Consider the following 69,196-nt stretch of genomic DNA (forward strand, 5'->3'; position numbering starts at 1 on the left):
TTTTAAAAAAACGATTTTACCTTTTTTTTGTTGTTGAACAACAGAATTCAAAGTAACGTAGCTAATTTCAGTTTTTGAATGTGTATCCTCTCTACCTCTCTCTCTCCATTGCCTGGGTAAAAATAGTTTTTTTTTTAACTCTCTCTCCCTTTCATCAAGCATCTTTCTTTTTTTAGGGGCTCAAACTAGTTGTCCCTGATTTTATCAGATAACCATAACTTCAAAGAAATAGAGCTCACAAGATTTATCCTAATTTTATAATCTCATAGTCCTTACGATTTCTCCCAAATTTAGGGGCTCAAGCTAATTGTTCCTCTTTGATTTTATCAGATAACTATGACTTTAGAGAGGTAGACAAAATATGTCACACCCCAAGAATTTAAAATACTGTTATTCCTGAGATATGACAGACAAAACATATATACATCTATTGATAGGACAATTTACAGTGGCGAGGTCTTACAAAGTAAATAAAGAAAGCTAGCACAACAACAGTATCTTCCAAGGTTGATCTTGACTAGCACTCAAAATGAATCCGCTGTTATCCTGAAAAAAAATGTTTACCATAGTTTGATGAGTTTGGCTACTCAGTAAGTGATCATCATAATCCTAAAAATAATCATGATTTAAAGATATCAATATTTTCCAAAATGAGATCTATTAACAGAAATGCATCAACAGTTTCACTTTCAATTAATGCATAATTAAGTATAATCCGAGTAATTGAAATGCTTATAACACTTTTAACGGCAGTTCATAATTCAAATGATTTCACAAAATACCCTACTGGCGTCCCAAGTAGGTCACCTATATACTCCATCAGCGTCCTGATGGGTCCACTTAATCCCTATCGGCGTCCCAGATAGGTCCACTTAATCCCTGCAGGTCCACTTATACCTCACCGGCGTACCGAATGAGTCCACTTAATCCCTACCGGCGTCCCAGATAGGTCCACTTATACCTCACCGGCGAATCGGATGAGTCCACTTACATACTTAAATTATTTCTAAATCTCTTTAAACATTCGAAAGCAGCAATATCATGTACTCAACATATCACTGAAATCATTAATATGAATTTCACTTAAACCATTAATAACAGTCACTGTCTATAACATTTCAAAAATAACCAATCAAATATTTTGGGCTCAAATTTAAAAAGGTAGCAGTTTGTAAAGGCATTCTAGCATAATTGCCAATTTAATATGTATAGAAAAACTCTTATAAAAATTCCAAAATACGGAATTATCACAATTTATGGGATATCAATCCACAAATAAACATTTCACAACAATACTATAATCAATTGCAAAAATGTCAATTTTTTTAAATAATAAGGCAGTCATTTGCACATGAATTTTACAATGTCTAAATATTCAAAACAGTAAAAAGAAATATCACAATTTTACTAAAAGCAGAAATATCACATTTATTTCTAACAATAAACAAGAAAAATAAATAAATTTATTTTTTCTAATTTACAGCATTCAAAATTTCTAACATAGATAAAATATCACAATTTTTATTAAAAAGATTATTTTCCAAGATAATGAGGTCACGTGCGCATAAAATTTATCGCGCCTAAAATTCATGATAATAAGCAGAAATAATTATTTCATTTCATTTCATTTTTTAAAAAGAATGGATTATTTTTCGAGACAATGGGGTCACTTACACACAAAACTTATAAAATAAAGATCCTGGACGGAAATATCACTATTTATTAAAAACAGACTATTTTTCAAGAAGACGATGTCACTTACACACAAAACTTATAAAATAAAGATCCTAGACGGAAATATCACTATTTATTAGAAATAGACTATTTTTCAGGAAGACGATGTCACTTACACACAAAACTTATAAAATAAAGATCCTAGACGGAAATATCACTATTTATTAGAAATAGACTATTTTTCAGGAAGACGATGTCACTTACTCACAAATATTTGAGAGGGAGTTTCCGATAAAAATTAGGTTCGAGAGAGGAGTTCACTGTGTTTCGACCAGAGAGAGAGAGATCTCAAAATTTTCTAGGGTGGGAGTGCTCACCTCCCCTATTTAAATTCTTATAACGTATTATTATATTATTTTATTACGCTCTACCTCATACCTGAGGTGTCGCGTTAAGAGTCTGCTTTTAACATACGAAAACCACGTCCACTAAAGGACATGGCAAGCAGCAAGCAGCAGCAGGCAAAAGCAGCAGCAAGCAAAAGTTTAAACCAAGTAAAAACTTTTGAAAATAGTGATGGTCCCCAAGAACCATCATACTCAAACAGACCATTACCTATTTAAAAGCATCTTTTGTCCTTTTTTTTTTTTTTTTTGAAATTTTAGGATTGTTACATTCTTCCCCCCTTAAAGAAATTTAGTCCTCTAAATTTGTGTACCTGATTACTGAAAAAGATAGGGGTATTTTTCTCTGATTTCGTCTTCTTGTTCCCAAGTCGACTCTTCTCTTGAATGGTACTGCCATAATACACGGACCAAAGGAATCTCTTTGTTACGCAACACTTGCACCCTTCTATCCAGTATCAAAATTGGCTGCTCAATGAAGGATAGGTCCTTCCTGATTGGTAAAGGTTCATATTTTAAGATATGGGATGGGTCGGGCTGATATTTTCGTAGTGAAGATACATGAAAGACATTATGGACATTTGCCAATTCAGGTGGTAAGGCAAGTCTATAAGCGACACCTCCGATTCTTTCCAGGATTTCAAATGGTCCGATATAACGTGGGCTCAACTTTCCTTTCTTGCCGAATCTCATAATGCCCTTTATTGGTGAGATTTTTAGGAAAACTTGATCACTTTCCTCAAATTCAAGATCTCTCCTTCGGTTATCGGCATAACTCTTTTGCCGACACTGAGCTGTCCTGAGCCTTTCACGAATTAATGCTATTTTATCTGTGGTTATCTGGACAATTTCTGGCCCCAAAAGCTTTCTTTCACGAACCTCGTCCCAACATATGGGTGACCTGCATTTCCTTCCATACAGGGCTTCATATGGTGCCATCTGAATACTAGCTTGGAAGCTATTATTATAAGCAAACTCAATCAGGGGTAAATGGTCATCCCAGCTTCCTGTAAGGTCAATAATACAGGCCCTCAGCATATCTTCCAAGGTTTGGATGGTCCTCTCTGATTGTCCATCAGTTTGGGGATGAAAGGCAGTACTAAAGGTGAGTCTCGTCCCCATGGCTGACTGTAGTCTAGCCCAAAATTTAGAAGTGAACCGAGTATCCCTGTCCGATACAATACTGACAGGAACTCCATGCAACCGCATTATTTCCTTAATGTACAACTGAGCCAGTCGATCCAAAGTGTACGTCGTGCGAATCTGTAGAAAGTGGGCAGTTTTGGTTAACCGGTCCACAATGACTTAAATGCTATCATATCCTGAATTTGTTCTAGACAAGCCAGAGACAAAATCCATAGAGATGTGCTCCCACTTCCATTCTGGCACCGGTAAGGCTGCAACAACCCAGCGGGCATGTTAGGCATTTAGACACAAATAGTGTTACCTCTTTTTTCATATTATTCCACCAAAAGGTTTTCTTCAGGTCCTGATACATTTTAATACTTCCGGGATGTATTGTATAACGAGAATGATGTGCTTCTTCTAAGATAGCTTTCTTTACACTCTCATCATTCGGGACACAAACCCGACCTTTGAATCTTAGTAAATCCTCACTACATATAGAGAATTCATCTCTCTTTCCTTGCTTCACCTCTTCTATAATTGTTATAAGCTGATGGTCTTTCTTTTGTGCCAATCGAATCTGTTGGATTAATTGAGGTTCTGCCTTAATATTAGCAATCATACTTACCACACCATTAATGGACGGAGTTGGATGCCAATCTACTATTTCCTCTAACAATCGCATTTCTTGGATCATTAGATGAGCTAAGACTCCCGTAGATTTCTACTTAGAGCGTCGGCCACAACGTTCGCTTTTCCTGAATGATAATGGATTGTACAATCATAATCTTTTAAAAAATCCATCCATCTTATCTGCCGCATATTTAAATCTTTCTGAGAGAAAAGGTATTTCAAACTCTTATGATCCGTGTATATTACGAATTGCTCACCATATAGATAATGTCTCCATATTTTCAAAGCGAATATTATTGCAGCTAGCTCCAAATCATGAATTGGATATTTTTTCTCATATTCTTTCAACTGTCTGGATGCATATGCCACTACTTTCCCATATTGCATTAATACACAGCCCAAACCTTTATGTGAAGCATCACTATAAATCACAAATCCCCCACTCCCCTCAGGAATAGCTAAAATAGGTGCTGAAGTTAATCGAACTTTTAGTTCTTGAAAACTCTCCTCACATTCACTTGTCCACTAATTTGACATTTTTCTGTGTCAATCGAGTCAATGGGGTTACGATTCGAGAAAATCCTTCTACAAATTTTCTGTAATATCCTGCCAATTCCAAAAAGCTTCGAACTTTAGTCACATTACTTGGTTGTTTTCAATTAACAACGGCTTCAACCTTTGAAGGATCAACTGATAGACCTTCTTTTGATATGTAAAAATGTCACTTGTTCAAGCCAAAATTCACATTTACTAAGTTTGGCATACAATTTCTTCTCTCTTAATATTTGCAATACCATTCTTACATGCTGCTCATGTTCCTTCTGATTCTTGGAATAAATTAAAATATCATCGATGAATACCACAATAACTTTATCCAAAAATGGCTTAAAGATCCGATTCATCAAATCCATAAATGCAGCTGGTGCATTGGTTAATCCAAAAGGCATGACTAAAAATTCATAATGGCCATACCTTGTTCTGAAAGCTGTCTTGAGTACATATTCACTTTTAATCTTAAGCTGATGGTATCCAGATCTAAGATCAATTTTTGAAAACACTTGTGATCCTTGTAATTGATCAAATAAATCATCAATTCTAGGTAATGGATACTTATTTTTCACTGTCACGTGGTTCAACTGTCTATAATCAATACACAATCTCATAGTCCCATCTCTCTTTTTGACAAACAGTACTGGAGCACCCCAAGGTGACACATTGGGCCTAATAAAACCTTTATCTAATAATTCTTGCAATTGTTGTTTCAGATCTTTAAGTTATGCAGGAGCCATTCTGTAAGGTGCCTTAGAAATTGGTGCTACCCCTGGCAATAATTCAATGGAGAATTCAATTTCCCTATCAGGCGGTAATCCTGGCAATTCTTCAGGAAAAACGTCGAGAAATTCTCGGATAACCGAAGTGGTATCCAAATTTATTTCTTCCTTCCTATCTTCTTTGATATAGGCAAGAAAGCCTTGACACCCTTTTTGAAGGAGGCAATTAGCTCGAATACAAGAGATTAAATATGATGGGGAGTCTTCTTTGACACCATTGAAGTAAAATACTGGTTGATTCGGAATACTAAAGGTAACAATTTTCTTATAACAATCAATACTTGCATGGTATGCAGAAAGCCAATCCATACCTAAGATTACATCAAAATCTTGAATTTCCAGGAGTATTAAATCAACCAACAGTTCCTTTTCTTCTATCTTTATTACACATGATTTGTACATTATATTGGTGTTAATTGAATCTCCCATCGGTGTGGGTACCTCTAGAATGTATTCTAATTGTTCTGGTTCTACCTTTAAGTGGCATGCAAAGTGTTGTGACACAAATGAATGAGTAGATCCAGGATCAATCAAAACATGAGCTACTTTTTGGAAGATAGTAAGAGTACCTTGGATCACTGATTTTGAGGCCTGAGCGTCTTGCTCGGTAATCGCAAATACTCTTCCCTTCATCTGAGGCTTTGGAGCTATCTCTCCCTGCTTTGGAAGTTGTTGTGTCTGTAAGCTAGGACATTGTTTAATCTGGTGTCCCAATTTTCCACATTTAAAACAGGCTCCGGTATTCCAATAACAAGGGCTTGATCCATGATTTTTCCCACATTTTCTACATGGTTCTATTGGGTTTTGAAATGACGAGGGCCTTGGCTTCTTGTTTGGCCTTTCAAACTGTTGTCGATTAGATGATGTAGGTCTAACATGACTGTTTTGATTTTTCGTCTTTTGGTAATCTTCAAAATCTTTTTCGACAATTTGGGCACGATCCACTATTTCAGCGTAAGTTCTTAATTTCAAGACTGATATTCTGCTTCTAATAGCTGGCCTGAGACCCCTTTCAAATTTCTTCACCTTTCTTGCCTCATTGTTAATCATATGTGGTGCAAACCTGGCCAATTCAGTAAACTTGGCCTCGTACTGTGCTACTATCCTATTTCCTTGGATTAATTCTAGAAATTCCATTTCTTTTTGGTCTCGAATAAAATCTGGGAAATATGTTTCATTAAATGCCTCTAGAAATATTTCCCAAGTCAAGGTTTTATTTTCTTTAACCAATACTCTTTTTGCCATTCGCCACCAGTGTTGTGCCTCACCTTCTAACATAAAAACTGTCAAGGCCACCTTCCTATCATCAGGACATTCCATAACCTCGAATATTTTTTCCAATTGCATAATCCATCCCTCGGCTTCCAGTGGGTTTACAGCACCCTTAAAAGAAGGTGGGTTTAATTTCTTAAATTGTTCGATATTACTCCCACCATTTCCTGTAACTGACTGCCTGAGTGGATTGTTGTTTTCCATCTGATGTTGCTTTAGAGCAACCATATTTTTCAAGGCTTTGTGAATTCCTTCCATATTAGCTTCAGCTATTCTGGATCTTGACTTTATCCCGGTCTGTACACACAATAAATATGATTTTAAGTACATTCTTTTTAAATTTCCTAAGGATCCTAAACCTATTGCTCTGATACCATAATTGTCACACCCCAAGAATTTACAATACTGTTATTCCTGAGATGTGAAAGACAAAACATATATACATCTATTGATAGGATAATTTACAGTGGCGAGGTCTTACAAAGTAAATAAAGACAGCTAGCACAACAACAGTATCTTCCAAGGTTGATCTTGACTAGCACTCAAAATGAATCCACAGTTATCCTGAAAAAAAATGTTTACCATAGTTTGATGAGTTTGGCTACTCAGTAAGTGATCATCATAATCCTAAAAATAATCATGATTTAAAGATATCAATATTTTCCAAAATGAGATCTATTAACAGAAATGCATCAACAGTTTCACTTTCAATAAATGCATAATTAAGTATAATTCGAGTAATTGAAATGCTTATAACACTTTTAACGGCAGTTCATAATTCAAATGATTTCACAAAATACCCTACTGACGTCCCAAGTAGGTCACCTATATACCCCATCAGCGTCCTGATGGGTCCACTTAATCCCTATCGGCGTCCCAGATAGGTCAACTTAATCCCTGCAGGTCCACTTATACCTCACCGGCGTACCGAATGAGTCCACTTAATCCCTACCGGCGTCCCAGATAGGTCCACTTATACCTCACGGGCGAACCGGATGAGTCCACTTGCATACTTAAATTATTTCTAAATCTCTTTAAACATTCGAAAGCAGCAATATCATGTACTCAACATATCACTGAAATCATTAATATGAATTTCACTTAAACCATTAATAACAGTCACTCTCTATAACATTTCAAAAATAACCAATCAAATATTTTGGGCTCAAATTTAGAAAGGTAGCAGTTTGTAAAGGCATTCTAGCATAATTGCCAATTTAATTTGTATAGAAAAACTCTTATAAAAATTCAAAAATACGGAATTATCACAATTTATAGGATATCAATCCACAAATAAACATTTCACAACAATACTATAATCAATTGCAAAAATGTCAATTTTTTTAAATAATAAGGCAGTCATTTGCACATGAATTTTACAATGTCTAAATATTCAAAACAGTAGAAAGAAATATCACAATTTTACTAAAAGCAGAAATATCACATTTATTTCTAACAATAAACAAGAAAAATAAATAAATTTATTTTTTCTAATTTACAGCATTCAAAATTTCTAACATAGATAAAATATCACAATTTTTATTAAAAAGATTATTTTTCAAGATAATGAGGTCACGTGCGCATAAAATTTATCGCGCCTAAAATTCATGATAATAAGCAGAAATAATTATTTCATTTCATTTCATTTTTTAAAAAGAGTGGATTATTTTTCGAGACAATGGGGTCACTTACACACAAAACTTATAAAATAAAGATCCTGGACGGAAATATCACTATTTATTAAAAACAGACTATTTTTCAGGACGACGATGTCACTTACACACAAAACTTATAAAATAAAGATCCTAGACGGAAATATCACTAGTTATTAGAAATAGACTATTTTTCAGGAAGACGATGTCACTTTCACACAAAACTTATAAAATAAAGATCCTAGACGGAAATATCACTATTTATTAGAAATAGACTATTTTTCAGGAAGACGATGTCACTTACTCACAAATATTTGAGAGGGAGTTTCCGATAAAAATTCGGTTCAAGAGAGGAGTTCACTGTGTTTCGACCAGAGAGAGAGAGATCTCAAAATTTTCTAGGGTGGGAGTGCTCACCTCCCCTATTTAAATTCTTATAACGTATTATTATATTATTTTATTACGCTCTACCTCATACCTGAGGTGTCGCGTTAAGAGTCTGCTTTTAACATACGAAAACCACGTCCACTAAGGATGTGGCAAGCAGCAAGCAGCAGCAGGCAAAAGCAGCAGCAAGCAAGCAAAAGTTTAAACCAAGTAAAAACTTTTGAAAATAGTGATGATCCCCAAAGACCATCATACTCAAACAGACCATCACCTATTTAAAAGCATCTTTTCTCTTTTTTTTTTTTTGAAATTTTAGGATTGTTACAAAATATACCACAAGGGAGAGAAAACATTGTTCGGTTAAAATTTAAAATTTTCAATTATTCAACAACCCCAAAAAATTTAATTTTTTGGTTCTTCAAGGTCCGAAATTGGTGTATTTTCGTCTATTGAAGAACCACAAATACTTTGGATTCGGTTGTTCAATAACCGAAAAATGATAAATTCATTGTTTTTCTAAATTTCTCATTTGACATGAAAAAGCAAACAGGGTGGTAATAATGGAAACTGTTTGGTAGAACCCTAATAACAGAAACTATAACAAACATCTATGAATGTTCCCTAAATTTATCTATAATTTTATTTTATTTCATTTTTCTTAACATTTATCTGAATCATTGATTCTGATCGGATCACCGCTCTAACAATCCAATACAGATATCTAGGTAAACAATCCGTCACACTGATTTCCAGTTTTGAAATACTGCCTCCGCCGATTTAAGGAGCGTGAGGTGTCCACCTTGGTGACCACCCTTAAATTCAAGGGTAACGGACTAATGGGCTTTTAAACTCCAATCATCCATGAATCTCCTCCTATACTGGGCTATACGCCCATGCCTTCGGTACAAAACCTATGTAACTAATACACTCGTTGTACCGTCCAAGCTTGGTGTTAACATTTAAGTAAGGGTTTGGTTTGTATAAGGCTGAGGCCCTAAACAATCAAAGTAAGGCATGCTTTTAAATAGTGTTAAAAGATGTTGTTTCAATACTAGAAATTTTATTGATGGCTTGAAAATTTATTTTCATCTTTAATTATAAAATTTGAAATTTCAAAAATAGTGTAGGTCGAACATATCTATGAATATTTAAAAACTTGAAAATTGATGGTCTAAAAAATGCATTACAATATGCGCTATTTTCAGGACTTGAAGTCGATTTTTTCTAGTGTCTATATATCTTGAGGTCGAAATGATCAATTTGAGGATATTTGAGCATCGAAATAACTTATTTTAGTGAATTTTTTAGGTAAGCCCTAATTTGATTGTTTAGGGCCTTGGCCTTATATAAGCATTTTCCTTTGTAATTCGTGTATTTACTGCAGTATTTGGCTCTCCAAGGACCCTAAAACACCACTTTCCTTATTTGCAATTGAAAAAGTTGCACTCAGGTGACAGCTACTATTATATTTTCCCTATTACCAAGTGGAGAAAATATAATGCAAAACATGTAGTGTTTCTCAAGTTTGATTCCTACCTCTGAACTACATAAGAAGAAAAGCGTACCCTAAATGAAAGTGTCTAATTAACAAGGGTGGATTATAGTATCAATAGATGATAAGATGAGAGAGAATAGGCTTAAGTGGTCTGACCATATGTGGTGCAGACCTAGTACAACGCACCTATAAGGAGGTGGGGGTTAATTCAAGTGGAAGGTTAAAAAATGATAAAACGTAGGCCTAAAAGGACATTGATGGAAATAGTGAGAAAAAATATAGGAATTTATGATCTTATTGAAGATATGACCCTTAATATAACAGAATGACAGGCTAGGATTCGTGTAGCCAACCCCAATTTGAAAAAAAACTTTGTCGATGATAACGATGATAACAAATGATGTATTATTTACACGCATTAAAAATATTTTAAAAATTGACCTTTTAACAGCCCCATACGCGGGTAACGGGGTTTAATAAGATATTATATTGCTTACAAAATGTATTATACTGCATCATGGCCCTTTTCAATCCTCGATTCCCATACCTATTGCAAATAATTGTATCATTATTGAGTGAAGTATGTCCTTTGTGCATGACAATTATTCACATTCTATACGGAAAAGGGTTGACATTCTTGTGACAACATCAAGCTTGGTAATTAGCCATATTTTATGATTCTTGTATCATTGTACCATCATAAGAAATAAAAAATTGTTTCTTAAAAAAAGAAAAAAAAAGAAAAAAGAAAAAGAAAAAAAAAAAGAGGGTGCGGTTTGTATAGTACCTAGGCTCTAAACAATCAATTAGAGCCTACTTTTAAATAGTATCGATAAATGTAGTTTTAATATTGAAAAACTTCGTGATGGCTTTAAAATATATTTCTATATTTATTTATAAAGTTTTAAAGCTTCAAAAATAGTGTAGATCGACAGATCTATAAAAAGTTAAAAATCTTTAAAATCGACGGTCTAAAAATGTGTTACAAAATACACTATTTCCAAAACTTGAAATCCATTTTTTTCTCATGTCCATGCATCTAGATGTCAAGATGGTCGATTCAAAGATATTTGCGCATCAAAACAAACCTCTTGTAGTGAAATTTTTGGGGCATACTCAAATTTGATAGTTTAGAGCCTCGGCTCTATATAAACTTTTCCCATAAATGATTACTCGTCGTGGAAAGTAGTGTTGGGATAATATATAATTCAAATTAAAAAAAGTAGATCAACCAGGCTAACCAGCCTTTCAAAAATAGGGTATGAATTGGTGAACTAGCAATTTGGATTGGCAAACTGGATTGATTCTCCAACGTGAGAATCGGTCCAAAAAAGATCAAACATAATTTTTACTTCTGAAAAAGTAAAAGGCTAAAAAATAATAATTTTTTTAAAAAGATTGGAACCAGGCGATTATGGGCAATACGGATCGCCCAGTCAAGGACTAACTCTCTCACTTCTCTAAGGGAACTGGGGCAGTTTGAAGGAATCGGATCGATTCCACGTTCTAACTACGAACCGCGTTGTTCCCCATTGATTCCTGATCCTAACTATTGATTCCCTTACTTGTATAGCCGAATTTGTAACATGATAATTTACATTATCAAAATTTTAATTTTAAATATTCATAATTCTATTTTATTGAAGATATCCGATTAATTTGCATGTACTTTAGACAAGAAAATGGAAAACCTTGAAGGGCTCCAACTCTTAGCAAATACCCGGTCTACTGGTAAACTAACACAAGGGAAAGTACATTGTGTAATCAATTTTTATAATAGTGCATCCTAATCTCCCCATAAAATGTAGTTTTGGCGTGGATCTAAGAAGTAATAGCAATTTCAATGCTTGAAAATGGTCTATCTTGTTTGAGATTATATACTATGATATTATTTACCTTTGATACAAGGAGGTCACAAATATCCCTAACCATCCGATTTCAAAATGGACAACTTAGAATGTGTCACAGAGTTCAAATTTTTCTTTGAATTTTGAACCTATTCAAAGACACATTCACAATCATCCGATAAAAAAAATAATTGTGACCTCTTTGTATTAAAGGTAGATAGTCTATTTCTATACTTTTCCATACTTATGTCAAAAGATATTCTACTCTTTCGGGGATATATAATGTCCATTTACTCCCTAAGATAAAATCCCACCTAGAATTAGTTTTAGGTCTGCCAATTTTGGGGATATTATTGCTTTAACAATAAATTAAAAAATATACAATAAGACCATTTATCTTTGGTATAAGGTGGTCACAATTAATATTGTCTATTGGATGTAAAATTAGATGGCTGAATTTATTTTATTAATCAAGCTCGAACTTCAAAAGAAATTTTTTCAAACTTTGTGACACACCCAAGCTATCCGATTTTCACATTAGATGGTTGTAAGTAATTGTGACCAAGATAAATGGTCTCATTGTATACAATCCCTAAAAAAAATTCCTAATGGCACCCTCTAAGCACTAGAAAAAATAATGTCTCAAGATAGAATAGAAACCATCCAATTTTTAGATGGTGAGAGTTGAGTGTTAGAAAGCTGAAATTTCTTTTTTTATAAGAATAATCATCTAATGATTCTAAGGTGGTTACCAAAATTTAAGATTTAAAAAATCCTCACAAGTAGGACATTTGACCGAGGTATTAGAAATGAACTATACTCCAAAGAGAGCGTAGTATACTACTCTTATCTTGCCATACCTTTTTTTAACCGTCTATTTCAAGAGTTCTTTAAAAAAGGTAAGGGATAGGCCCAAAACTACATGGTTTGAAGTAGAGAGAAAAAATATTGAGATTTATGACTTCATTAAGAATATGGTCCTTGATAAAGTAGAATGATGAATCAATATTCATGTATCTGGCCCCCAATAGTTGGAAAAAAGTTATGATGATGATGATTTCAAAAGCTCACAAACTTGCCACACGTGCGCAATCTTTAGATCTTTAAATTCTATAGTTAGGCGGAAAAACTGATTTTTAACAACTACAAGGATTTTTAGCGCTAGAACTACATTTAATTGCGAAATTTTACAACAATTATTAGAGTAATTGCACATCATTTACAAGGACCCAATTTGACCACCAAAAATATTGGGGCAAATGTTAATAGCAATCTGTCTTTGATGGCATAATAATAATTATTGGGTTGGATTAATGGTGGCAACACAACCCTATTTAGTCATACATTGTGTTGCATGTTCAACAAATAGTTGTCCCCAAAAAGAATGATTCCTTTATTTTGTTGCAAATAAAATAAAATAAAAGTAATATATTATGTCAACTTTATATTATTGAAGTAAGACCCATAAAAGATCCATAAAAAAGGGTTGCTCTTATGCTAGAAAAACTATTAAATTGGTCATCTCAAATTATACGCACAATTTTTTTCAATATTTTTAATTGTTTATAGTCTGCTCAATCTGCACTGTGTTTAGAGCTTAAATTTCATAATTTGAGGTGACAATCAATGTTCACAAACTTGGCCAGTCCAACTCGAAACTGGCTAGTCAAATCGGAACCAAGTATTGGCGATCCGGTTTTGGTCGGTTTTAGTAGTCTGATAGGGCATTTAACTTTTAAAATATATATATAAAATATCCAGAAAATAAGGGATTTGTTTGTAATGTATTTTTTAAATATTTTTATCATTTTGGCAGAGATTAGAAAGTGTTTTGGCCATGAATACTTATTTTTATATTTCTCATCTTTTCTAGAAATTTTTGAAAATACCTTGGGGCACAAATCAATCTTTTAAATTCCATTTTTTAACTACTTTTTAACTTCATTTGGATGTACTTTGTTTAATCATGTTTTAAATATATTTTTCATACTTTTCATACTTTTTTTAATTTGTTTTGTACTTTTCTTTTTTTTTTTAACTCTTTTTGGACTGGCCAGGACCTACTTTGTTAGTCCAGTTGAACTGGCTGGTTTATCAATTACTTGAACTTGGCCCATGGTTAGTTTTCGAAACCGGTTCGATTTTTCAAACATTAGCGACAACTAGACTTTTATGCAATTGCAAGGCTTTTTGGGCCCTAAAACTACATCTTTCAACAAAGTTTTGAGATGCGCCTTACTTTTATCGTTTGAAATTGATGCCTTATACAAACCTCACCCATAATGCAATGGGAAAGCTTTCTATATGCCACTAAATATAGGGAATTTATATATACCACCCCTCTTCCAGCCATTTCATTTGAATGGACATCTGAGATGGCCCCAATCAATATCATGTCTAAGAACTATTTTATTGTTTATAAACAAATCATGTTAACACCAATAGTTTCACACCTATGAACTATAAAAACCATATTTTAAAGGAAATAAAATGACCAAATTACCGCTAAAATTTTAGGGGCAATTTGGTCATTTTATTTTTCATGAAAATATTTTAAATATTTTATAAGTGTGACCCATTGAGATAATCATACGTGACTAGAATTCATGTTCATCTGATTTGTAAATAAAAAATATAAACTTAAATACTTTCAGAGATGTCAGATCTAGATTAAAGGACTAAGGCTCAATTCTGATGTTATAGATGAGAGCAATGGTCTAATGCAACAGTTGTATCATACTATAATGCAACGACACTTCTAGAAAATCATGTTTGTAGTATTTGTATGATCCCAAATATAGTACACACACTCTTTTCATCTCAATAATCAATCCAAAAAAAAAATGATTCAATTTGAACCCTAGATATGGTCAAAATGAGTTCCCTCCAAAAACGAATCTAGACCATTCATTTTGTGAATTTCAAAATCTTAGCTTTTATAAACTCGAAATCATTTTTTTTTTCTTTTTTTTAACATTGTTCATCTAATGATAATAAAGCTGTCCAAAAAAATTGGAAGTGAAAAAATCCTTCTAGGGCCTAGATCTAAACATCTTACTAAAATAAACGGCCTATGTTAATTGGGCTAAAAAAATACTTTCTAGGTTGTGTTTTCAAATTTTCTGTTTTTTGTGATTGTTCATTAGAATGAAAAGAGTGTATATTTCAAATTTTAGATCAAACAAATTGCCATAAGATAGGTTTTTAAGGTTGTTGCATCATATTACTATACAACGATTGCATGAAATCATTGCCATACGTGACCAAACTTCATGTTCATCTGATTTGTAAATAAAAAACAAAAATTTAAATACTTCCAGAGATGTCAGATCTAGATTAAAGGACCAAGGCTCAATTGTGATATTATAGATGAAGGTATCATGACCATTAATTCAGATCCGACAATTGGATTATAGTGGCATATATAAATTCCCTATACCTAGGGGCATACAGAAAGCCTTCTCTAAAGTAAGGGATACATGTTATCTTTATCCAGAATGATTCATTGCAGTGCAAGGTGGAGGAAAAAATGATTTTGAATAAAAAAAACGTAATAAAAGTATAAATGTTTTGTTTTCTCTAAAAGATGAAGGAATTTCAATTTTTTGAAAAACACATCAATGGGCTTACCGCTTGGTTAGAGATTACATATGATAAGACTTCATAAACAATAACCACAAGCACCTCCAACAATTAGATGTAAAATTGGATTGTTGAGGTGCAAAATTTGATGATTGAGGTACTTCATTGTAATAAACAGAGTTTTCAAGAAAAATTTATCATATTCAGGTACACCTAATTTAACTTGTTTGACTATAGATAATTGTGATATTTTTACCAAAAATAAAGATAAAATAACTTTATTATATACTTTCTTGTAAAATTGAATAAAGAAAACCCAAAAAAAGTACAAAATGTTATAGTTACTAAGTTGCTGCGTACTCCTGAATTGCTTTGCAAGTAAGGAAAAAGTTAGAATAAGGCTCAGATTTTATGGACAAGAAGTAAATCGTTGCTTCAAAATTCATTGAAATTATAGTTTCAATGTTAGGAAACATTCAAATTAATCATTTCGATCTTGATCATTACGATTATAAAAGAATTAAGACTCCAAATCATAAAAATAATATATATTATAACACATTATCTGCATTACTTTTTAAATTATAAATTTTATAATCGATGGTGGAAATAGATTTTAAAGTTATCTTAACGATTTTCCACAATAAAAATGTTTTTCGGACAAGATTTTAAGGTAAGGCTCCACCTTTTTTTTATTTCTTTTCCATAACGCCAAGGCCTTGCGAAACCGCATCATAAATCCCAAAACCACCCCCCTAACCATTCAAAACGGCTAGTAATTAAGTAATAATTATCCAACTTAACAAAGATTAAGAACAAGATCATTTGTAATTGCCCGTTGTCCGACGTGTACACCACGCTCCAATCCTAAGCGATCAAAACCCGCCACGTCTACTTCAAGTGTGTACACGTGTCATACATTATGTGGCCCACTTTTTGTTAGTTGCCATTAGAGACTTAGTTAAAAATGTCCAGCCTGTGTGGCATTTCATTTCTCTTTCTGCAAAAAACGCGGAAAAAATCTCAGAATCGGTTTCGGGCTCCTGCGCTTCTCTCTGATCGATGGCGAGTTCTTGATCGATTCCTTTCCTTCAAGAATTCGCCATCGTTTTTAAAGCTTTTCTCTTTGTTTTTTACCTCTTTTTTACAGGGAGAGCAGGGCCCTTGTAGCCATGGATTTTGCCGACATTTAGGTACTTTTTCTTTTACGTTTTGTATTGATTTTTCGTCCATTGCTGAAGCTCGAATCTAGGTCTTACTTTTTGTTGGGGTTTTCTGGTTTTCTTTAATGGTTTGTTGCTTTCTCCATGGTGTCGGAGCTCCATTATTAGGTTTATTTGGTTTTAGGGTTTAGAGGGTAGGGCTTCCATCGTTAAAGCTTTATCTTCGTGCTTGTCTATGAGGATTTTCTGCAATTAAAAGTTCCATTCTAAGGATGGGCACAAGGATTTGCTGATTTTGTCTCAGGGTTAGTAGATGAGGCTTTCCTTTCAATGTCATTAAGGGGTTGCCTTTATTCTAGGGTTTGCATTTGGGTCGTTTGACCATTAAAAGATTCATCCTTGGATTCTCAGAGCCGCTGTCAAAGCCTTATCACGGGACTTACCTCGTTTTTTGGGTTTATCACCCTGAATTTCAGGTGCTAGAGCTTCATTCTAGGGTTCCATTCTGTCTAGGTTTCAATGTAGGTGCCCAGTAGTTTTAGTGTTTACAGAGGAGGCATTTTGAGCTCTGTTCCAGATTCGTGTCCCAATATATCGGCTATCTATAGAGAATTGGTTCAGTTTCTAATAATTATATATTGGCGGTTAGCATCATTACTGTTCCTAATTTGTTAGGTACGGTGAATTTCAGGCGAAGGCCGTTTTCAAATTTGTTTTGTGTGTTTTGTTGAATCATATTTGGTTTCCATTTTGCCTTTTTGATTTCTCAAAGCTTTTGTATTCTTTTGGTTGCAGAACTGGAAGGAGAAAAATGGTCTTCTAAGGTATTTTGAGGTGTTTACTGGGAATTTTAAGCTTTCAAGGTTAAATAAATTGTGCGAGTTGAAGTTTAATGTGCGGACAAATGGGAGGTTTTCTCGTTTGTCATCTCATTATGATCTTTTGAGATCAGTTTTCTCACCACACTTGGGAGTTAGTTTCTTTTGTATGGTGAATATTCTTTAGTGGGATTCTAAATAGAAAAAAATAGAAAAGATTATATTTTTATGAGGGAAAACCCCTCATAATTGGCTCATATTTGTACCAATGATTCATGCAATTGACAAGAATTTGACTGGCTAAGAAGGTGCTTGGCCATGACTTCCCTTCTTGTGACAGACATTAAAGTTTTAGAAGCAAAAGAACAAATGGAGGACAACAATGGTAGCTACGTAAGGTTGGATTTTTTGAATGATCCAGAATCTGAGGAATTTGGGAGGTTGCAAAATCAAACCCTATCAAGATCTTGTTCTTTATGTTGGTGGGTGAAGACGATTTTAGTATGCCTTTGCCTACTTGTAGCTGCAGCTGCTTTCATCATCTGGGGAGTACCATTTCTCTTAGATAAGGTAGCGTGCTCAACTGTTTTTATCTTGTTCTAGATAATGAATGAGCTCAGTCCTCTTTATGATATATTATCATGGATCATTTTTCAGCTTTTAATTTAGCATATCTCTAGAGAACAGTATAGAATGAATAACGTGGAATTTTTTATGTTTGATTTTGAGTTCCCTTGATGCAACCTGTGTGTATCTTTTTTCCAAATCTGCTATGCCATTTTGTAGTGTAGTGTAGTGGCGAACACATCAATTAAATTGTTTGCAGTTATTACAAGATCGGTGACTTGGGCTAGCACTTGCCCCAGTCACTTGGACCCTGCTGCCAGTTCAGGATGAAAATCCCTGAAACTTGGACGTGTTTAACCGAGACCTGCCCCTTTTGTGTATTTTATCTTAGGGAGTTGGTTGAGTTGGACCATTGAACATGGGTGCTCAGAAAGCTGTTCAGTAATACTTAGAGTGACCTCTTGCTTAGTTATTCCAATTAAGGGATCGACAAGCTAAGCGATCTTAAATTATTGATTTGTTGATGAGGTCAACAAAACTAATGTCCCAAAATTCCAATCTGACTATTGCCTGACTGATGATGTAATATTCCACCAATTCTTTGAGGGCAGGGCTGTTAATGATAGTTTCTCTGAAGATCCTGTTATTATGCCCTCTGATAATGAGTTTCCAAAGAGCGAAATGAATTTTCAAAGCTTGTAACCTTATAGGGAATGAGAAAGATGACTGACTTATGAGTGCATCTGCCATCTTAAGCATATCTCAGTCAGTCCAAAGGAATCTGATAGTTGCATCCATTCTTTTTGAAGTTTTAGCTTCTTCTCTAGTCCTTTAATTGGGGATTGTCATTTGTGACTTTTATTCCCTTATCTTCTAATTACCAAATGTGTCATTTGGTGTGTGATCATAGATAGTTCTTAATTGCGTTGGTTTATGTATATGAAAATAGAAACCACACTTTATTGATGAACAATTAACAATCCCTTTTTTGCTTATCAGTACAATTCATGGTGCATTTTTAATATATGCGTATATTTATCTGAATATGTATCTGAATAATTAGATTTTTGGAAAATAACGTTTTGGAAGTCCCTGCAATGCAATCTTATGTTGTATTAGCCGTTACCTGATCTCAAAACTAAGTGGCTCCTCTGCTTGTTGGCCCATGCGATGACTTTTAGTGAATCATCCACCTCAATATAAAACCATGAGCCTAATTAGGTCTCTCATCCATTTTGAATTGTTTCACACAGTTGGGTTAACCATTCACCACGTTTAAGTCTTCCGAAGGTAGTGTGTGTTCTCTCTTTAAAGGCTTTCTAGCCTTTCTTGATGAAAAGGTCAATGGATTTGGTAGTAGGGCTCATTTCCCGAAAGACTAAGTGGGTATTCTTTGCCTGAATCTCCCTAGGAATCTACATTAATGGAACTTGGCAATCTCCTTACCATGGAAATGTGTTTATCATTTTGGGTTCTACAGATGTCTTTAGCAATGGTTGACAGGACTCTATATGGTTCTATAGGTTTCTGCAGTACATAAAATACAGTGGCCAAATGTTGCTTGCGTACAAAACATAGCATGTGATTTCAAGTTTCCTTGCTTTATTTAGGTACTCTTTTTGCAGTTTTTCAATGGTTTAAGCACGGGGTTTCTTTTCTACCTTCTCTTAAGTAATAAACCCAACGACAAGGCAAAGTTTGGGTCATTTGGAAGCATGGCACATGATGAATATTTCCCCTCTACTCGTTGGACATGTCTTCTGACTAAGATGTTCTTAGCAACTACATGAGTTTCCTAGGGTTTGGGGTGGTTTACATTGTATCGTACTAATATCTTCTGTATAGCTTGAATGTGTTATTTCATATGTTAATGAAACTGGAAGCTCCTGTCTTTAATTTTGTTCACATTATTCTACATGATTCTGGTGTCATCTAGATAGAGCAAACAATAAACACTGCTTCTCTCAGTAATTTTCATATGAAAGTCTGGCGTTCATCACAGGCAGCAGTATGTGAATGATTGCATGATGAAGTTTTAGGTGGCATTGCTTAGCAGCTGGCTTTTGTTTTTTGAGGGAATTATTGTGCAGATTAGTTACACAAAGGAACCCAAGGAAGTTAAAGGGGCTTGTCTTGTTGATAAATTGCCAAGTATTAGGTATGTGCCATACTTTTTTGACGACGTGTCTTGAGGTATGAAAGAGACTTTTAGTTGCTAATACCAGATAGGAACTCTTTGAAAGCTTGTGTTGAGGTACATCTATCTTCACATTTTTCTCGGCTGAATTTGTCACCCGTCAAAGAAGGAATTTGTTGAATCAAGCCTTTGTAATTGGAGGAATTTAGTAAATTATATTGGGGTGTCTCCAATATTTCTATATGTTTCTATTATGGAAAATTGTTTCATGCGGGCTGGACCGCATTTCTACATATGCAGTCCAGAAAGTGTAGGGCATCCATCTTAAAGATGGATGCAAATAGGTGTTCCATCTAAAAGCAATGGAAACTAACGGTTCAAATGTTTTCTTGCTAGAATTATTATTTTTAGTTTTAAAATTTTATTTACTTTTCATATTTATGATCTCCATTTTAGAAATTACATATCCTTAAAAGTTAAGTCTTAAATTCCATCTCAAAAATAGATTTATTAAGGGGCCCACATTTGTACATATGCGGGCTTGGCCGCATAGAAACTGGCTCCTTCTATTATTCCATGGTATTAAAGCAGAGAGTAATTAATATACATAGTTTTATGGGGAGTTCTTTTGTATGATTATTATTTTATGGAGAGTTAGTAGGGGACTCCCAGATCAATACGTATGGTATTAAAGCAAGGTGTAATTAATAAGCCTAGTTTTATCTAGAGTTCGTTTGTATGATTATTATTTTATGGAGAATTAGAAAGATATTTCCAAATCAGTATGCATAGTCAGAATCAAAGAGCTAAGTACATAGGAAATCAATAGTGGCTGAAGCTGTTGTTGAACTATTAAGGGTCTAAAATAAATAGGTGTATTTCATTAGTTCATTAAATTTAGTAATTTTAGTAATTTTTGGAAAGTAGAGAGCTGAGCTCTAATTACAAATGGCATCTGGAAGTTACTTTCACGCAAAAGAATGGCATTACGCAAAAAAATGGCATTGTATTTCTTGGTTGAATTGGTTGCCCATCAAAGAAGGAATTTATTACCCATAAAGGAAGGAATTTATTGAAGGAAAAAGTTTGTATAAGTTGTCAAACCTATACTGTAGAATTAAGGTGCACCCCAAAAATTTACCCGAAAGGTTTCTGAAGTTAAAAAATGCTCTAACTGATCATCTTGACCTTGAGATATATGGATGTAAAAAAAAAAAAAAAAAATTTAAGTCCTAAGAATAATACATTTTGTAATGCATTATCTGGACTGTTCATTTTCAAGATTTTTAGGTGTCCATAGATCTGCTCGATCTATACTATTTTTAAAGCTTTAAATTTCATAGTTAGAGGCAAAAATAGATTTTTTGGCAATCACGAGGATTTTTAGGATTGAACATTATCTTTTGACACCATTTGAGGGTGCACCTTACTTTGATTGTTTAAGACGTTAACCTTATGCAAACCACACCCTTTATCGAATTGAGCCTTTCGCTCACCCTTTATCGAATCGAGCCTTTCTCTTATGAGGAATTTAGTATATTACTATCTTGGGGTGTCGCCATTATTTCTACATGTTTCTATTATTCCATGGTATTGAAGCAGTGTGTAATTGATAAACACAATTTTATGGATATTTCTTTTATAGAGAGTTAGTAAGGGAATCCGAAATCAATGGGCTTAGTCAGAGTCATATAACCAAGTACGTTGGAAATCAATAATTGCTGAAGCTGTTGTTAAACTGTTAAGCATCTAAAATAAATCGGTGTATGGCATATGTTCAGTAAATTTAATAGTATTTGAAATTTTTCGAAAATAGAGAGCTGATCTCTGATTACAAATGGTACCTCGAAGTTTCTTTTCACACAAAGGTATGGCGTTGTATTTCTCTTGGTTGAGTTGTATTTAAACATTGTGCCTTCTCTTGTGATCTTTTTTATTTGAAACTGCTTGCGATCTTCCATTAGACATGGCATTGTGTTTGTTGCCGCCCTGCAGCTATATTTGAAGGGTTCCGGGACTATTTTTGTAGTTTTTCTTTCCACTTGGAGCTTTTTTATTTTACGTCTTGTTGTCTAATGAAATTCACTGTAGCATGGAGTTTCTTTCCCCCTTATTTTTTTGGTTGTTGGTTTATGATTTTGCTGTTTACATTGTCAGGTTGTCGTGCCTGTCTTGGATTGGGAGACAGCAACATTTACCACTTCTGTTCTTGGGGTTATTCTTTTTGCTTCTATGGCTGTATTTCCTGCACTTTTGCTACCATCAGCTCCTTGTATGTGGTTGGCAGGGATAACATTTGGTTATGGATTTGGGTTTTTATTGATAATGGCAGGCACAAGTGTGGGAATGTCTTTGCCATACTTCATTGGTTCTCATTTTAAGCACAGAATACACGTGAGTATTTCGTGTAAATTTAAATGTTTGGCAAGTATACCATACAGTGCCTGTGATTGGTATACAGTACACTGCTGAGGCATCCGCTATACATTCTATATGTTGAATAGTGGAACCAATGGTAGTTTCATTTTGATGAATGAGGGAGGTGGTGGATACCCCAGCTGCGTGTACCATATAACATACTCAGGATGTGGATGGTGCACTTGCCCTAAATGTTTATAAATGTAGTCACACAGCACTGAATGTCGACGGCCAGTTTTTTTTAGAGAATGATGCTTCTGCAATGCTAGTGATTTATTAATGGGGAACGAAGGTTTAATAAAAAATCTGCAGCATAACTGTGGTTCATCTGATGCAGAGGTGGCTGGAAAGATGGCCAAAGAAAGCTGCTGCTGTGAGGTTAGCTGGAGAAGGGAATTGGTTCCATCAATTTCGGGCTGTCACTTTACTGAGGATTTCTCCATTTCCGTATATTATTTTTAATTATGCTGCTGTAGCAACAAATGTTGGTTATTGTCCTTATATATTTGGATCTTTGGTAGGCATGGTGCCAGAAGCCTTTGTCACAATCTACAGGTTCGATGTCTTACTTTACATGATTAAGTTGCTTGCTTACAAAACTCAGTAATGGTGTTTGATGATTCTTAAATCGTAACTAATGTGACGACTTGTTTCATGTTTATGCCAATGATATGAGTTGCTGCATATGCCGCATTTACCCATAACATGTGTACATTATATGTAATTTATTTTGCATTTTAACATCTCTATGTTTGATATCTTGTGACTCCAAGATTTCTGGCACATATCATGTAAGATTAACTCATTTACTACAAACAAATGTAAGTAATAGTTGTTTTTTCCATTTTAATGTCGCCATACTTTTATTTCTGACCTTTGATGTTGTCTCTTAAGAATGTGTTATTGTGAACAAGGCTTTCTCATTGGCTTCAAACATGTTAGTTTTGCTCAATCTAGATGGTGACATAGCTTTGATGATATTTATGGGCAACTTAAGATTAGTATGCTAGACGCTGGATGGCGCCTTGTTTTTTATGTTCCTTACTGTGCTAGGTTTCTTGTGATTACTTCTATATTTATTACTGGGATTGCATATGTTCGGAGAATTGTTATTGACTTATTGTCTATTATTTGTTATCAGCAGCTATACCATTGTTTGGGTCTTCTCCAATTTATGTTGTTCCTCTTGGAGATGCTATGTTTGTAATTAGTTGCATTTTTTGGCATTATCTCTTTTTCACCTAATCACTTCTTGCTTTAAGCAAGAAATGTCTTCACTTAATTTTCCTTTTGGATTCTTCTAAGGCTTACCATGGTTTTGAATTAACTCCTTAGATATATTTGACAAATGATAGGTTGTCTAGACTGTACGTGTTTTTTATTAATGGGAAATTATCAAATAACACCTAAATGATGAACTGTTTAACATTTGTCCATATCTTTTGATTTTATTTCAAAGAGCCCATCAAAATACACATGATCATGAGTTGGAATAGTTGAAAATGGGTAAAATATTAAATAGTTGTTGAGTTAGGTGTATTTTGATACATTTCCCCTGGTTCATTATGTGATTTTTAATTGTGCAAGGGCAGCGAAAGCACACTAGGAAGGCATGAATCCCAGTCAGCCTACCTGAAAATAATGGAGGAAGTATTTGGTTCCTTTAATAATGTATTCATTAGCCTCAACCTTTTTGTAGTTTTTCTACTAAAACCCAACAGGGTCATAAGACTATCTTGCAATCCTTGCCTTTTGTTTTGTGCATCATTATTGCATTGTAATGGTCTTGTTTATCCTCCCTCAAAAAAAAAAAAAAAGTAGGGGCATGCTTTGTCCCTATATAGCAAGAACGATTATCAGGCTCAGAAAAAAGTTATTCCAATTGTTTCACTAGGGCCACAAGCTCCACCTTTGTCATCCTGGCTTTTGGTTTGTGAGTCGTTATTGTGTTCCAATGGTCTTGAATCTCTTGATTTGGCCTAATCTAGTAAGAATGTTTGAGACTCAAAAAGTTCTTATTATTTGTTTCTCTCCCATTTGTTTTCATGAATGATCCTTATCCTTGATATTTTCTTCATTTACGGTATCCAGTTTATGGACAGGGGTCCTGCATTTTTAGGGGGTTTAAGTTGTATTGATTGAGACCTTCATCTTTCCCCATAATATCTCTTAGGAATGGAGATGTACAATATTGTGCGTGTTAGGGAAGAAAAGATGAAAAAACAGCCCTACTTTTAATGAATTATGTAGCAATCAAGTCTTGCTAGATGATTAAAAAAGAAAAAATCTTGATTAGTGGTGCCCATGGGTTTAGGACGTCATGGGACCCACATAACTGATATTGAATTATTGGAGGCCCACTTATTTAGACTCAACTGGTCCACCCAGCTAGGCATGTATTGTGCACTCTGAGCTAGCCACTTAGCCCAAGTATCTTATGTACATATATATTCCAATCTCATGGTTTCTTTTTGTATTGCCTTTCTTGCTTTATTTATTCTCTTCACATGGGGTGTTGTGCCTCATAAATAGTATGGAAGAAATTCATCCAAAAAATATGGAAGAAAGAGCAATTGAATTATATTATACAAAACAAACCAATAAAAACTACAAAAATGGATTCTACAGATTCAGGTTCTACCCCCCATAATTTTCAGGTCAAGATGGCTGGAACTATAGTTTTTTTTTTTAAATAACTTATGAAGGTTTTCCTCAGAAATATCAGACAGGAAAGGGAAATTTGGTAGACATCATTATTTTCCTTTTGTAGAGCATTACCTGTACTATTGTACAGTCCATTACATCAATACTATTCACTACTTCAAGGTCATATCCACTGTCCTTTCCCACTAACAAATGGGCCCACAGGGACATTCATCTGAGGCTACATTGTTTGTTCATATTCCATTTTTTCTTCTTGGTGTATATTTGGACTTTTTATGAGTTTTATTACTTAGTTTTTGGTATTTGTGGGAATGGTACAGTGGCATTTTGATAAGGAGCATGGCCGATGCTCAGCATGGTCATGTCTTCTTGTCACCGCAGCAGATATTGTTCAATTCCCTTGGTTTCTTTGGGGCAGTTGCTGCAACAGTTGCCGTTACAGTGTACTCAAAAAAGGCGCTCCAAAAGCTCCACCCTGAAGATGATGAAGTGTATGTATGCTGACATTGGTTTTGCTTAATTGTTATTGGATCCCAACCCATGCCTTATGGTTCCAATCACTTGCTATACCTCGGTGACCATTGTAAATTGTTTGTCAAGGTGCCTTGTTTTGATACGATATTATGGAAATGGCCTCCTTCCTTGTCTAGGTCTTGGAAAAGTATAGTATGGTGTTTGGTACTCCAAAGGGGGCATCACCATCGGTTCCTAATGATGGATGGTGAAGATTGACTTTGCCCCACAACTGTTCATGCCTTATGGTGTATCATACAACATACTCCATTGGATTCATTGGAATGTGGTATTTTTTCTCGTGTGTATATATTTGGAGATTCATTTTCCTTTTGAATGGTTTATAAGATATTATTCTTTGTGAGGCTTCAATTGTGTTAGTGGGTAAAAAAAATAGCTGCTAGCTTCTGCATCCAATTGCAGAAAGAGAAGCTTGACCCCTTTCATTATTGCAAGCTTGATTCGTCTCCGTGATTCTTCGACATGCCTTTCCGTTGCGTTTGTGGATTCCCTTCCCTTTTCATTATATCCTTTGTCACTCTAGGGGGAGAAGCCTCAGCACATGGCCTCTTCATTTTTGGAGTCTTCTACATTTTCATTGTCTATATGCAGGTGGAGAACTCTGCAACATGTTCTTGTTTCTTTCGCGGGTACCAGTTTTGGGTCCACAGGAACATTCTCCCTTTATGATTCTGTCCTAATGACATGGGTGCATCCTATCTCCATGTCTGATATAAAAGGGCAGGATCTTGGGTTAGGTTGGCAGCGGCCTGGATCTCACCCATTATTTCAGCCGACCCTTTAGTGGACCCTGACCCAAACCCTGCAGCAGGACCCGACTTGGGATGGGTTTAGTGGACCCTGCCCCAATCCAGGCTGGTTCTGGTATTGTTTTCCATTTTCCTTAAAGATGAATAGAAAAAGTTTCTAGGGTTTGCTCGAACCCCTGGGCTTTCATGGAATTAATCTGCATAACCCACAAAGAAATCTACAAAAACAAAGAGCAATGATCAAACAAAAGAAAACCCAAATTATAAAGGGAAAAGTTCGTATGGAGCCGAGGCTCTAAACAATCAAATTTGAGCCTACCACAAAAATTTTACTAGAAGAGGTTGTTTTGATGTCCAAATATCTTCAAATTGATCATCTCGACGTTAAGATGTATTCACATGGAAAAAAATGGATTTCATGTTTTGGAAATAATGTATTTTGTAATGCATTTTTGGACCATTAATTTTCAAGATTTTTAAGTTTTTATAGATCGATCGATATACATTATTTTTTAAGCTTTAAACTTTATAAATAAATATAAAAAATATTTTAAGTCTATCACAAAGATTTTCAATATTAAAACCACATTTCTTGACACTAGTTGAAGGTAGGTTTTAATTTGATTCTTTGGAGAGGCTCTATAAAAACCGCACCCAATTATAAAAAGGTGTGATTTGTGTAAGGTTTGCAAAATTTTATTCGAAGTTGTGATTTTGGTATTAAAAATTTATAGGATAGCGTGAGAATCTATATTCACCTTTATTATAAAATTCAAAACTCAAAAAATGATTCGAATTAAGTAGATATATAAACACATGAAAATTTTGAAAATGGATGGTCTAGATAAATTTTCACAAGATGTATTATTTTTAGGGAAAAGTTTATGTAGAGCTTAAGTTCTAAACAATCAAATTAGAGCCTATCTCAAAAATTTTACTATATCATTAAATTGGTATCCAAATATCATTAAATTGATATTTTGACATCAAGACGGATGGACATGAGAAAAAAAATGGATTTTAAGTTTTGGAAATAGCGCATTTTGTAACGTATTTTTTAACCGTCAATTTTCAAGATTTTTAAGTTTTCATAGATCTGTTCAATCTACACTATTTTTGAAGTTCTAAATTTTATAATTAACAATGGAAATATATTTCATGGCTAGTACAAAAATTTCAATATTAAAACCTTATTTCTTGACACTATTTAAAGATGGGCTCAAATTTGATTGATTAGAGCGTCGGTTCTATACAAACCGCACCTTTATTTTTAAGACTCGAAATTTTCCTTTTTTTCAGTTCCATACATCTCGATTTCGAAATGATTAATGTTTTCCAACATCAAGACAACCTTTTCCCATGTATTTTTTAGGTGCACCTTAATTTTACAATTTAAGGTAGGGCCTTTTATAAACTTTTCCCATTATAAAAACCTTGAAAGAATCAAACCAGCAAATTATAAAAGAATCCATATACACCCATAAGAAAACCCCAAAAATTACAATAACTAAATATAAGAGACAGGTTATAGTTTTTCGGTGAAGAGCCTTGCTATTGTTCTATCTATTATGTGCTTGTCGTGAAGATTTCTTTATCTATTATGTGCTTGTCGTGAAGATTTCTTTCAAGAATCAAAGTATCTGGAGACATAATGAACCATAACACTCTGAAACTAATCCTAGGCTTTCCCAGGGTTTTATCCCTCGCAATAAAAGTCTAAGCATCCCAGATTTGCAAAAAGATGTTTGTTGAAATAATCCTTCAATTTTACAATTTCAAGCTTCTTATGAGATTCTTGAGGAGCTTTCCTTTACTTAATCCAATGCTTCTTCGCAGGAGCCGCCTGTTATTTATTTGGGGAATGGAATGAGAGAGAGAGAGCGGCGAACGTTACAGGTCTGAGTGAGATAACATTGGGATCGTCGTGGTAGCAACCCCACACCCTAGTGGCCATGTCGTGGTTTTTGTTTTTGCTGATACCAATCCACTAAAATTTTTAGAAAAACTAACTTCTAAACTATTTGAAAAAATGGATAAAGGCCTGTCTTCCCCTACCGAATTAACCCCCCAAAAAAAAAAAAAAGGGAGAAAAAAAAGAGTTGAGGGAAAACCGTGCTAAGTTGTTAGAAGGGCGGGGCCTAGGGAAAATATTATTTAAGGGTCGCAACCTTTTATGTCATCAAGGGGGTCAAATGACTCCAATTAATAATAGTTGGTTTTTTTTTATTTTTTTTATTTCACTAAGATACTTCCTCAAATGATATTTTTAAAATACCGATTTTGCCTCATTAGTCATTACAAAAGGATAATTTGATAATTTTTATTTATTTGGGGTTTGGAAACCTCAAAAGTGGGTTAAATTAATAAAATGCCTACACTAATTGGGTTTCCAACGCCGGATAATTTTGATAATTTTGTAAGAGATCAAGACCCTTGTTTTCATAGTGTTTTAAAACCTGGATTGGTAAGGCATATCGTTCATTCACAAATCTGTGTTGGATCATTGGATCGACAATCTGGATCAGTCTAAATCAATGATCTAATAAATAAATAAAAATAAAATAAAGATTGAAGTATATATTTATATCTCAACCATCTATATAACCAGTCCTAACAAAAAATCAATGAGTTTTAAAACAATGATTTTCCCCCTTTTAATTCTAGAAAATAAACTGTTGCATGCAAAATCATGAATGAGATTCTGAAAAGGTGAACAGCTATTACGTCGTCCTCCACCTCTGTTTAGTAACCTTGCAACATTTGAGACACCCCCTTCTAATTTCTCATCCCATTCGTTGCAGGCCTAGGCCCACAAAAGATGCTGGGTATTGAGGAACTAGATGGTTCAACCCATCAGATTTTTTCTCATTTTAAAGTAATATAAATAAATATATGGATGCTAATCTAGCTCCCATATTTTGAATAATCCACTTAACAATCTTGATTCTCCCCCCATGATATAGTATTAAATGTTGCATTTGGGTCCATTTTCTCGATTGGTGTTGCTTTTGAGCCCAATATTAGCTAACCTTTTTTAAAAAGCTTTTGGTGTCCTAGGATGCATGTGCTCCTTTGTTTTATCCTAATTTAGGGCTCAAATTTCATCCCAAGCTCATCAAATCCATTTCTACCTCAAATCTAGAAATTTGGTGTTTAAAAAATAATGCACATCAAATGCAAAGATTTGTGAAGAATTGAAACAAACACTCAGGAAATACAAAATAGACTCTTTTTAAAGCCCAAAATTGAGTTTTTTTTCAGATAAGGTTCGGATAACATAGAACTTTGTGTAATCAAGCCACATCCAATATGATTTTGGAGAAATGGATTTCCAAGGGGGTGGACACATGCCTTATATCTTAATCTCATCATTATCACCAGAGTCTTGTCCCAATTATCTGGGGTCGGCTACATAAATTTTGGTATGTCATTCTACTCTATCAAGAGTCATACTCTCAATAAGACCATATAAATCTTGTACTTTTTCTCAGTACTGCCAACTATGTCTTTTTGGGTCTGTCTCTTACTCTTTTTTAGCCCTCCACTTGAACTAACTCACACCTTCTAAAAGGTGTTGTATTGGGTCTGTGATGTAAATGACCAGCTCACCTAAGTCTCTCATATAAATTTAAATTGGGAAATTTGTTATAATACACTTAAAATATTAACTATTTAATATTTTACCTTGTATAGTTTAAATTAATTTCAAAATACCAAATAAAAATTCCACTGATTTGGAGATAGATTAGTAGAGAAAAGGATAGAATATTAAATGGTTGGAAAATAAGGTATATTTTTTATGGGTGTGGTTTCTATAAGGTTGCAACTTTAAACAATCCAAGTAAGGCGCACTTCCAAATTTTATCACAACATATAATTTTAGTGTAAAAAAATTTTAGGATTATCGTAAAATCTATTTTCATATCTAATTATAAAATTTTAAATTTTAAAAATGGTTAAAATCAAGTAGATCTATAAAAATCTTGAAAATGAACGGTCCAAATAATGTGTTGCAAGATGCACTATTTTTAAGATTTAAAATCTTTTTTTTTTTTTTCATATTCATACATCTCATTGTCGAGATGGTCAATTAGAGAGTTGTTCATCACTATGGATTTTTGAGGTGCATTTATAATTCTACATTTTTAAGGTTGCAACCTTAATTATGAGAAGTTTTTCCATTTTTTCTTATGAGAAGTTTATTGACTAAGCCTGCTAAATAAATTATAGTTCCAAAAAACCATCAAAATTTTCTGGACTTGCCAACCATTTAACATTATTTTTCTAAAAAAAAACAATTTTACATTTTTTTTAAAAAAACTGTCAATCAGTTATTCTATTAAGTGAATTTTAATAAATTTATCATATTTGAATTCCTGAAGAACATGAGCACCCAAACTAGTTTACTAAACGAATGGGAAAACTTGAAGAAGAAGTTGGGAATCCAAAGCCTGTTACAAAAAGAACACAACCAGATTCCTTCGCCCACTCCTGCACCTGCCTTTGGCCTAAGTGCAGGCTTTTTGCGAGTACGCATCGCAGTCCAGGAAAAATTGTAGAGAGAGAAAGGTCACAGAAATATTAAAAGTGTAGAGAGAGAAAGGTCCTAGATAAATAAAAAATGTAGAGAGAGAGGAAGGTTATAGAAAAATAAAAATGGTAGAGAGAGAAAGGTCTTAGAAAAATAAAAGATGTAGAGAGAGAAAGGCCTCAGATAAATAAAATGGTAGAGAGAGACATTCCACTCCCCCCACCTGCCTTTGGCCTAAGTGCAGGAGGAGGCTTTCGTGAGTACGTACGCAGTCCATGAAAAATTGTAGAGAGAGAAAGGTCAGAAAAATTGAAATAAATTGTAGAGAGCGAAAGGTCATAGAAAAATAAAAAAAGTAGAGAGAGAAAAGTCATAGAAAAATAAAAATCGTAGAGAGAGACATCGGATCTCAAATATTTTAACTCTGGGGAAGAAGCAGGCACGTGTTAGAGGGGGGTTTCAGAACGAAGGGCAGTGCCGGCACGTGCAAACCATGACAATTAAAGCTGTAATTAAATTCCTCACCTGTGCACGCCTGCCAACCGCTGAAGCTACACTGGCCCCGCACCATCTCTATTTCTCTCTCTTCACTCTCTCTCTCTCTCTCCTCTTTCTCTCTCTGCACACGCAATAGAAGATTCAACGGGACTCAACTCTCTTCACTCTTTCTCTCTCTTCCATCTCTCACCTCTTCCTCTCTCTCTCTCTCTCTGCACACGCTTTGTGCCTTTGGCCTCTTCGCAAAGAAGATTCAAAGGGACTCAACTCCCTCTCTCTCTCTCTCCTCTTTCTCCCTCTTCACACGCTTTGGGCTCTTCGCAAAAGAAGATTCAAAGTGATCCATCTCTCTCTCTCTACCTCTCTCTCCAAATCAACGAGTACCACAAGAAAAGGGATTTTGCTTCATTCTTGAAGCAAGAAACATGAGTGAGTGGGAAGTTGTGGTTTTTTTTTTTCTTGGGACTGTGGTTGTGCTATAATTAGCCGTTGAGGTTATGGATTTCTAGGGTTTAATTGTTGCCCTAGTATTTGTTGACTAGTTTCAGTGAACTGAGCCAGATTGGCAGTGGGGAGATAGCCGGATTCCGGCGAAAATGGCGGTTTTGGAGTCATATTCTGGTGAAAATACGGCTGATCATGGGATTCCGGTGGGTTAGCTCCTCGTTTATGTGTTTTCCGTCCTTTTTGAGAATGCTTTTCTGCTATTTTTGAAGTTGAACCTTTGAAGCTGAGAGTCAATGGAAATGTCTATATTCCTGTAGAAATTGCAGCATTATCTATCTATCTTTCAGATGAACTCGCAACTGCAATATTCTGGCCACTGCATTATCTCCCCATTTATTTCTTTTTACGGTTTTCTTTGCTGATTATATGAACAAATTTGGGCAAAAAAAATGGGATTATTGCTCCATTTTCCATGCTTTTCCACTGCGGATTCCCCAAACGATGGTATCTTAGTTTCCAGTTTATTGTATTATACTATTTTCCATCAAAATTGACAAAGGTATGGGCCTTAATTTTCAGGCAAATGCAGTAACAGGAATATGAAAAGATTTCGGCAAATAATTGCCATCCTTTTGGCGAATTTAATCTTTGGTTTTCCAATCTTCTCATTTTTTACGGTGGAGTCTGCCTCTGAAAAAGAAATTCTTTTACAGTTCAAAGCAAACATTTCTAATGATCCATTAAAAAGCTTAGAGTCATGGAACCCAATGGATGAGACCCCATGCCTGAATTGGACAGGAATCACCTGCAACTTTGCGGGGAAAGTGGAAAAGATCATTCTTTTGAATACCCAACTCGCGGGAGTCTTGCCAGAAAATTTTTCCGGCCTGGAATCACTGAGAACCCTGATACTTTCAGGCAACCAATTTACAGGAACAGTGCCATCTCAATACGGGGATATAAGCTCTCTTTGGAAGCTCAATTTGAGCCGAAATGCTCTGTCAGGGCAGATCCCTTCAAGCATTGGGAACCTTGCAAGCTTGCGAATGCTTGACCTTTCGAGAAACTCTATTAATGGAGTGATCCCTTCTGAAATTTTCCAAAATTGCTTTAAAACCAGGTACATTTCTCTCTCTAACAACGGACTTCAAGGCCAAATTCCTTTGGCGATTGGGAACTGTACTAGACTCAAAGGATTTGATTTTGCATTCAACAAATTGAGTGGAGAATTGCCTTCTCAGATCTGCTTGTCCTTAAACATGGCTTATATTTCTCTGAGAAACAATTCATTAATAGGAAGCCTTTTGGATAAACTCTCTAATTGCAAAAGCCTTGAATTTCTTGATCTTGGGGGTAATAGTTTCTCTGGTTCAATGCCATGGGAGCTTCTTTCACTCTCGAATTTGAGCTATTTCGATGCATCACACAATAAGTTGCAGGGCCAAATACCAGAGAATTGGAGTTGTGGTGGCTCGATTGACTTGTTGGATCTTTCAGGAAATGGTTTAAGCGGTGAGATTGGTAATGGAGTTTTGGGTTGCAGAAGTATTAGGGTTCTTGATTTAGGGTTTAACAGGTTTAGTGGGACTATTCCTAACGGCATTAGTGAGTTGAAAAGGCTCTCAGTTCTACGATTGAGTGGGAATCTTCTTGAAGGAGTTATACCAGTGGAGCTTGGGAGCATTGAGTTTCTTCAAGTTTTGGATTTGCAGGATCTCAATTTGGTTGGCACCATACCTGTGGATTTGGGCAATTGTTGGTTTCTTCTCGAATTGTATGTCTTCTCTCTCTCTCTCTCTCTCTCTCTCTCTCTCTCTCTCTCTCTCTCTCTCTCTCTCCACATACACACATAAACACAAACACAAGGGTCGAGGAGAATTTGATTGTCTCACAGTCTTCCCAGTTTCCCATAATACTTCCAATTCTTTTCTGAATTGTGTAAGAAAACATTTGTGCTCTAATGTAATGTGATGATTATGTCTTTGACCAGTTGGGGGTAACACCATTGGTTTTCTTTTGCCCCTTGTTCTTAAAACAAGTTTTGCAGTTGTAGCTGTTTTCTTGAAGATCTCTCTCTTCCTCACAGACAAACACAACTCTCTGTCTCTCTCTCGCACGCATGCAGAGGGAAAACCAATACACAAACACATTTGGACTCCTTATAGCTTGTTTGTTGAATTTCTCCCCTTTTTTTTTGATGAATGAACATCTCTCTCTCACACACTCTGTCTTTCCCTCAAACACACGCGTGGGCACACACACATCCTGAACATCTCTCTGGAACATAAATAAAGGACCCTTTTTGGCATTTTGAAGATGATCAAGGCTTGCTTTATCTGCTTCTCTGTACTTTTACCCCAAAAGCAGTTTTTCAATGGTCCAACGTCCAAATGTTTGCCAACTTTGCTTTAGTTAACCAATAATGATGTCTGAATTGAGGCCAATTCTCGAAGATTCCAACTAAGAATTTGTTTTGAGTTGAAATATTGAGCCTTTCGTTTTCAGTTACTGTCTCAAACACAAAAAGATTAGTCTTTTACTGCTCCTCAATTCTGACCAAGAAGTCACCATGTTGATTTCTTATCCAATTGCGTAAAGAAAAACTTCATTTTTTTTCGTCCGATAGAAAGAAAAACTTGCTTTCTCTTTGTTCATCACAATGTTTCCAATCTTACTTCTATTTTTTTAGGCTTTCTTCTCTCTCTCCTCAATCTTGCAATGTTTCTCTCTCTTGCAGAGACCTGTCCGGCAACAACATAACCGGCACAATCCCAGATACACTCTACAACATGATCTACCTCAAAATCCTTGACCTGCACACCAACGATCTCCAAGGCACCATCCCTCTCACTCTAGCCAACCTCACCAACCTCAAGTTCCTTGACTTATCAAACAACTTCCTTAGTGGAGAAATCCCTCGAGCCATTGGGAACCTAACCCAGTTGACCCATCTCAACCTCTCCTCTAACAATCTCTCAGGCCCTATTCCTCTCTCTTCAACCTTATTACAATTTGGACCTGGACCCTTTCTTCGAAACCCTAACTTGTGTGGGCCTCCACTTCCTACCCCATGCCCTCAAACTGGCCAGGAGACAATTCCACGCGCTAGAAAAACCAAGCTTCTCACTGTCACAGCCATTGTGGCTATTGTTGCAGCTGCTGCTATTTTCACCGGAGTATGCTTAATAACCTTTATGAATATAAAAGCCCGTCGTAGAAGGCGTGCGGCTGAGTTAATGATAGTTCAGAGCACTCCTCTCTCTACTGAATCGAGCCCAATTATAGGGAAATTGGTGCTTTTTAGCAAGAGCTTGCCTTCTAGGTATGAAGATTGGGAGGCTGGTGCAAAGGCCTTGCTAGATAAAGATTGCTTGATCGGAGGTGGAACAATAGGAACTGTCTATAAGGCTTCATTTGACAATGGTCGTGTATCTATCGCTGTCAAAAAGCTTGAAACATTGGGGAGGATCAAGGGCCAGGATGAGTTTGAGCAGGAGATCGGACGGCTAGGTGGGCTCAACCATCCCAACCTCACACCCCTCCAAGGCTACTACTGGTCATCAACAATGCAGCTCTTGCTATGGGAATTCATCCCAAATGCTAGCCTTTATGATCACTTACACAAGAGAAGGGCACCAAATTGGATCAACAGGTTTAAGATTGCTTTAGGAGCTGCAAAAGCACTGGCGTATCTCCACCATGATTGCAAGCCTAAGGTTTTACATCTAAATGTAAAGTCCTCGAACATTTTAGTCGACGAGGAGTTCAATGCTAAGGTTTCGGATTATGGGTTGGGAAAGCTAATGCCAAGGGACGTTCATGGAGCCGCCGGCTACGTGGCACCTGAGCTGGGGAGCCAAGGCTCAATAGGTGTGAGTGAAAAGTGTGATGTTTATGGATTCGGGGTGGTTCTTTTAGAGGTGGTTAGTGGAAAGAGGTCAGTTGAAAGGGGCCCTGCAGGGGAGGTGGTTGTGTTGAGGGAGTGGGTGAGGAGTGTTTTGGAAGGCGGGGCGGGGGCAGGCGCTTGTGCGGATGTTAGGATGAGAGGAGCAAGGGATGACGAGGTGGCGCAAGTGTTGAAGCTCGGTCTGGTGTGCACTTCAGATTTGGCGGTGAGAAGACCGAGCATGGCGGAGGTGGTGCAAGTGCTCGAATCGATAAGGTCAGGAAATGATGATCATGTGGGATGAGGGTGAGGCTGTTGATCATTAACTTGGTGGCTTTTCCGCCTCACAAATTGCACTTTCATAATTTCATTCCTTGTTATGTTTTATGTTTAATTTTATTTTTTGGGGGATTTATTGTCATTGATGGATGGGGGAAATTCGTTGATTCTGGGAATGGAATTCTTCAATTCTTATGCGATATTTTTTGTCACACCAGCTTGAGATTCACGCTTGCTTCACTTCCATTCATGGAGGGGACCATCTTTTCTCACCCGCGGGTCCTCAAAATGCCGGCAAAACCATGAGACTACATTTTAAGACCGGTGGTTTAAGACTATAGTTTTTCAGGATTGCAAATAAAGGTTGGCAGGGTTATTTCCCAATAGGAATGTTAAGGTGCTTAATTGTAGCTCATTTTTATCATACATTTCTTATGGCCATTTAAGAATCACGGTAGAGCTAGCAATGGCTGTCATTTGGTCGGGCGACACCTGCTCGAGCTTAGCCAGGGTGCCTCTAAGGTCGTGGACCCGACCTGGACAGGGGCAATGGGGCCCTGGCCCAGCCCTGGTCTAGGCTGGGCTGGGCTGGCCAAGCCCGAGCCAGGTTAGGGTACCTATATGGTCGGCCCAAGCCTACCTCAGCTTGGAGCCGTGTGAAGGGGCCTTGGCGCAGGGCTGAGCCTAATAGACTCAAATGAAAGAGAGAGAAAAGATAAGTAAAAAAGAAGTCGGGCAAGACTGGCCTGGCCTAGCCGCGGCAATATTTTGTAACCTAGGGGTGACAATGGACCCAGATCCAACCCAGGACCCGAAGGGTAGATCTGACCCAAGTCCGAGAATAGGTCCAAAAATTGGACCCGACGGATTGGGTTTGGGTCCAAACTTGGACCCGAACACTATTCGGGGATTGGGTCCCATATATATTTTTGGGTCTTAATTTATGAAAAAATAGTTAAAAATACTTAAATACATATATATTTTAATTTTTGGGTCGGGTCTCAATCCCACATTATATTTTTGGGTCTAGGTCTGGATCGATTGAACCCAACCCGTTGTCACTCCTAATTTATTGCCCAGACCCTAGTCTCTCAGTGTTAGGCTGGGGTTATTTTCTCTCTCATCTCTCAACTATGCATTTATGGCTAAAGGTTTTAGGGTATAGCAAAAAGAGAATTCATCTATCTCAAACTAAGTTGCTAAGAGAATTCACTTAGGATTTGAGTTTGTGATCAAAGGGGTTTATATTCTATTGGTGTGGCTTGGCCTAAATTTGCTTTTTGGATTGAGATTGACGGTTGACTATTGATCCCGTGCCATGGGATGGCGATGACTCGGTGTGGGGTGTAATAAGCTCGGTTGAGGTAATCTCCGGTACTCTCTTTTTTGTTTCTCGCTATATTTAATTATATTGGTTTTATATTCCTAAACATAAGAATTGTGGATATTTTTTTTTGTTTAAAAAAAATTGATTTAATGACATCAAGGTTTTTAAGATCTTGGATTTGTTAGTTTTGTTTTCTTTGAAGAAAAAATTATTGTAATATGACTACTTGTAAGTGATATTTATTAAAAGAAAAGAAAAGGAAAAGTAAAGAGATGAAAAGAAGAAAAATAAAAAAATATATTTCTCTGCAATATCGCATTAATCTTTCTTTCAAGCATTACATAAGAGATGGGATCTACCAATGGAGCTTGAGCAAGAGAGAGAGAGAGAGAGATTATCATAAAAGATGGAGACTTGTATTGTTTATTATATCATATAAGGAAAAAGTCTATATAAGGATGCTACCTTATAATGTAGAACTGCTGCCCGTCAAAAATCCATCGGAAAACATAGTTTTAATGTTGAAAAACCCTTTCATTGACTGTCTCGATATCGAGATGTACAATTATAAAAAATAAAAAGATTTTAAGTCTCATAAATAGTGCATTTTACAACATATTATCTACACCGTCCATTTTCAAGATTTTCTTATGTTTATAGATCTTCTTGATTTTAACCATTTATGAAATTTAAAATTTTATAATTAGATATAAAAATAGATTTTGAGATAATCCTAAGAACATTTTACATCAAAATTATATACCATGATAAAATTTGAAGGTGCACAGTACCTCTACACCTACGGATGCATCCGTATGCAAACTGCACCCATCATATAATGATTCCGGTGTTTGATTACTCAACAAGCAACCTTGGACTTGCTCGAGTAACTCAGACTCAGTGTTTGATTACTTGGGCAAGCCAACTTGGACTTGCCCGAGTAATTCAGACTTTCCACCTTGGTGAGTCCAAATATCCCAAAGTTGGGTAGTCAACTTGGGGATCGAAATTCAAAAACATGTATAAAAAAAGATAAAAAAAATAAGAAATTTACTTGTAATATGCTTTTATATGTTTTCTATCATTTTGATAAAAAATGAAAAAATGTTTTGATCATGAAGATTTATTTTTACATTTTCCCTTTCTTTTTAATTATGTTTAAAATACTCCCTTAACATATTGATTTTTTAAAGATCTATTTTTTCACTAATTTTTTAAGACATGTTTTGTTTAATTTTACTTTAAACATATTTTTTTCCTATTTTTAAGATTTTTGTATTTTTTATTTTTTTAACATTTTTTTGGCTTGCCCAAGATCCGGCCCAACTCAGGCAAAGTAACTTGGACTCATCCCAAGTTACTTGGCTCTTGCATGGGCTGAGTCCCGTCCCGGAGTCGTGGTTTTGAACACCAGTTTCAACTTTCAACAAAGCCCGGGCATACTTAACCAAAAGAAAATATAATATCCTAAAGAGAAACTACAACATATAAGAAATCAAATGAAGATATTAGAAATTAAAGGAAAATGATTATATGATCTAGACTACCATATAATTAGATAATTAGGTTGTCCAGCCCCCTTTAAAACAGTTAGAGAGATTTTTTTATGCAAATAATCAGATTATAATTTTTTCACCTAGTAAGCAATGCAAAAAAGAAAACAAGTAAAAACAAATTAATTAAAAAACTTGCAAACTCTTGAAATACTTAAATCTATAGTCACATGTGGAACATTCAGAGTTCATATTTGAGAGGATCAGTTTTGTGTTCCAAATTATATTTTCTTTTTATAAGTCTAAATGGAATGATATCATGTTGATAATGATGTTTTGAAACTTCGAACCTACAAGAAAAAAGGTCTAAAATAATGTTGTCGGTGTAAGGAGGTCATAATCACCCCTACCATTAGCTAGGAAATTTGCTCGGGGTATATCATTGGGTGCACCCACAATTTTTGAACTTCATGGCATACCTTAAAACCTAGACGATATCTGATCTCGATTGAAATCGGTCAAGATTGAATAAGTTCTGAGATGGCATAGGTCTTGGTCCAATTCTCCCTAAGCTCCCTTTTATAATTTTTTTTTCTTTTTTTTTTTTTTTGCTTTTTAACCTTATTTGATGTTTGCTTAGGATCCCTCTTTATCCCCACACTGAAAACCTCTCTTTTAATATGCAGTTTATTATATTTTTTTAACATTTTTCTGAATCACTCGTACTTATCCAGGCCTGATCCAGATGACCAATCGAACTATCCGTCATGGATTTGTGGGTGAACGGTCTGCTTGTAGATTTGGGTTTTTGAAACACTAAACAATCAGGGTAGTTGTTTTTTTTTTTTTCTCTCTACCTATTTATGCGTAGAAAACGATGCAGCTTGATCCGCTCCACTTTCCATGATCGACAACCTTTATTGCCCCTGCCTTGTCAAGAAAGTACCTCCTAAACCCCCTTGACTTTGAAAAGCAGAAAATGAGAGCTTATATGAGCCACCATGCTTCTACAATAATGTAATCCACCCTGAGAAGTAGAGGTCCATTGCACCTCGAATTTTGCATGGCAATAGGTATCATTTAGGCGATCAAAATAAAAAAGGTGAGTGTAGAACGAGATCATTTACTTTTACTACAAAGATGTCACTATTATTTATAATTATTTATAATTTTGATAGCTTGGATGCATTATTAAGTTCGAAAAAATTTGTTTTGAGCTTTGAGTTTGATCAATAAAATAAATGCATCCATCCAATTTCATATTTAATGGTAAGATTAGTTGTAACTATATTGTATCAAAGATAAATAATCTCATTTTATATTTTATCAAATAAAAAGGCATATCTACACAAAAGAAGTTGGACAAAATGAGTTAGCCCTTTTTGGTGAATGCGGGTCATTCATTTGGTAGAATGAAGATTTGAACCTTCAAGAACAAAAAATAAAATAAAATAATTAGCTATTTAATTTTATGAAAAATATATTATACAATGAGATTATTTATCTTTGATACAAGGAGATCACACTTAGTTATAATCATCCAATGTAAAATCCAATAGCTTGGATGTGTTACAAAGTTGAAAAAAATTTGTTTTGAACTTTGAGCTGAATCAATCAAATAAATACATCCACCCAAGTTTACATATAATAATCAAGATTATTAGTGAGCACCATATACCAAAGATAAATAGTCTCATTATATACTTTTACTATAATAAAACCTCTTTTACACTCATTTCTAAATAATTTCCGAGCATGATGAAGACATTACGCCGTCCAAATGATAAACCTCGCTCTCTCTATTTTCTTTTTTTTTGCTCTCACTTGTCAGTCGTCGCCAATAAAAATGTAGCAAAAACCAATAGATTTTTATATGTATAGTAGGATTCCAATTGGTACCACCGATTCGTAATTCAGATTCGGGTCCAAATGGCCTTAGTTCAATTTTTTCTAACAAAGTTATAGAATATTTCTTTTAAATACCTGCATAGACTCTTTCTCTCTTTATAATTTTAAACAATCTCTCTCTCTTCTCTCTCTCTCCTCCCCCTGGTTTCGTTGTTGCAAGCACGAAAGGCGGTGGATTAGGGCCAAATTTGACCTTCTCCACCCTCAATGGAGCAGTTCACACCAAAACCTCAAAAGAGTTGTAGGCACTTGTCGCCTATAAACACCCCCGTGCCATCACTCCAAGCTTCTCAATTCTTCAGAGAATGGCTCCCCAGAAAAAGCCATCTCGACAACTAAGGCCGAGCTCAATCCCCTTCTCATGGGAAGAAAAACCAGGAATCCCCAAAAAAACTGCTTTAAATTCAGGCAAAAATGGTGGTTTTCCCGTCAAAATGATTATCTCAGTTCCCTTCAAGTGGGAAGAGAAACCCGGAAAACCGATTCTACAGTCGCCGCAATTAGAAAAGCCACCTCGACAGCTGCCGGAATTTGAAAAGCCACTTTTACAGTGGCTGGAATCTTTAGTCAATTTCCGGCAAACAATAACCCGAGTTTCAAATCCCGGCGAGTCTCATCGTCCACTTCCCCTTCCACCATCAAGGCAAACCAGTTTCCCATCTCCTTCTTCATCGTCATCATCACCCTGCAACTCTGTAATCCTAAAATCTCCAGTATCCAGCCATTTTAGAAGCGCTATATCCACCGATTCAGAGGAAACAGAGTCTGAATCTTCTCAAGAAGAAGAGGAGCTTTTTGATTTGGACCTTGAAGCTTTTGCCTTTGATTCATATGAAAAGACAGAAGATGAGGAGGCTTTAATCTCAGGGCCTTCTTTAATGGCGAATTGCCTTTCAACTGTAGCGGAGTTGTCCAGTGCTGTTCCTTTTGCTGAAAGGAAAGAACACAACAAAGATGGAAATGGTTTGGTTACAGGAAGCCATTTTAGGTGGAGAAATTCTTCGCGTTCGGAGCTGAGTTTTAGATTGGAAACAGACGGAAAGTTTCAGTACAAAGATTGGAAGACTAAGGATAAGGTGATAGTGAAAGGAAGAACTCCAACTCTTGGAGAATTGATCTTCAAAAGTTGCAGGAGGAGAAGAAGAGCAGTAGTCATGGATTTTGGAATGCAGAGTCCTCCACGACTGGTAATCTCTCTCTCTCTCTCTCTCAGAGCTTCAATAAGAAAGACATTGCCAAAGGAGGATAACAGGGAACATGCAGTCTCGATTCATTTTCTCTGATATCATCTGTTTGTTTACTCCGGTCTTTCAAAAAATTGGAATGGCCCCCTCTCGGACTCGCCCAGATTCCGATAAGTCTAGTCCGACTCGAGCAATTCTGGAGTTGAAGTGGGCAACTTTAAAAAAGGGAAGAAAAATTAAGAAAAAGAAAAGCTAGAAAACACGGAGAATCAGATTATTCTGAGGTTTTAGCCCTCGATACCAAGCCGCAGGCGCAGCTAATTCCGAACGAACTCACTGATTTTTCAATCACTGGTTCATGCACTCCATCAGGAGCATCAATTCTTTTTTCTACTCTTTAACCAGTCAAATTCTTTTCCTCTTTTTTTCTTAGGAGCATAATTTTTCACTGTAATTTGGTTTGCCGCAATTCATGATAGGAAACGACGATGAAGAGAAGAACAGGTTGCTGGATGTGTGGAATTAGCAACAATGCAACAATGGGATCCCCATGATGAATGAAGATCCTACTGCCAAGAAGATAGGGATTTCAATTAATAGTTGTCTTTGTACATTTTGCAGTAGGATTCTTCATTTTGTTTAGGTTTGGAACTGCGGATGAGAGATCTAGCGGTGGAGTGACATTTGAATGAATCACCACAAGATTGTACAGCTCTCTCTCTCTCTCTTTGTTATGGCCTTTTGCTTGTAGTGATTTAAGATTGGTTTGAAGTACTTCTCTTTTGAATGCAAATAACCAGTCCTCTCTCTAAGTGCTAGTGTACATTACTGGTAGAGATAGAGAGGGAGTATGAGAGAGACTGTTATGCCCATTTTGGTTTTAGCCGGAGTCAAAACAAAGTCCGCAAATTCTTTTAAGTTTAGGGATTTTAACAAAACTTGATCGACCCCAAATAGTTGAAAAAAGGCTTTGACGACGATTATGATGGAATTTAAGAAACTATGGATGCTATACCATCCCTTCAACAAAAGGGAGACATGAGAAACTGGAGAAGAAAAAGAAGACGAGTGTGATACATTGATCATGGCTTGCACTGTACGGATTCAAAAACCCTCCTAATTTATGAGCTCTGAAAACCCATGCAAATTCCTGCAGACAACTGATAAGCAAAGTTCAAATAAAGTTTAGCAGCTGGCTTGATGTTCCCTAATTTCCCAAGCTCCGTTGCTAGTTTGTAGATTCACAACCCAATAGCTCATATCCACTTCCTCGAATTCCACAAGAAAGAACATAGGCATATAGCCCTAATTGCTGTGTATGATGCCCCTGCAGACAGGGTCAATGACAAAACAACCACCAAGACCAACAAAATAAAGGAAAGAGAGGAGTAGTTTAGTGATAAGTGTTCCGAGTTTTTAATGATAACAAAATTATGAACTGCAGAGGGAAGAGATGAGAGCAGAAGGGAAGATCACGGAAGGAGAAAGAAGGGCTGCGATGCCAATTTTTGTTATCTGCCATGATCATGGAACCCAGTTTCTGAGCTATTAATACCCATCCCATTAAAAGTTTTCATGCACTTGAAGCTTGTACTTTTCTGCAGAGAACGAAAACAAAATGAATGTGAGATAGAGGGAAATCTCCAAAACTTGAAAATTCTCTCCTATCACTTTCCTTTTACTTTTGAATTGAAACAGTAATCATCATCTGAAACTGATGAACATTGAGGAGAAGCCCAAAATTGTACAAAGGAAAATTGATAAGACGATGCCTATGAGATTTATAACTTTCAACAACTCTATGAGCCCTTAGACATGTAGACAGAGAAATTGCTAAAATTAACTTTTTTTTAAATAAGGAAACAATAGATAATACATCAACTGCGAGATTTACAGTTTTCTGCAACCTTGCGGATCCTTTCCATGGCCACACCCAATTCCTCCTCGCTCAACATGGTAAAGCAGCACCTAAACCACCCAGGTTCAATAGAGTGACAAGACGAACCAGGCGTAACATTAACGCCACCATCATATAACAGCTTTTTCCAAAGCTCAATCTCTCCTTTTTCACTATATGATCGTATCAAATGGCTCATATCAGCCCAACAATAGAAACCCCCCACACTCTTTGTGCACTCTATGCCCAATTCCTTCAACCCACCAACAAAAGCCCCATGCATCTTTGTCAGCCTCTCTCTATTCTCTCTAAGGAACTGCGCAATGAAAACTCTATCAGAGAGCATAGAGGTCATGAGCCGTTGTGTAGGAGCTGAGACAGGGCAAAACCTCGCTAACCTTGTCGCAGCAGCCAATACACTCTCATTATAGGAATACAGAACTCCAACTCTAAATCCAGCAAGGCACATGTCTTTTGAGAGCCCATATATTATATGGACCCTGCTCTTGTCAAACTCGCCTGAGCTTAGAACCTCTGCAACACTCACAAACTCTCCATCCCCATATACTGATCCAGCAAATATTTCATCAGAGATGAGATGGATGTCTCTCTCTCTAGAAAAATCGAGGAGGCTGTACCATAAGTCCCGACTAATCAAATTGCCTACTGGGTTGGATGGGTTTGAGAGTAAGAGAGCACGAACTTTTAGTCCCCGTTTCTTGGCTTGAGTGTAAGCTCTATCTAGAGCGGTTATGCTTATGTTGAAGCTATCAGTGCTCCGGCAAGGGACTGGTATCATCTCAACCCCACTTCGAAACTTTATGTCCCTATCAAACCTGCAAGTTCATACTTTCGGTTTAGTCTTTTAGGAGTGGTAAAAAAACTTAAAAGGCAGAACACACTGTAGTTCAATGGTTATTTGGAAACCACTGTCCAATGGGGTTCCTCACCATCCACTCAAATGATGGATTCATGACCAGTGGGACCCATCAGGGTCATGTCGTGTCTGGTGTGAACCCCTCTCTCTCCCTTTTCTTTCTCTCTCTCTCTCTCTCTCTGATGAATGGTGATGGCCCCCAATAAAATGCATTTTTCTGCAGTCCAGGGGATCATTACATGTTCCCAAAGGATAATGATCCCAAAGGCAAAAGTAGTCAGGTGTAGGAGTAGAAAATCACCCAGGATAGTAGGGAGAAGGAACAAGAAATGCATTGCCTGGATCTGCAAGGCAATAGCTAAGGATCTCAATTGAAGGGGTCGCACCAGCGGTCAATATTATCTGTGATGGATTGAATGAAACCTTCCCATTCAAGACTTGATTCATGAATCCTGCCACGGCCTGCAATGACACAACAGACCATCAAAGAAAATTCAAGACACTTGTTTTTTAAACTATAAAGTATATAGTTTACAGTTTATTTCAGGGGATTAGACATCAAAAGCAGGAGTATCAAAAATACAAATTACAACAAAACAAATACATATCATAATTCAAACAGATGAACAGATGAATTACACCTCTGATTACGAAACAATAAAATAACATTAGCACATCCATACGAGGCAATGTTTTATAAGTCGGTGCTCTAAGTGCTGGGTCATGTTGAGAAACATCGCAAACCAGCTGAGTCTCCATGATTCCAAAGGTTAATGTACTAATTTTTTACAGATTCAACCAGTCTTGTTGAGACGTGGTAGTCAAACTGGCTGAATCAAACCAGCTCCAATAGGCGAAAAGATGAGGGAAAGTAGGCAGAGGTGGTCTAGCCATGTGCAGCGTCAACTTAGAACACCACCTATTAGGAGAGGCGATTTGATTTGGTTCAAGTAGAAGGCTCTAAAAGAGCAAAAGATCAAAAAGGACATGGATTGGAGTAGAGAGAAGAGATATGGTGGCCTATATATAGTCTGACCAAGAGTATGGCCCTTGATAAAGTGGAATGCCAATACAAGATTCGTATACCCAACCCCAAATAGTCAGGATAAGGCTTAAATAATGATGATGATTTTTCTTGATTGGGAAGCATCGAATTCAAACCCTATAGCCTAATAATTACTCTCTTAATTCCACATTCTATTGAAACTTTTGCACTCAGTCTCTTCCTAATCACTTGCCATGCAATTTACCATATATTAGAAAGCCAAATTTCTTTGTGCTTTGTTAGGTGAGCATAGATGTATCAACAAATTGCAAAGGTGTTGGTATCCTCCAATAGGTTCCAATGGTTGGATGGATGGTCTCCCTATTGAAAAGAAAGAAATCAGAGAAGTGATAGAATAATTTTTAATCACTCAAGTATGGCTTTCATTTCTTATTCTTGCAAGGAATTGGGGAAATTTTCAGGATAATTGTTTTAGGAGCGAAATTAATAATGAAAAGATTTTAATACTTATGCATAGTGTCTCTTAAGTTTTTTGAGTCATGGGTTCTACCAAAGTGACAATGAAAATTCAGGTTGTTCAATCATAGTGATTCCATGTCTATTGAATATGGAAACAGAATTGCTGATACAAAGCGATAAGGAAAATGCCGAGTTCTTGTTACATCTATCATTGATGACCAGGAACTTCTCCTTCATTGAACCAATATTTTTTAATAAAAAAGTATTTTATGAACCAATATTACCCTCCTAAACAGAAATACACTAAGGTACGGATTAGACTGGTAATTACTAGATCTCCAGAATGGGTTGTTGGCTCCAGGTCGACCCCAATCCGGATAGGACCCGACCCGACTGGACAGGACTGGGTATAAGTTGGACCTAGACCCAGATCAGGTCCAAGCCAATTGCACCGCGGGTCTATGAATTAGAAAACATATAAAAAATATACTATGAATTAACTTAATAGTGTTAGCATGTATTTAGCAGGACCCGACCCGGTATTATCTAAAGCCCGACCTGGTCGGATTGACCCAACCCGAATCCCAAACCTTATCTCCAGGTTTGGAAACTTCTGAATGGTGTCAAACACAGGCTTCCAAGGTCCCTCAAAATTCCAGATAAGTTACCAAACATCATCTAGCTTCTCAGGGAGCTAGAACTTGCACTTCTGAAATTCGGAAACCGTCATCAAAGAAATGTTAGGTACCAGCCCAGGGGCAAGGGAAATCCAAGGGTTACCGAGATTAGAACCCCCTGCCACCTGGAGAATGGAAAAGGTGGTTACATCCCCAAGGGCATACAAGGAAATCCTAACCTGGTCTTAGGGTGACGTGTCACAAAGAAGCACTGTCGATTCTTAAAGAAAGGAGCAAAATCAAAAGAAGACCCATTCACAAGCAGCATCCACCGAAAAGTCAATGTCAAAAGAAGGTGCTGCTAAAGTCCTAAGACTCTAATCACCCGCAATCCAAGTCATATGGTGGTCAGAAATAATAAAGAAGCCCAGCTAAAAACGCGAAAGGGACCCTGTGGAATGGAGGGACAAAAAGAGAGTAGAAAAAAAAATTGTTGCCTAGCTGAACACCTGAAAGGGACACCATGCAATTAAAAAAAAAAAAAAAAAAAGAACAAGGAAGAAAGAAAGAGAGAGGGGATAGGGAAAAGGGAAAGGTATGAAATCTCAAAGAAGATTAGAAGATGCCTAAAAATTCTCCAGGTCAGTATCAGTTAGGTGCCCAAAAGCAAACAAAAGGCATTAGCCTGACAGACCATGGTTAAGTACTTTCCAAATAAACTTGAAAGACCTCGACCATCGGAACTTTAAAGGGTCAATAGTGGAGGCACAAAATTGGAAGTCCAAGGAGATCCCAAGCACTTAGGGTAGTATCTTGCATTTTCCAAAACATTGGTTCATTTAAAGACTTTCGGAGAACTCCTCTTTAGATTGCGACATGTGGTTAAGATTTGAAGATAAGAGAGTAATTGATGATTCCTGGTCTTGAAAGTCCCAGACAAGGTTGGCAAGCTCATAAATCCATTAAAAAGGGTCACAAGTGGCTAAACTGAAAAGTTCAATTTAAAAAAAGAGGAAAGAAATATTTTCAAAAATTTCTCTTCAACCTTTTCAAAATCCTTTTAAGAAGAACTTTCAGAAAATGCTCCACAGCGGCACAAGCCTAAACTGCTATCCTCGTCATTTTTCGAAAATATCCCTTTCTTCAAAACTTTCTAATTTTTATTTCTAAATTTTAATTTCAAATTCCATCTTAGAAGCAAATCATGAGTTGGATGCTTTTAAACTGTGTCTTGTGTTTCTTTGTTAAAACCATAAACCCAATACCAGTTTCTATTTCATAATTTTATCCCCATTTCGCCAAATTTTCTCAAAAACAAAGGAGTTGAAGGATTCACCCAAGACTAATTAGCAGAGAAACAATTTAGTGTCTGAAAATGAGGACATACATGTTGATGAAAGTCAAAATCCAAGATCCAGAGGATTGCTTGAAGCAGAGAAATATCAACAAAAAAAGTTAAAGTGAAACCCTAGCCAAACCAATTTCAGGAGAAGCCAACCATTGAGTCCCACAGCCTTAGAAAAGCCTTAGGAGCCATGGTATTCAATTGGACAAAATTTTCTTACATGAATATTTCCAACTCACATTTCTTTAATTCACTTGATAACTAATACTAGGCCAAGGAAAATTTGGCAAAAAAGCCAAGAAGAATTGACAAAGGCTGACCATCGCCTAGTTAAGGGTCGGAACACCAGCAATGGCTGACCATCGCCTTGAAGTGTTGCCAATTAAGGGTCGGAATATCCAAGGTGAACTAGCAATGATCGACCATTGGTGTTAAGCATTCAAGTGGACAATTCTTCATTTTCTAAACTCTGGTATCTCAGATGTCTATTTTTTTTCTGCCCACCTGTATCCCAAAGAACAAGGTGCACCAAAGAGGCACAACTGTAGACACCCCCCTAAACTTTCACTAAGGGAATTCCCATAAACCTATACACCTGAACCATTAGGGACCATACTAGCCTAGTGACCTCAGTGCACCATAGCCTGTAGTACATACTCCCTAGGGAACCTAAGGAATCCTAAAACTATCAGATTTATCCAAACTCATCCAGGTCTACCCAAATCTGATTAGAAATAGGGTTCATCAACGAGGGGCAACTATAAACAGCCCTTAAATTTGGCTAAGGAAATTCCCAAAAACCTGTAAACCTGAATCACTAGGGACCATACTAGCCCATTGAACCTTAGTGCACCATAGCCAGTCCAGGTCTACCCAAATCTGATCAGAAACAGGAGCAAACTAGTCAAATAAAAACCAAAAAGGAGTCCGGACTAGGTCAAACTACCAGCCGACTATGGAGTAGTTTGGGGCACAGATGGCCCAGCAATGCAGAGCATGTCGCTGAGGGCACTGGGCCCAGAGACGCGATCTGCGACACTATACCCTTTAACCTTCCGAAAGCTCTTGGAAGGTCAGTGCTGACTCCAGGCCCCTTTTTATGCTTATCTGAAGACTCTAGTTCTGATATGAGGATGGGTTTCCACAGATAGACTTAACCCTATTAGCCCAGAAATCTTACGATGTTAGGATTCGAACTCCTATTTCTGATAGATCTAGAAGCCAACTGAAGCCTTATATAACCCTCCTCTGGCGCCGTTTAGAATAGATAACAAATAGCCTCATAAGCTAGAGAAACCCTAGAGCTCAGGTCTTCCCCAACCTTAGGTCCTTAAGCACAAACTCCTGCAATTCCAGAAGCCATGTGAAACCCTAAAATCACCATTGAAATTTGAAAACCAAAGCCTTAGAAAGAATATACCCTAAGCAAACCTAAATTGAAACCCTAAAATCACCATTGAAATTTGAAAACCAAAGCCTCGGAAAGAATATACCCTAAGCAACCTAAATTAAAAAGCCTCAGGATAAGCATGCCCTAAACAATCAAAATCCTAGGAAGAACATGCCTTAGATAACTTCTCAAAGTCAAGCAATCTCTAGGGTTGAGGGTGAAGGTAATTCAACTGCTAGTCTATTCTAGGCCACCAACTCGAAGCGCCGAGCCTAGGGGAATGGTTTCCAAATAAGTAAGTTCTGTATTTACTTCTATTTTTTAGTTTATTTTCTTTCTTTCTGTGTTTTCCTTTGGTTTTTTTTTTAGTTTCTTTTCTTGGTTTTACGTGATCTCAAGGAGGCTCTGCCAACGTGTACGAGGAAGAAGTCCATTCTTGCAGGCTCATATATCTCCCATATTCAGTAATTCAACGGAGCCCCACTCTTTTCTACTTTGGTTGTAAAGAACAACATAGGGAAGTTTCTTTTACATTGGATACTTCTTATAGAAAGATTCCTAGATCTATTTCATGCCGGTCCCCAAGTCCCCATAATTCATACACCAACAATTCTGCATACCCAAAACAAGTTTTTCAGTAACTAGGATCCAGACCTAAGATGCCAGATATCCCATCTACCCTTTGTCCTTACAACCTGAACCTAGTCCCCAGCCCTCCATGAGAAGTTTGTCACCAAGTCTCCAGCCGTCCATGAGATGTTCGTCACCATGCTTCTAGCATTCCATCTTACAGGCCTATCAATCTGTTCCATCTACTCAGAAGGGCACTTCTTTGATGATCTTTTGATCTTTTCTACACATCATATATAGAAGTAGGGTACAAAGAGAAGTAAGTGTGTTGCTAGTTAACATAAAAGGATAAATAATCATAAAGGTTGACAGCTCATGTAAAATTAGGGCAATCACCCTACCCCATCATGGTGTAAGTGGGCAGTGTGATCAATGCCTAAGAATAAGCTAATCATTGGATAGCAATGACTACCTGCCCTCCAATCGATGGCAGATTGGCGAATGGACGACCAGATCCATACCAATAAAAGAATAACAGATAATTTTTAAGAAACCACACAAACTCAAGTGTTTTGTGAAGTTCAGCTATTTTTAGTCTCCTTATTGTATGCTTTCACTCTTTCTCCATGTGTAGGCATGAACATGCATTAAATTTTTGGGGAATCACATGTTCTTTGGAGAAGCCACAATGTTAGACACCCAGTAGTGGCATGAGAACTTAAGTTTATCCAAATCAAAATGAAAAACATGATAGTTTGACTTTACGCCAATGTCATTAATTTAATGCAAACAGAAACATAAGTGATAGCTTAAGTAAACAAGTCGGAACTTCTTCATGCAACTACTGGTACAAAAGAGTATGAAATGGTCAGATATCTTAGGAAATGGTCAGATACTTAGAAGCCCTCAAGCCCTCCATGGCTCAAGAGCCACTCCACAAACCTCATATGGTTATCACATGCCTAATTTGATGGAAGCTTGCCCACAAATGCTCAAACCCTTAATTTACTAAAACAAGCAAATGCTTCAGCAACAAACCACATTGTGGAAAGGCCAATGATAGGATGGGGACCAACACCTTAAGATTCTAGCCAATAGAGGTATATGTTTCCTAAATAACCAAAATATATTTATAATAAAGATTGTCAATATTTCCAGTAGTAAGCCTTCTAATGATAGCAAACTACAAATTTAAGACCGTAAACTAGTTTTGGTTTCTGAAGGTTTCACAAGGACTTCCTTACATTGGAAATGGCTCTAGAAATAGAAAGTATCCAAATAACAAAGAAGACTCTGTCACCAGTACTGCAAATCAAAACTTTCTCCCAGCCAAGTCACATACTAAATAATTGCTTGACATTTCAAATCATCAAACGGCTTTTGTGGATTTAGTAGGCTACCAACTTCCAACATATTGTTGAACCCTTTCCAAATAATATAAAATGTTTATTGACCTTCCCCTTCACATAAAAAGGCATTGCTGCAGTAGCTTGTGAAATTATATCACAGAGACCCTTCAACATGAGGAATCCACCAAATTAAATCGAACTATGTCACAAGGATCAGTGTTTGTAAATTTAGAATAATATCATGTTTTATCTCGGCATCGAGACAAAAGGAAAGAGTACAGCCATCCTATCTAATGCGCATTCACATTTAAAACCCCTCATAACACATTATCAGACAATCTCTTTCATACTGATCTATGCAATCCCCAAGGTTTACGCTTTTGCTGCCACCATAATTCAAATTAACAGATTTCCTCTAATAGCTTTCAGATTTCAGTTTAACAGGCCCCCATAGAGGAAGACAAGTGAATGTTTTTTTTTCAGGTCATTTACTAGAATAGTTTACACTGTTGAAGTCAGTAGTTGAAGTGAGTACATTGAACAATGAAACTCAAAAGATTCAGTAAAATAGAAAGCAGAAAAAAAGAGAAATAGCAGGGCAACTTTGTAAGTAACAGTTCCAAATTACGACAGAATAAAAGAAGGTTCATGACACATATAAAAGAAATGCATGGAAAATAAAATCCTAATTCAAGAATACAAGCAGAGAACTGTTTAGAGCATCAACACTGTTATTTTCTAAACTTAAATGGACTCCAACAAGCAATGCTTAAAATCAACTTCCATAAACAATGAAGACCAAAACAAAACAATGGAAGTAGAAAAACAAAATAACTGTATAAAACAGCTTAACTCTGGGTGATTCTAGCTAAGAACACTGTGAGAATATTAACAATTAAGCATATTATGGCAAGGAAAATTAGATGTAAAAACTCTCAAAGTTCAGATACCACTAGGAGGATAAAGAAAAAAAAATACTTATAATGGTAAAAAAGAGTAAAAAGGGAAATTGCATACATATTTCATCTCGGGCAATCCATCAAATCTTTGATAACCGGCAATTCCACACATACTCAGAGGAGCAACTTCATCGTCACCGAGCAATGATCTCCTCATATTATTGCTCATCCATTCTCCAATCAAATCCAATGTTAACTGCCATAAAGCACAACCAAATCAAATCAGAAAAAAGAAATAATGTAATAAGTATTGCACACATGAATCTTCAGGCCAAGAAACAAGAACATTAAATATTTAAGTTCAGAATCATTCGAGTGTAAAGATAAGCTTTGCAAATATCTTCTTGAACTAGACTTAATTCTCTTCAGATAAATCCAAGTGAACAGTAATGATAAGTCAAGAAACCAAAAAATAATTGAAATCATTCGGCATTTTAACATAAGAATGAACCAATCGAAGTAATGAAAAACAAAGCAGACCAAAAATATTTCTACAGAATTTAGCAAAGGACGATTCTCTGGAATTCATAAGTGGAAAATGCATCAATAAATGCTTATTTCTGAAAAATCAACCAAGTTATAACCAAAGAAATTCAATAAAATCCAAACAATCCAATTCACAAATGGTCCCAAACTCCAATTCTTTGACATCCGAACAGGAAAACCAAAAATAAGAAAGGCACAAACGGAAACAATCAACACAATAAACAAACAAATCAATTAACAGTCCTAACCTTGTTATCAGCCAAACCAAGCTGAATCACCCCATTTGGATTCATCACCGGATCGTAAGGATTATCAAGATACTCCTTCAAACCCACATAATACTCTGAATTTCCTGTTTTACGCAAACTCAAAGCCCTCGATGAAATATATGCAGGCCCTGAAGAACCTCTCAGAGAAACCAGACTCCCCAATTGAGACTGAGTTTCCGATTCCACAGCCAATTGGCTTGACGAAACCGACCTAGAAGGAGGAGCAGGAGGAGGAGAAGAAGAGGAGCGATATCGCCGGAAAAAAAGTTGCAGAAAATAGAAGAGAGCACAAGGGGCGACAAACCCCAGAACCAGGCCCCCCCTTCCCTGAATAACGCCCTGTAATGGAACGATGATCCTCATGGCCGCACCTCCGTCTAGTGTTCCAGTTTTCCGGCGAGTCCCTTCCTCTTCCCCTTGGTTTCGCCGCCGGAAAATGTCCTGGGTCATTGACGGCAAGAGAGGGAAGACCTAATAGTTTAGTTGAGGAGGTCGCCCGCAATATTTCCCGGTAGGACTCCGGCCATTTGAGGGGAGAAAGGGAAGAGTGAAAACATAGAGAGAGAAAGAGAGAGATGCCCAATGGCTTTTTGTTTGATTCTTAATAACGCTGGAGCAGAGCCACTCGAAGAGAGAGAGAGAGAGAGAGAGGGGCCTCTCTCTTGTCTCGTGGAGATATAGAGGGAGAAATGTCTCTTTTGGAAATGCCTCTCTTTCCAAGTTACATAGAGAAAGTGCAGATGTAGAGAGAGAAAATAGACCGCCTCCGCTAGAGAGAGAAAGTGCAGAGGGCCACTCTTTCAAAGCTAGAGAGAGAAAGACGCAGATGTAGATAGAGGGGACATCTCTCGCCTGCTCCGCCGCTAGAAGACGTGAATTTTAAACCGTATGAAATGACTAAACTGCCCCTGGGATATTTCGTGGGACGAGCTATACGATGGGGCGCAGGTACCGCTTTTGCGGTCCAGCGAGGGCATTCCCGGTATCCTCCCCACTCTTAGGCGAGGGACTCCAATGTTTCGTCAGCGTAGTAAAGATCCGACCCAAACAAACGCTTAATCAGATCGAGGCCCGCCCCGAAGCAGTTCAAGCGGTAAATTAGGCAACTCAACCGGTCAGAAAGAGGCCCGCCCCGAAGCAGATCAAGCGGTAAATTAGGCAACTCAACCGGTTTAACCGGGCGCGTCTAAGTTGATTAAAAAAGTGTTAAAAATTAAAACAATAAATAAAATATAAAAATTTATTAAAAACATAATTAAACAAACCACATTCAAATGTAGTAAAAAATTAACGATTTCAAATAATCGGTTTGTGTTAAAGGGGTGTTTTAAAAAAATAAAAAATATAAAAATAAATATTAATAGCCGATCTATGCCAAAATCATGAAAAACATTAAAAAAACCATCACAAACGAGATCCCTTATTTTTTTGAATTTTATATAAATTGTTTTGAATTTTTTTATAATGATGGAAAATTGTAGAAAGTTGTTCTAATGATTGAAAATCGTCAAATCGATCATCTAGACCTCTAGATTCATAAAAAAGAAAAAAAAAAAAAATTTATAGTCCTAAAAAAGAGTTTATCTTCTAATAGTATCATCCATTTTCAAGATTTTTAAGTATGAAACTTTAAATTTTATAATTAAATACAACAATATATTTTCAAATCATCGCAAGTGTTTACGACCTCATACCAACCTCACCATTACAAAATTGTGAAAAATATAAAAAGGTTGGAGATTTGGTGATCCCATGGAACCCTATTGTGCATGGGATCCTACGCCAAATCGCCATGTGCATTCATCTGTAAATTCAATATAGGAGTACGTCTATTCATCTCTCTTTGGAGATTTGGTGATCCTATGGAACCCTATTGTGCATGTGATCCTGTGCCAAATCTCCATGTGCATTCATCTGTGAATACAATATAGGAGTCTATCTATTCATCTCTCTATAATCAATAAAAGAGGGACATTTGGAGCTCAAAAAGAAAAAAGTGCACCAAGTTAATTGCTAGTTCAAGTGTTGACTTCCAGACCTCTATGACAACTGAGTAAGGTTTTTAGAGCTCAAATATTACCAATTTTAAACAATATAAGTGCATCGTCAAACTCTATAGAAATTTGTGCTTGAAGATATACTCCAATTTGGATGTATCTAAAATTGCAATATTTTTGAATTACGATTTAAAAATCGTGTGAAAGGGACTTTGAACCATTTGGACCGCCAAAAGATTTAGTATGTGTCAAGGTAAAAAATTACCACTAATTCAATTTAGATTTGAATTTTTTTTGAATTTGTTTGAATAAAAGTAAAGATTCCCTCGTCCACCTGCTCTCTATTTACTCATGACCAAACCACCCAACTCTTTCAATCTTTCTCTCTAATTGCAAACCCAAAAAACTCATACTCTCTTTAGCAACCAGCTACCCAACTCTCCCTAAGAAGCTCCTTTGGTGTTGCTAATGGTTTAGTGGCGCCTACGGAATCCAAATCTATGGCGCACCTTGAAGGATGAAGATTCTGAGGCTTTGTGGAATCCAAATCTATGGCGCACCTTGAAGAACGAATAGTCTGAGGCTAACCGGCTCAATCGATAAAGCGGCCGATTCAACCGTTCAAACAGGGAAAGTCCCAAGCGGCCAAAAAATTGTTGAAAAAAATTAAAAATATGCAAAAAGAAATTTACTAAAATATGAAAAACATATAAAGAATAAGTAAAACAAAACACATTCAAATGAATTTGAAAATTAATAAAAAAAAAAAAAAAGAGATTTTAAAAGTGAGCATTAATGACCAAAACAATTTTTAATATTTATTATAATTTAAAAAATATTAAAAAATTGTATTACAAATCAAATTCTTTATTTTTAGGATTTTATAAATATTTTTTTGAATTTTTATTTTTGAAAATACCTACCGATCACCAAAACCACTCGATACCGGAACCGGGATCTAACCAGACGATTACCGATTAGATTGGGCAGTTTTTCAAACAATGGTGTCGATAATAGAGCTGTTTTTATCATATTGTGCCATCAATATCACAAACCCCAGTTCTGCAGAGTTGGACAAATTCTCGCTTAAACCCTTCATCTTGAAAAAACTACAAAAGGACTCTTTTCCTCCTTATAAATGTGACCCCTTAGGGTCCTCTCTCCAAAATAAAAGGTTGGACTTAATTGTGTCCCTCCAAAAGATAGGGCAGAACTTAAAACCACGATTTACTTCAATGGAGGTTTTAGGGGTAATGGTCTCTACTTTCAAGTGGGTTTTTTTTGGGTTTGGTTCTGTTGATTTGATTTTGGGGTTTTTGGGTGGGAGTTTTTACAAGATATTTTGAGGTGTTTAGCTTTTAGAGAAACAAAGTTGTATGAAAGCGGATTTTTTTTTTTTTTTTTTTTACTAATGGGAAGGAAACAAGAAAACCTTTTAGAATGGTAAGGCTATTAACTTTGAGAGAGAGACAGAGTTGTATAGAAGCGGATTTTTGACTGATGGGAGGGATATCCCTCTATGAAAACCTTTTGGAACGGCAACACAATGTTGGAAAGGTAGAACACTAACTAGCAAATAAAATCTTTTATTTTCACACACCATCCAAACAATTCAGTAGAATAATAAAAAAAACATCATTATATCTCTCAATTAATGTCGAAAAACTTACAATTTTTTTTTCAATGTGAAGGGTTTTTTATTTCACAACCAAATTGGCCCTCAAGTGTCGAAAACGTTTAAGATAGTTATTTTCACCACTAATTATAAAATTAACGCTTTTGAAAGGGTGCAAATGAAACAGATCTAAAAACACTTTAAATTATTTAGGAAAATTTACGTAAATATTCGTTTTCGTTTTTGTTATTACCAAAATATGGAATACTTTCTGTTATTATTGATATATACGCTTTTTGGACTTCATAACAATTTTAAAAAAAAAAAACGAAACTACCCATTTCGGTTTTTCAAAAACCAAAATCAAGCCAATTTCAGTTTTTGAAAAACCAAAAATTTTAAATTTTCGGTTCTTCAAGAACGGAGATTTTTTTCTCTCTCGTGGGTCCTATGTATATTCTCTCTCTACATTACACGAGTAAAAATTGTTTTTTTTTTTTAACTCTCTCTCTCCCCTTCACCCAACACCTTTTTTTTATGGGTAAGTTTCACCTCAGCGTCTTGAGAGAGGAATTCGGCCTAGTCTTGATTCCCATCGCTTGAAGACCTTGAATTGACGAGAGATCTCTTCTTGAAGGTAGGGTTGTTGGAAATGTGGCCTATCAAGCCATTTTCTCTTAAAAAATTATTTTTTTCAATAATGATATAAAAACCATATTGAAGTATATGTGAAACCCCGTGTGGTTAATATAAAACCAAGGAAAATCAGTGTGTAGTTTTATTTCAAAATGTAAGCCTCTCTCTTTTTCAAAATTTAAGTTTATCTCTCTACCTAAATATAAGTAATTCTCTCTCTTCAATGAACATGAATGTCGCATTCGTTAGCTTGTCATTTACACCATAGGCAATGAACCACATGAACGCCATTATCCCTATGTTCACGACTATGACATCATGGAAAAGTTGTGTTGATGTTAATACTATAAGACATTTAATATTTTAGCTAAACCTCTTAATGCACAAAAGGGAGCTTGCCTAATTTTAGGCAAAGCTCAATATTCACTCATCTAATCATTTGTATAAAAATATATGGAGAGAAAAAGAAAGATACACTCTCTCATTTGCCATGTACGAAAGAGAAATTTGGTGTTCACTATTTATTGTTTTATTTTTGATATAGCCCTCTAGCAATTATGCACATTATGGCAAGACAACTATTTATGTAAAGAAATACTTGATTTGAAATATTTCATGTAAATCAATGCACTTTGAGCATGAAAAGTATGTGGAAGGTTTCAATTACAAAGATTTTATGGTAAATTTTTATAGTGCCTTAAATTAAAAATTTTATTCACATTCTATTATATCCAAGTAGCAAGAGGAAATGCCATATACAAAGTTATTGAGGCCAGGAAATCCAATTGTGGGTGTTTGATCACTTTGGCATGGTATATGTGAAATCTCATGTAAGTAGCGTGAGGCAATCTCATATACAAAGTTGTTGAGGCTAAGAAATCTAAATGTGGTATATGACCACATTAGCAGGGTATATGTTAAATCTCATGCAAGTACCATGAGGCAATGTCATATACATGGCTGTTGAGGCTAAGATATCCAAGTGTGGTGTATAACCATTGTGGCATGGTATATGCGAAATCCTATGCAAGTAGCATGAAACAATGACATATACAAAGTTGTTTAGGTCAGAAATTCTAAGTGTGGTGTATGACCACTTTGGCAGGGTATAACTAAATGTGGTGTATGACCACATTGGCAGGGTATATGTGAAATCTCATGCAAGTTGCATGAGGCAATGCCATATATATGGCTATGGAGGCTAGAAAATCTAAGTGTGGTGTTTGACTACACTGGTTGTGTATATGAAAATCCCATGTGGAAAGCATGAGGCAATGTCATGTACAAGATGTCAAAGGGCCTTCAGGCCAAGTGGGAGTTGTTGGAAATGTGGCCTATCAGGTCATTTTCTCTCGAAAATTTATTTTTTTCAATAATGGTACAAAAGTCATATTAAAGTATATGTGAAATCCCATGTGGTTAACATGAAGCAATGCCATATACTTGAATCCATTTTTTAATTTTAATATGATGTTGCACTGAAGGGAAAACCCATTGTTACTTGAGGGAAAACCCAGTGGTGTGTTTGGAATTAGATTCATTGGGTGTTCTGGAATTGGAATATTTGTAAGAATTGGTTTTTATATTTTAGATATACAAAGTTTATTTAATTTATAAATATATTTTATAAAATTGTGGGAATGCTTGAATGACATCTTATTTTGTAAGTCATTAATGGACTAATGACATGTTTAGCTCATTACATAGGATTAACCGTTTGGTGACAACTTATTAATCCTAATTAGCTGCACTTAATGGAATTAAAGCAGGAGTTACACTTAGATCTCAACTCCTATAGATTATGAATATGAGAGTTACAAAATAAATGTGTTCTCTATAAAAGGATATTAACCCCTCTTGAAAGGATAAAAAAAAAGTACAGAGAAATAGAGATGAAAATTGAATGAGATTCACCAAAGATGACTCTTAAGATTGTCTATCACCGCATGCTTTAGTCTATAGGATTTGGTATGGAACCTCAAATTTAAGGACAGATCCGGAATATTTTTTTTTTCAATTTTATTTATTTATTTATGATTATTATTATTGGGACTAACAAGAGCATAATGAGCTAGGTCATCAGCTTTCCATTCTCCTCTAATGTATACAAGCCAAAACTGAGTCATATTGAGAGGGCCTATCGAAACCAATCGAAGGTGAGAGCATAAAGATCTATAATGGCATTTTGCAGCTGCAAAATTGCCTTTGAACCAGGTTAAGAGAGCATCGTTGGAAGCAAAAGTGTTGGAAAATTGAATTAGGGCAGGAATGGGTGGTTGCAAAAGTATTGGGAGATTGAGTTGGGGCAGGATTGGGTGGTTGAGGAAAGGCATGAGTTCGATGGCTGGTGCCATTGATGGAGGATATATATATATAGTAATGATCCTATGAGACCCTTCCACACCCATGTGTATAGGACCACCAAGGATCACTACTAAATTTGGCACAAATCTCTAGAAAAATCAAGTCCCACACCATGTGATAACTTTGTTAGAAATCTATACCAAATTTAATAATGATTCGTAAGGGTCCTATACACATGGGTGTGGGAGGGTCTCATAGGATCATTACTATATATATATGATTAAGGCCTGAGAGAAAGGAAGGGAGGCCATTAGAGGTTCCGGTTGAGACCTCGTTTGCCCATCATAGATGCACAAAGAGAGAGAGGTTAGTTGGTTAAATTTTTTAGAGAGAGGAAAGAGAGAGAGAGAAATTTGAAAATTCGGTTTTTGAACTTGATTAGTCGATAGAGAGAGGTAGAGAGAGCATACACCACAAGATAAAAAATATTTTTTGGTTATTAAATAACGGAAAATTTAAAATTTTCAGTTTTTCAAAAACCGAAATTGGACTGATTTCGGTGTTTGAAAAACCAAAAATACGTAGTTTCGTCTTTTTAAAAAAAATTTGTTATGAAATAAAAAAATCAAACACATCAGTAAAAATGAAAAGTATTCGATATTTTGGTAATAACAAAAACTAAAACAAATATTTATGTAATTTTTTCTGTTATATAATCCAAACAACGTGTTAAAAGATGCATTATTTTTTAGGCTTAGAATTTTTTTTTCATGATTATGCATCCCCATGCCTAGAAAATCAATTAGAGGGTTTTCAATTTCGTAACAACCTTTTTTGGCAGGTTAGTGATAAGGGTTTTTTTTATTTATATATAACATAAAATTAGCACTGTATACAAATCTTTCTAAAAACATTAAAAATTGAGACTGAGGTGGATCAGAATTATATGAAAATTCCCGTGCTAGAGAATATCCATCGATTATACATTTTGCCCATGGGACCAAATGTACAATCTTGATCTTGCTGGACCATCATATGAACCCACCTGGTCCGTTGGGCCATCCATCCGGGTCCTCTTTTGTAACCAAAGATTTTTGGGTTCGGCAGGGCTTTAGCTGTGATTGACAGCTACTGGGACTTGCTGTTTTCGTATTGTTGATTGGGGCTGGACAACTTCGTGGCAGATTATATCCATATTAATAACGAACAAATTTGTTGTGTTTGTTTTCTTAAGGTAGGCTCCAAACAATCAAAGTAAGACACACCTTCAAATAGTATAGAAAGATGTAGTTTTTGTACTGAAAATCTTGTGATGGCCTTAAATTTTATTTTTGTCTTTAATTATAAATTTAGAGCTTCAAAAATGATATAGATCGAGTAAATCTATGAACACTTGAAAATCTGAAAAATTGATGGTTTAGAAAATGTATTACAAGATGCACTATTTTCAAAACTTGAAATCTATTTTTTTCTGATGTACATACATCTTAAGATCGAGATGATCGATTTAAGGATTTTTTGGTATCGAAATAACCTCTTCTAGTAAAGTTGTGAGGTGTGTATTAATTTGCTTGTTTAGGGCCTCACTCTTATATAAACCTTTTTTCCTTTTTTTAATTATAATTTCATTAGGGATGTGATGAGTATAAGGCTGAGGTCCTAAACAATCAAAATAAGATGCACCTTCAAATAGTATTCAAAAATGTCGTTTCAGCACTGAAAATCTTTATGATGGCTTGAAATTTTATTTTCATATCTAGTTATAAAAATTTAGAGCTTCAAAAGCAATGTAGGTATAACAGATCTATGAACATTTGAAAAACTTGAAAATTAACGATCTAGATAATGCATTATAAGATACACCATTTCCAAAACTTGGAGTCCATTTTTTCCTTTTTATGCCTATGCATTTCACCGTTGAGATGATCGGATTTTAAGGTTTTTCAACATCGAAACAACTTCTGCTTGTGGAATTTTTGAGGTGCACCTTAGTATGATTGTTTAGGACCTCAACCTTATTTAAACTTTTCCATTTAATTAGATAATTAAGATATACAAATTAATTAATATATTATTTGTATAAAATGATTTAAGGATAAAGACCTTAAACTTTCCTTTAACCAGTTCCAAGTTCGGATAAAGGATGTTGGTTGTGCTAGGTAGACAGACAATGTGAAACTTGTCAAAACTTTATATGAATCCTGAATATATATTATATGCTTATGCTGGGGCATTCATTTGAAATGAATATATCCAGGAGAACTTAGGTGTCGCTCCAATTGGTGATAAGATGAAAGAAAATAGACTTAAATGGGTTGTAGGCCCAGGCAACACCTATTCGGAGGTGTGAGTTAGTTCAAGTAGAAAGTTAAAAAAAGACAAGGGATAAGCCCAAAAGGACATGGTTAGAAGTACTGGAAATATATATAGAGATTGATAGTATTATTGAAGGTATGGCCCTTGATAGAACAAAATAGCAGACCAAGATTCATGTAGCGCTCCCAAATAGTTGGGAAAAAGCTCTAATGATGATGACGACAATAATTATTATTATTTATATAAATATTTTTTCTTGAGTTTATAATACACAATTAGAAATGTAGAATTTCTAAAAAATATTATAAAGATTAAAATCGACACTAATTTATAACATACAAAAATATTAAAATATCAAAATCATTATCTATCAGGATAGTTTAAAGGGTGCGGTTTGTATAGAGTCGAGGCTCTAAAACATCAAATTTGAGCCCACCTTCAAATAGTGTCGAGAAATATAGTTTCAATATTGGAAAGTTTTGCAATAGCCTTAAATTATATTTTCATTTTTAGTTATAAAATTTAAAGCTTCAAAAATAGTGTAGACCGATCAGATCTATAAAAACTTGATAATCTTAAAAATTGACGGTTGAAAAATGAGTTACAAGATTGACTATTTTCAAAACTTGAAATTCATTTTTTTCTCATGTCCATGCATCTTGATGCCGAGATTATCAATTTGATGATATTTGGGCATCAAAACAACCTCTTCTAGTGAAAGTTTTGAGGTAGGCTCTAATTTGATAGTTTAGAGCCTAGGCTCTATATAAACTTTTCCCTAGTTTAAATTTACAAATCTATTATCACTTCCTATAGATCTTCTCCTTCAATCAATAATATGCGGTGGTCACATAAAACTTTGGATGCGCATCTCTACTTCCCCCGTCAAGCTTTACTTTTATGTGCGACATATTCCTCAATCTCTCCATTCTCTTGGATTATCGACCTTAAATATCGGAAACAATCTCTTTTAAGTATTTCTTTTACCATCAATCTTAACTATTTCATCGTCGATACTCTTATTAGTACTAAACTTGCAATATATTATTCTCTCTTAGTCCGACCAATTTTACAACACTTAGATTTTAGAGAATCCTTCCAATCTTCTAAACTTGCGTTGAGGCCGCCTCTAGTCTCATCGATCAAAATTGTTTCATCCACAAACAACATACACCATGTTACCTCATATCGTAGGTGCTTGGTTACTCGTCCATAACCAAAACAGAAAGATATGTGCTCAACATTACCCCTGATATAGGCCCATGGTAACTAAGATTTCACTTGTCTTTCTACTAGGTGTTCACATACTAGTTAGCGTGCTCACTCGTATATGTGTCTCACTATGTCAATATAGCCTATGGTGACTCATTTATTCTCCAACAGGCACCAAATTAAATCTCTAGGTACCCTATTGCATGTGTTCTCTAAATCAATGAAGACCATGTGGGAGTCTCTTCTATTCACCCTAAACTTCTCAATCAGTTGTCTAAATAATAAAATGGTTTCGAGAGTTAACATCATTGCCATAAAGTCAACTTGATTTCTGATACACTTGTTTCATGCATGATTTTTTTTTTTTTTTTTTCATACCTTAGTCGTTGCTCAACCACTCTCTCTCTCTCATAACTTCATAGTATGGCTCACAAGTTTAATCCTCTATAATTCATTTCAATTTTGTATATCTCATTTATTCTTGTAAATAGGTATCATGGTATTTTTTTCTCCATTTGTCTGGCATTTTTTTTGTTCTCAACGCCTTGTTAAAAAACTTAGTAAGCCAACATATGTCAATCTGGCCCATATACTTCCAAATCTCTATTCGAATACCATCTGATTATAAAGTAATTTCTATCTTTATCTTTCTCAAAGCTTCTTTCATATTTTTTTTCTCCTTTTTCATGTAACTCTTTTTTTTTTTCTTTAAAATTCTAACTTAAACCATTAACTTTTCCATTTTCATTTTTTTTTTTTATTTTAAACTTATCTAATATTTTCTCAAGCCCTCCTAGATCCCCATCCCATAAGCTCCTATTTAAAATTTTATTTTGCTTATTATTTTAACATTTTTTAGATCATCAATTCGGACTGGTCCAGACCAACCTAGATTACCGATCTAGCCAGCCAACACAAATATGTAAAGTAAATGATCCATCCGATCAATCAATGTTTGAAACAATGCACTTAACTCAATCCACTAGCAAAATTGAATATATTCAAATGGGTCAATGGTAATGCAGTGGTTTCTCTTCTATTGAATTGTTAGCTAGCCAGGGTAAAATTGAATATACTCTCTCTCTCTCTCTCTCTCTCTCTCTCTCTCTCTCTCTCTCTCTCATATGGCATGCCTACGTCTCTTTCTCTCACATTGTGCAATTTAAAAAAGAAGAGGAGCTTTAGAAATAGTTTCTAGGGATTGAGAATTTGGGTTTGATATGAACTGTTTTGGTTTTGATGTTATTTGTCTCAATTAGGACACAGTAAGATTCAGGGTTAAATGTGTTTCGTGTTGTTGTTTATCTATTTTTCTTAAGACCGTCCCCAAAATTTGAGTTCAACTAATGAATCCGGTTTGTATGAGGCCAAGCCCGCATAGGTAGAAATACGGGCCTCTTAATCAATCTATTTTTTAAATGGATTTTAAGACTTAATTTCTAAAGAGATGTAATCTCTAACATAGAGATCATGAATATGAAAAAATAAATATATTTTAAAAACTAGAAATAATAATTCTTGTAAGAAAACATTTGGACAGTTAGTTTCCATTGTTTTTAGATGGAACACCTACTTGCATCCATCTTTAAGATGGATGCTTTACACTTTCTGGACCGCATTTGTAGAAATACGGTCTAGCCCATATGAAACAATTCCCCTCAACTAATTGTGGAGAAAAACAACAACAATAATAATGGATAGACAATATTTTTTTGTTTTTTCTATTTGTTTTTTTTTTTTGTATGTAATTCAGTGGGGAAGATAGGCCACTACAACCCTACCTGTTTTTTCAAATAAATTAGGGTGTTGGCAGATTTTTTTAAGGTGTCAGTGGGTGGTATCATTTCATGTTTTTTTTGTAAGGTGTCAGTGGGTGGTATCATTCATGGTTTTTTTGTAAGGTGTCAGTGGGTGGTATGAGCAAGATTGGAAACACGACGTGGTAACTTAGCATGGGGGTGCTACAACTACGACCCAGCCCCATTTCCTAATGGATAGATAATATGAATTACACAAAATCAAAGGCAACAATGAAAGAAAGCAAGGGAATGTATGCAACCATCATAGAACACAAGATTCACCCAACAAGAGAACTCCCACGTAGTTGGAGTTACAACGTAATGTCAAGAATCCCATCCCCACCTGTCCAAGTTAAAGTTACAAGAAAAAAGAGATTGAGAGAGAAATCTGGGAATATTAATCATTTCAGAGGAAATTTAAACATTTTTTTATTTTTTGTTGATCTTAGACGATTTTGCCATGATGATTATTCGCATAGAGAGATATCTCTTTTGGGAATTGTCAATTTGGATGAGGAATTAGCATAGACCGACCCTTCTTTATCGAAATTAAGAATTTGTTTGGTTCCTTTGGAATTGCCTACTTCTATTAAAGAACTGAATGATTTTATTAGGGAACTATGTCCAGATCAGCCAGATCACCTGGTTTCCATATATATATATTATTATTATTATTATTGTTTTGGATTAACTCTCGCACTAGTGAATCAATCTGATTCACCACTCCCAATTATCTTTCTGGATGGTCAGTTTGTTAGGTTTATGTGGCATTTAAAGGCCTTATGAGAGCTTGTATGAATATTATATATAGTGAAACATGAACTCAATGGAAGTGTGGTCCTCTTGTGGATCAGAAAAGGCAAATGCAATTCGTCGATACTCAGATTGGCTTGACGTGCTAGGCCAGTATACGAGAGTCAACCAAAGAAAGGATTAATCCAAGAGTTCAGTATACAAAGTGGAAGAGAGGGGAAAAGGTCCATGGTGAGGTTGGTAAGGGGTTTATCAATGGGAACCCTTTAGAGAGAGAGAGAGAGAGAGAGAGAGAGAGAGAGAGAGAGAGAGGTACAGAGTGGATAGCCGTCACTTCTTTTCGGCGGTGGTTTGGGATCCGGCTTTTACATGTTTGTGCCGGAAAACTCATTTTTCTTCATTTTCCGGTCAGTTTCCGACCATCTTAGAATGGAAATTTCATTCTAATGACTTATCAAGAAGGATTATTCTGAAAGCCCTAGAAAATAGTGCAGATTTTAGTCGAATAGGTTTTCAGTGATAAAATAGGTTTTCAAATCAGGAAACGATTTAAGATGTGTTTATTGTGGCTTTTGGGAGCTAAAATCTGGGGTTTTATGTTGGAAGTGGGTAAAGAGGAGCTTGGAGGCTTGAAAACCTAAAAAAGATGATGAGGGAATAGGTGATTTGGTTTCTTTATCAGGGGTTGTTGTATTATGACAGTTGTTGGAATTAGGGTTTTATCGGGAGTTTGATTCTTTAAGGGGGTGATTGATATTCATGTGGGTCTTTTTCTTTGTCAGGTTGACGAGTGTGTGTTGATATGCATATGATATCTGTTACTTGGGGGTTTTTTTCATTGTGATAATGGTATTATGTTCATATGTGACTATCATAAATTTGAGGACGTGAGTAATTTTGGAGCAATGGAGGCCTTTATTCGATTGAGGCATGTCTACATTTGATGTTAGAACATGGGGTTAATCTCGCACTGAAACGTTTTGGGGAAAGGCTTTTATTGCTACTGCTATTGTTGTTTTTAGGGTTTCTTGTTCTTGGATAGTGTTGTTGGAGTTGGGCTTTCTTTTAAATTGTTGTTACTGTTAGGTTGAGTGTTCTGTAAAGCAGTAGAACATTTGGGAACAAACCAAGTGGTTTTGGGTAGCTTTGACTTTCGAGTTTCTACATTATTCTTGAAATTTTCATATTGACTATATTGTGGGCTTGGGAGTTTTCACGACAAATGCTGTTGGGTGGGAGAGTTTTCATATTGGACGAGGAAGATGACTATCCATGGATCATCCGTGAAGCTCCTTGACTCTAAATGGATCTTCATCCCCTTAGCCTTTCTATTGATCCCTCATTTCTTTCTTGAATCTCTTAAAGCTACTGTTCTTCTTGTTATTGGTTCTTTTTCCCCACCCTCTACTGATATCTGGGGTCTTAACGATTGGGCTACGAGAGTCTGGAATCCTCCTTACTCCCCTGTGGTCCATTCTTTCGAGAATAACATGATCGTTTTCTCTCTTTCGTCTACTGATGACGTTCGTAAAGTCCTACTTATTCGCAACACCTGGTGTGTACGGAATAAACTCTTATCGAAAGATTATTGGAAACCGCCGGATCACACTTATCTCACTTCATGCTCCCCTTGTTGGGTTTACTTCGGAGGTATCCCTCTCCATGTTTGGAATATGGGAGCCTTTCAACGTCTAGCCAATTCGGTGGGGGTTTTTGTTGACGTTGACAAGGAATGTATGGTGGGTCCTGATCTCTCTTTTATTATAGTCAATATTCTTAGATGTGCCAATGCCCTGACTCCCTCATCGATCAACCTTTTTGTTGGTTCAGACATTTTTATCATCGATGTCACCATTGAAGGTTTGAAGGCTGTCAACCCTCCAACTCTGGCCCCTCATGAAGCTTCTTCTGGTAAGGAAAACCGCTCTTGGGTTGAGGTTCTTAAAAAGCCTAAAGCTAGACCACTTGTTCAACCTCTTGAAGCCATTCTTAGACATGCTAAGGCTCGACCTCCATTGGCGAACCAGGGTCCTCATTGGTTGAACCCCAGATTGCCAATGCCACGTGGCAATAGATCTGAGGTTGAATCGCTTGGATCTTCTTCCTCGTCCTCCAAAAAAGTTAAATTTGGAAGCCTACTGGCCGTTATTTTACGAAGGATTTTTTTGACTTTCATTCCTTGAAACCGTTAGCTATTTTTGGAAAATAAAAGAAAGAACCCTTTACTCTCTTATTTTGTTTCTGACCCCTCTTTACCTGCATTTTTGGGTGCCACTCCTAAGCCTCCTCATTATGGGCCTGTATCTTCGTCCAAAGCCCATTTTTTGGGCTCTTATCTTTTGTTTTCATCTCAGCTTCCTCCATTTGCTCCTTCACCGCCTCTCCCTACCCATCCCACATGTCTCTCCAATTCTGCCGCCACCGCCCATCTTGCCCCTACTTTTTTGCCACTCCCTACCCATTCCGTACCTTTTCTCATTACTGCCTCCATTGTCCATTCCACCACCTCTGTCTCTTCTCCCCCTTTTTCTCTCCCAGTGACGTCAGCCTCTCTCATTGGATTCCTTACCGCTTTCAAGCACTTTCAATCCTAGGACCTACTTCTCTTCATTTGTTCTCTTTTTTCTCTTGGTCATCATCTTTCTGCTCTTCTTTTTCTCTTCACCATGTTCACTCGGAGGATTATTCCTTTCTGTTTTTCATCGAGGCTTTCTAGGGTCCCGATTATGACACCATCGCCTGCTGCCATTTGGCCAATTGTGGTTGTTGATATTGTTGATTCGGCTGATGAAGATGAGGTTGTTTGCGCCAATCCTATTTTTGATGTGGCTTTTAGAGCCATAATTGTGGCAGATAACCCTGAGTTTGTTGCGGTCCCTCTAGCTATGGTTGAACCGAACATACCACCACTTTTAATGGAAACTATTGGTGAGCCTTTGGCTGATGAAGCTATCCCAGGGAAGAAGATTGCGGAACACTTTGCAGAAGCTTCAAATTCATTGTCCTATATCTCTTCAGGCTCGCCCCCTGAAATTCAGCCATGTGCTAAGACTGATTCTACGCCTATTCACGTGACTAAGCATCTTTCAAAGACTCTACCAAGCAACCCCAACCATGTAATGTTCAGTCATATGTTCAAGGACATGGGCACTACTTTCGTTGCTCCTCCAGAGGTGGTGCTTGCAGCCATGGATGCAGCAGTTAAGGTGGTTTAAGAAATGTCCAAAAAATTGAAGGATGAGACTCGGACAGACCTAGCCAAGGCCCCTGTGTGCCATTATTCTGGTCTGACAGATGACTTGGAGGTCTCCTCACCTTCCTCTAAGGTGATACTG

The 69,196-nt window shown here is 36.1% G+C and overlaps 4 protein-coding genes across 10 annotated transcripts; 3 read left to right on the plus strand and 1 right to left on the minus strand.

Moving 5' to 3' along the window:
• Window positions 1–16,392: 16,392 nt before the first annotated feature.
• Window positions 16,393–26,049, plus strand: LOC18447883 (uncharacterized). 7 transcript variants are annotated; one of them, XM_088846240.1, is made up of 7 exons: window positions 16,393–16,595; window positions 17,361–17,399; window positions 17,724–17,953; window positions 22,245–22,301; window positions 22,420–22,481; window positions 22,843–23,060; window positions 25,490–26,049. In XM_088846240.1, exons 5-7 carry the CDS (start codon window positions 22,434–22,436, stop codon window positions 25,671–25,673), a joined length of 450 nt encoding a protein of 149 aa, XP_088702366.1. In that variant the 5' UTR covers window positions 16,393–16,595; window positions 17,361–17,399; window positions 17,724–17,953; window positions 22,245–22,301; window positions 22,420–22,433; the 3' UTR covers window positions 25,674–26,049. The 7 variants fall into 7 exon arrangements, with proteins under 7 accessions (XP_088702366.1, XP_088702365.1, XP_088702364.1 ...); XM_088846239.1 differs by having other exon boundaries at window positions 17,361–17,389; window positions 17,692–17,953; XM_088846238.1 differs by having other exon boundaries at window positions 17,361–17,389.
• A 5,379-nt stretch (window positions 26,050–31,428) lies between these two features.
• Window positions 31,429–36,293, plus strand: LOC18447882 (uncharacterized). Its single transcript, XM_088846241.1, has 3 exons — window positions 31,429–32,131; window positions 32,508–33,702; window positions 34,666–36,293. The coding sequence occupies exons 2-3, from the start codon at window positions 32,528–32,530 to the stop codon at window positions 36,116–36,118; spliced, it is 2,628 nt and encodes an 875-aa protein (XP_088702367.1). The 5' UTR covers window positions 31,429–32,131; window positions 32,508–32,527; the 3' UTR covers window positions 36,119–36,293.
• Window positions 36,294–40,684: 4,391 nt separating this feature from the next.
• Window positions 40,685–42,814, plus strand: LOC18447881 (uncharacterized). The gene is made up of 2 exons (XM_006857966.4): window positions 40,685–42,008; window positions 42,485–42,814. The coding sequence occupies exons 1-2, from the start codon at window positions 41,127–41,129 to the stop codon at window positions 42,557–42,559; spliced, it is 957 nt and encodes a 318-aa protein (XP_006858028.1). The 5' UTR covers window positions 40,685–41,126; the 3' UTR covers window positions 42,560–42,814.
• A 1,021-nt stretch (window positions 42,815–43,835) lies between these two features.
• LOC18447880 (1-aminocyclopropane-1-carboxylate synthase 6) lies at window positions 43,836–53,923 on the minus strand. The gene is made up of 4 exons (XM_006857965.4): window positions 53,209–53,923; window positions 52,533–52,670; window positions 45,081–45,241; window positions 43,836–44,738 (listed from the first exon to the last, which is right to left on the minus strand). Exons 1-4 carry the CDS (start codon window positions 53,677–53,679, stop codon window positions 43,883–43,885), a joined length of 1,626 nt encoding a protein of 541 aa, XP_006858027.1. The 5' UTR covers window positions 53,680–53,923; the 3' UTR covers window positions 43,836–43,882.
• Window positions 53,924–69,196: the final 15,273 nt, after the last annotated feature.

The sequence above is a fragment of the Amborella trichopoda genome, chromosome 9 (genome assembly GCF_054954075.1).
Source record: "Amborella trichopoda isolate Santa Cruz 75 chromosome 9, AtrichopodaSantaCruz75HAP2 v2.0, whole genome shotgun sequence".
NCBI classification, from domain to species: domain Eukaryota; kingdom Viridiplantae; phylum Streptophyta; class Magnoliopsida; order Amborellales; family Amborellaceae; genus Amborella; species Amborella trichopoda.

What these genes read in the sequence shown, in the direction of transcription:
- LOC18447882 (XM_088846241.1), top strand. Translation starts at nt 32,528, where the DNA reads ATGAAAAGATTTCGGCAAATAATTGCCATCCTTTTGGCGAATTTAATC. An exon ending in TGTTGGTTTCTTCTCGAATT is followed by an intron (nt 33,703 to 34,665) that starts GTATGTCTTCTC and finishes TCTCTCTTGCAG; the next exon opens with AGACCTGTCCGGCAACAACA.
- LOC18447880 (XM_006857965.4), bottom strand. Translation starts at nt 53,679, where the DNA reads ATGACCCAGGACATTTTCCGGCGGCGAAACCAAGGGGAAGAGGAAGGG. An exon ending in TTGGTTTGGCTGATAACAAG is followed by an intron (nt 52,671 to 53,208) that starts GTTAGGACTGTT and finishes GCTTTATGGCAG; the next exon opens with TTAACATTGGATTTGATTGG. An exon ending in GATTGCCCGAGATGAAATAT is followed by an intron (nt 45,242 to 52,532) that starts GTATGCAATTTC and finishes GTGTCATTGCAG; the next exon opens with GCCGTGGCAGGATTCATGAA.
- LOC18447881 (XM_006857966.4), top strand. Translation starts at nt 41,127, where the DNA reads ATGGCTCCCCAGAAAAAGCCATCTCGACAACTAAGGCCGAGCTCAATC. An exon ending in TGCAGAGTCCTCCACGACTG is followed by an intron (nt 42,009 to 42,484) that starts GTAATCTCTCTC and finishes AATTCATGATAG; the next exon opens with GAAACGACGATGAAGAGAAG.
- LOC18447883 (XM_020675715.2), top strand. Translation starts at nt 17,702, where the DNA reads ATGACTTCCCTTCTTGTGACAGACATTAAAGTTTTAGAAGCAAAAGAA. An exon ending in TACCATTTCTCTTAGATAAG is followed by an intron (nt 17,954 to 22,244) that starts GTAGCGTGCTCA and finishes TTACATTGTCAG; the next exon opens with GTTGTCGTGCCTGTCTTGGA. An exon ending in ATTTTAAGCACAGAATACAC is followed by an intron (nt 22,482 to 22,842) that starts GTGAGTATTTCG and finishes CATCTGATGCAG; the next exon opens with AGGTGGCTGGAAAGATGGCC.